The sequence below is a fragment of the Pagrus major genome, chromosome 4, assembly GCF_040436345.1.
Source record: "Pagrus major chromosome 4, Pma_NU_1.0".
NCBI classification, from domain to species: Eukaryota; Metazoa; Chordata; class Actinopteri; order Spariformes; family Sparidae; genus Pagrus; species Pagrus major.
In genome coordinates this window covers 8,048,903-8,118,914 of record NC_133218.1, presented here as the reverse complement: position 1 = coordinate 8,118,914, position 70,012 = coordinate 8,048,903, and the positions used below count along the sequence as shown (strand labels likewise).

General features: G+C 41.1%; 8 protein-coding genes across 9 annotated transcripts; 6 read left to right on the top strand and 2 right to left on the bottom strand.

The window, feature by feature from the left end:
- The first annotated feature begins 3,309 nt into the window (after positions 1-3,309).
- LOC140994687 (high choriolytic enzyme 1-like) lies at positions 3,310-4,101 on the top strand. The gene has a single exon (XM_073464431.1). The coding sequence runs from the start codon at positions 3,310-3,312 to the stop codon at positions 4,099-4,101; it is 792 nt and encodes a 263-aa protein (XP_073320532.1).
- Positions 4,102-11,731: 7,630 nt separating this feature from the next.
- Positions 11,732-12,523, top strand: LOC140994686 (high choriolytic enzyme 1-like). Its single transcript, XM_073464430.1, has one exon. The coding sequence runs from the start codon at positions 11,732-11,734 to the stop codon at positions 12,521-12,523; it is 792 nt and encodes a 263-aa protein (XP_073320531.1).
- Positions 12,524-16,253: 3,730 nt separating this feature from the next.
- Positions 16,254-18,397, top strand: LOC140995083 (uncharacterized). The gene is made up of 4 exons (XM_073464996.1): positions 16,254-16,485; positions 17,103-17,155; positions 17,365-17,721; positions 17,909-18,397. The coding sequence occupies exons 2-4, from the start codon at positions 17,110-17,112 to the stop codon at positions 18,112-18,114; spliced, it is 609 nt and encodes a 202-aa protein (XP_073321097.1). The 5' UTR covers positions 16,254-16,485; positions 17,103-17,109; the 3' UTR covers positions 18,115-18,397.
- A 1,489-nt stretch (positions 18,398-19,886) lies between these two features.
- On the top strand, positions 19,887-20,678 carry LOC140994691 (high choriolytic enzyme 1-like). The gene has a single exon (XM_073464435.1). The coding sequence runs from the start codon at positions 19,887-19,889 to the stop codon at positions 20,676-20,678; it is 792 nt and encodes a 263-aa protein (XP_073320536.1).
- A 6,407-nt stretch (positions 20,679-27,085) lies between these two features.
- Positions 27,086-27,880, top strand: LOC140994695 (high choriolytic enzyme 1-like). The gene has a single exon (XM_073464438.1). It carries the CDS (start codon positions 27,086-27,088, stop codon positions 27,878-27,880), a length of 795 nt encoding a protein of 264 aa, XP_073320539.1.
- A 2,684-nt stretch (positions 27,881-30,564) lies between these two features.
- LOC140995199 (lactoylglutathione lyase-like) lies at positions 30,565-35,801 on the bottom strand. The gene is made up of 6 exons (XM_073465164.1): positions 35,657-35,801; positions 32,535-32,617; positions 32,192-32,332; positions 31,904-31,971; positions 31,206-31,295; positions 30,565-31,006 (listed from the first exon to the last, which is right to left on the bottom strand). Exons 1-6 carry the CDS (start codon positions 35,723-35,725, stop codon positions 30,915-30,917), a joined length of 543 nt encoding a protein of 180 aa, XP_073321265.1. The 5' UTR covers positions 35,726-35,801; the 3' UTR covers positions 30,565-30,914.
- A 1,163-nt stretch (positions 35,802-36,964) lies between these two features.
- eprs1 (glutamyl-prolyl-tRNA synthetase 1) lies at positions 36,965-58,489 on the bottom strand. Of its 2 annotated transcripts, XM_073464003.1 has the most exons (35): positions 58,284-58,408; positions 56,351-56,435; positions 56,131-56,230; positions 55,885-56,041; positions 55,609-55,745; positions 55,127-55,221; positions 54,888-55,014; positions 54,550-54,742; positions 54,267-54,438; positions 53,876-54,109; positions 53,591-53,675; positions 52,908-52,967; positions 48,160-48,270; positions 47,645-47,781; positions 47,332-47,539; positions 47,118-47,230; positions 46,832-46,949; positions 45,916-46,110; positions 45,664-45,831; positions 45,100-45,336; positions 43,660-43,902; positions 43,307-43,534; positions 42,962-43,227; positions 41,419-41,470; positions 41,052-41,261; positions 40,826-40,898; positions 40,576-40,655; positions 40,338-40,439; positions 40,060-40,215; positions 39,572-39,769; positions 39,093-39,266; positions 38,746-38,906; positions 38,351-38,429; positions 38,194-38,258; positions 36,965-38,003 (listed from the first exon to the last, which is right to left on the bottom strand). In XM_073464003.1, exons 1-35 carry the CDS (start codon positions 58,324-58,326, stop codon positions 37,853-37,855), a joined length of 5,013 nt encoding a protein of 1,670 aa, XP_073320104.1. In that variant the 5' UTR covers positions 58,327-58,408; the 3' UTR covers positions 36,965-37,852. The 2 variants fall into 2 exon arrangements, with proteins under 2 accessions (XP_073320104.1, XP_073320105.1); XM_073464004.1 differs by lacking the exon at positions 45,100-45,336 and having other exon boundaries at positions 58,284-58,489.
- Positions 58,490-60,486: 1,997 nt separating this feature from the next.
- Positions 60,487-69,663, top strand: tdp1 (tyrosyl-DNA phosphodiesterase 1). Its single transcript, XM_073464508.1, has 16 exons — positions 60,487-60,600; positions 62,175-62,756; positions 62,942-62,985; positions 63,344-63,399; positions 63,943-64,039; positions 64,234-64,268; positions 64,482-64,574; positions 64,650-64,820; positions 64,902-64,980; positions 65,911-66,087; positions 66,770-66,818; positions 67,306-67,372; positions 67,518-67,625; positions 68,061-68,163; positions 68,301-68,403; positions 69,410-69,663. The coding sequence occupies exons 2-16, from the start codon at positions 62,177-62,179 to the stop codon at positions 69,481-69,483; spliced, it is 1,836 nt and encodes a 611-aa protein (XP_073320609.1). The 5' UTR covers positions 60,487-60,600; positions 62,175-62,176; the 3' UTR covers positions 69,484-69,663.
- Positions 69,664-70,012: the final 349 nt, after the last annotated feature.

Sequence of the window (70,012 nt, the reverse complement as noted above, 5' to 3'; positions counted from 1 at the left end):
AACTTGAGACTTGACTTGGACTTCCAAAAAATGACTTGTGAACATCTCTGCCTCCACCTTCATCTGCATTAACACAAACATCAGCTTGTTTGTGTTTATTTGCAGTGGTTTTCTCATGACTTTATATGGAGACACTGTTTATATGTATTTCTAATGTATCAGTGTTACAACATGGACAACATGTCACCATGTTCCAGATACACAACTTTCATCTGTCTGTAGCAGCAGCACTAGTTCTGCAGGGTTTTCATGTGGCAGCTAGATGTTGTTGTTTGCAGCTGAATCCACATGTTGTCATGTTTCCTGCTGATGGTGGACAGTTCAACCACTGATGTCATCTTGTGTCACAAGTACAATACAGCAGCTTAGCGTTAGCATCAAGACTGTGTCCAGTCAGGAAGTCCTTGTGTGTAATGAGCAGGATAATAAAGACAAAGCAGTATTGTAGAACCACAACATCACACTGGAATGGATGTTCACAACCACAACTGACACTTCCCCCAACTCCCTTTTTATCTTCTGTCAGCTGATAACTGATCACACAGTCTCAGTCCTGTTTCATCTACATGAAGGTGTTGAGGTCCCAGAGTCTCAGGATCAACAGTTTGCAGGACGAGTCCAGTGGGACAAAGACGTCCTCAGAGACGGACGACTCAGACTTCATGTGTCCAGCCTCAGGACTGAGGACTCAGGCCAGTACCTGTGTGAAGTGATGACAAACTATGGTGTGAACTCCAGTGATTGTCGGCTCAACGTCTCTGGTAAGTTGTTTGAGTAGAAGTCAGTAGAACTTTATTAACAGGTTCAATTCAGCAGCTTTTTTGGAGCAATAAGAACCTGAAGAAAAGTATTGAGGACGACCACAATCCACAACCCTTCACTTCATTCTCACAGTATCTGAGAAATATGTCACAACTTCAGCTGTTCTGTTGTTTGGTCTCTTTACAGCAGCGAGGGATCGGCCCGAACCTGAGAGACCGAACACAGACACACCTGAGAGACCGAACACAGACACACCTGAGAGACCGAACACAGCAAGTCGAGGAAGGATCGGCCTCTACTGTGGACTGGGGCTGACAGCAGCAGTGATAGTTGTGGTGTTTGTTAATTATTTATTTATTCACTGTCAGTCTGATGAGTCCAGTGGAGGATTTACATTAAGTTACAGCTCAGCAGGATCAGAGGAAACAGTTTGATCAACAACTTAATGAGACCGTTAAGAGTCATAAGACTCAGAGGGAACAATTGATGAACAACAATAATGGAGCTTTATTGATTATTTTGACAGGATGTCTCATCAAACTATCACTTATTAGTGTACAAGTTTACTTGTTCTCATGTGTTGTATGATGTTACAGGACACACAGGAAGTGATGTCTTTATTTATTTTATCTTAATCTTTGCCTTCAGATGAACATTGTTACAATGCACTGCCTTTACCTGATGTTCTGTTTATAATGTGAACGATCTGTAAATAAATCCATTAATATGAGAGAAGCTGTTTTTATTAACATGGTCATCATTTAATACATCAAATAAATTCATCTAGTTACATTTAATCAAACTTTTCTCCATCAGGGGAAAGGTTTAGTTTTTCCCATCATGCACTGTGTTCTGTGGAGAGAGGAGAAACATCTGCAGCTGTCTTTATGATTTAATTCTGATGCTTCAAACACACAACGATATATACGAGAGAAAGCTGGGAAGCAAACAACATAAACAACTGTGGCTTCACTCTGAAGCTACCTGTCAGGTAGTCAGAACAGTGTGACTCAAGAATTGTTAACATAAGTTGGTCGGCAGTCAAGTCAGCAAACTTTACAGTCAGGACTGTGAGGCTGAATGACACAGTGATGTAATTAGACCAGTCTCTGCAGGTAAGTAGAAGATAACAAGCAAAAGACTGGTGTAAACAAAGGGAGTCCACTAAGCCTTGCAGTAAAAGAAGTTTAATCTAGCAGATCATGACTTGTTACCTTTTCTGATAATGTTCAGGCCTTAAGTTTAAATATATTATAATTTGTTTCAGATATTCTGTCAATGCCATTTGTAAACTGATTTATTCATTCTGTTCTGTACATGCCACATCTATTGCATCACTGTCCGTCCTGGGAGAGGGATCCCTCCTGCCACTGTCAGGTCCTGAGCAACTGCTACACCCTGTGCCTGCAACCACCTCCTCCATCATCATATTCTGACAGACAGCTGCAATCAGAACCAGTAGCAAGAAATTTGATATTTTCTTGTAAACAAATGTGGATTTTGTATTATCTGAGTAGAACTACCTTGAGACAGAGCCAGGTTAGCTGTTTTCCACTAATTCCAGTCCTTATGCTAAGCTAAGCTAACCAGCTGCTGGCTATAGCTTCATTTTTAACATATTGGCTTTTGTCAAAAAAAAACAATAAGCAAACTTCCCAAAATATTACACTACTCACTACTCTATTAAAGGGTAACTTCGGCAATTTTACACTTTAAAATGTGTTGAATGGTTTTGGGGAGTACTACTGCATATGTTAAAACAGTAGTATAAAGCCTTTTGTGGCTCCAGAGGAAGCTGCATGTAATCTGATAAATGACCTCCAGTGATGTCACTGAGTGGCTAAGATGCATTGTGGGTAATGTAGACAGCAGGTTTGAAAAGCGAACCACTGATCTGCATTGCACTCCCATAACAATGTTGTGTCATTATGGACAGTTTATAAACAAATGATTAAAATCAACACAGTCCAACCAGAGACCAACCATTCCACACATTCCAACCTAAGTTTGTAACTTCATCAGTCCAGTAATGGATCAGTGGGGAAAAAAGCAAATATTACTGCAAGTGTTCAGATGGTGTTCGTATCTGTTCACAACATTTTTTTACCTGTTCATGTATTAGTTTGCATCCCAATTATTTAATTATACACACAAATAAATGGCATGGAACAACCACAAGAGGAGCTTTCAAAGAGACAATGATGTATATTATTCTGTTTGAATTAAGGTTAGTTTGACAGAGATGATGTGACGTCTTGTTGGTTGAAGACCGTGTAATGTGTTTATCTTGACAGAAGCTGTGTTCATCCATCTAATGAGCAGAGATAACAAACCATGTTTAAAAAGTAGGTTTGTCTGTGGAGTCCTCCCCTCAGAGGTTTATTTAGGCCTAGCAGTGAGGACCCCAACCCATAATCCTCCTGCAGACACACCTGTAGAGGAGAGTATAAAGAGCCTGGACTGAACTGAGTCACACATCAAGCTTCACAGAGTCTCTCCACAGCAGCTCGCCACAGAAGCTCCACAGCCTCCAGACCGACCCTGAAGATGACTCCCTCTGCCAGCCTGCTGCTGCTGCTCCTGCTCGGCCTCTGTCAGGCACATCCTCTCCAGGAGGAAGGAGGCCAAGAAGAAGAAGAAGTCCCAGACACCATGGACATCACCACCAGGATTCTGACCTCCAACAATGCCACCGATGAGTTCCTGCTGGAAGGAGACCTGCTGGCTCCCACAACCAGAAACGCCATGACGTGCTGGTACCAGAGCTGCCAGTGGAGGAAAGCTTCCAACGGCATGGTGATGATCCCCTTCACCATGAGCGGTGAGTTCAGCGGCTGGGAGAGGCAGAAGATCGACAACGCCATGAAGGCCTTCCACAGCAGTACCTGCATCCGCTTCGTCCCCCGTCAGAACGAGTACGACTACATCAGCGTGGAGAACAAAGGCGGATGTTTCTCCGCTCTGGGCAGAACGGGAGGCAGACAGGTGCTCTCTCTCAACAGGCAGGGCTGCCTCTACCACGGCATCATCCAGCACGAGATCAACCACGCTCTGGGCTTCCAGCACGAACAGACCAGGAGCGACCGCGACTACTACGTCAGGATCAACTGGGAGAACATCGACCCCAACATGGCCTACAACTTCTACAAGCAGAACACCAACAACCTGAACACCCCCTACGACTACTCCTCCATCATGCACTATGGAAGAACAGCCTTCTCCATCCAGCACGGCAGGGACTCCATCACCCCCATCCCCAACGCCAACGCGCAGATCGGCCAGAGGCAGGGCATGTCCTACTGGGACATCATGAGGATCAACCTGCTCTACGGCTGCTGATAATAATGCTGATACTGGCCAAACAGTTTCCTGGTACATGTGTGCAGTGATTGTTCAAACTCATTACATACTGTACAGGTGCAATAATAAAAGCAACACACCTGTACGATCACGGTGACCTCAGCCGCTGGAGGAATGGACACTTCTCAAAGAGCCACCGCTCTGTCATCTGCAACAGATACAACATGATGCTACCACTTTCTAATATGTCACCTTTACAGAGTGTTGATGAGTTGTAACCTGTGGCTTTATAAATGATTAATCAATATATTTGACCACTTGACCCCTGACCTTGTGGCTGCGAGGCATTTGGAAGACAACCTGTTTATTAAAGTGTCCATCCGCTCAAATATTGTTTTGCTTATTGTGACTTATTTTGGAAGTTTGAGCTTCACTGTGCAGTGATGTATGTGCTGAGTTTGACCCCAGAAAATCGTTTTTGAATTCATCTGCTGAAGGGCTCACCTCCTATAAAAGCATGACACAACTGTTGGAAGCCAATCATGGTCAAGTATGCAACTTGCACAAAACCACCAGTGCACGCTGAGAGTGAGTGAGTGAGAGAGAGAGAGAGAGAGAGAGAGAATGGACTGTACAGAGAAGCAAGAGGCATTTTGTGTCCAGTATTTAAACTTTTCAAATGATAAACATTTGCATAGTCATTGATTTAGGATCTTTTTTAATGAGGGAGAAGAAGTACATGTCATTTTAAGATTTTTTAAAAAGGTAAAATCATATCAGACACAAAATATTATTCAAAGACGAATTTCTTACATGTGTTCAAACATGTCTGGAGTAGATGTTAAACATTCATATCTTCATATTTGATGCGTTATCATTTGTTTTTTGTTTTATTGGTTTACACACAAATAATACAAATTTATATTGACATTAGCAAAACAACAAGTGATGGAGAGGTGCAACAAACCTTCAGAGGTGCTTGAGCTGGACACTCTCCACTGCAAAGACCACATTGGTTCATCAAAAATATTATTAAAAGGATGGGAAAGACAGAAAAAAGGACAAAAAAACATATACAAGTGTACAAATTCAGATAAAATTAGAACTAGTGGATAGTTTACGAGGTATATCCATAAGAATAACTTTGTAGAGATAAAAAAAAAAAAAAAAACATTAAACAGCTTTTAATGTTAATGCTTTTTTTATCTTCTCAGTGTTATTGTGGTTAATTAGTGTGCACACAGTTGTCCACAGCACAACTCACTGTTTTCTGATTATTGATAAGAATGTGATGCATGTTATGAGACACTGTCAACTGTCTTTACCCTGATAGTTCTCCTGTCTCATCTGTGAGACCCGCCCCAATATTACAACATCGCTCAGTCTAGAAACAATGTATTCTAAAGAGGTGTCAGTAATTCCTTTATATCTGAATTAAAAGTCAGTTTAGTTCAGTATAGAGCTATTATTTGGAAGTGTATAACAATAAGTAGCAGCACTTCAGTGGGAGAAGTAGCATGTTAGATTGTTGTTGATTTCACATGTTAATTATTCTAAAACATGTTTTTGTATTATAGTCATGTCATTTCAAAAGATTTTGAATAGTAGATGTAGGCTAAATCATCGTGGCTGATTGGCTGCCCTGAGATTTAATTTGGTAAATTAAATGTTAAATGTTGTGAATTTAGCAGCATGAGTAAAGATAGTCAGAGAAGCTAATTTAGCAGCTTGGCATTGTTTCTACAGAGAAAATATTTGTGTTAGAACTCTGGGCTTCATATTTTACAATTGCAAAGAAAGAAGGCACAAGACAGCAACAGTTCCCTTGTGATAAATGTATTTGGGTTACCCACATATGCTGAATGCCTGCACTTTATTAATAGTGCAGGCATCTTTTCCCAAGATTTGTACAGCATATGTTTTCAATAGCCCTGATTTTTTTTTAAAGTAATATAGGTAGAAATGTAGAACATTATAGTTTGTATTGTGGTTTCTGTTCTTCCAGGAAAATCATAGAAATAAAGCAGCAAACGAAAACAAATACATGATTCTCTTTAATAATCCATCTTAATATTTTGAACTAGATACAAAAGGAGTTAAATGTGTTTATTTTATTTAATCCTGTATTAGCTTTGGTTCCATTTCCATAACTGTAATGGTTGCACATCAGTACATTTGTAAATGTGTTCAATAAAAGTAGTACAACACATCTCACATCCCTGTCAATAGTGTGTCCATCTCTAACTTCCTACTTCATGTCAAACATGATTTCAAAGCCAGTTCATAGAAACATTCAAATGAAGCTGAAGGATAAAAAAAGAGAAACTTAACAGATACAAAAGCTGCAATATCAGAGGTAGAAGCACTGACTGACATGGGATTTACAGTTCAGCTTGTTGCTCCTCAAGGAATTTGATTAATTTCTTATATCTTTCCAGTTTCTGTTCGTTGTCCTCTATTTGTGCTCTCATCTCCACATCCTTCTTATCTACCATATTCTTGGTACTCTCTACGAAGCCCTTGACGCCCTGCACAAATCCGTCCAGATCTGAAGAGTCATCAGGAAATCCTACTCCATCTGTCTTCATGAATGCTTCCAGGGTATTCATGAGACTCAGAGATTGCCCCATGAGATCTTTAGTGGTGGCCATTTGTGGCTCGTACACCGCCTAATGGAAAAAAAAACAACATACCATGTATGCACTGCCGTACATAAGGTCACATAGTATTCCAACACTCCAAAGTTACTCTGATGTAATTCATGTGAGCAACATGAACTGTGTGACAGACTGACTCACCTTCAACATGTCCAGTTGTTTTTGTGCTTTCTGAAATTGTTCCTTGAGCTGTTCCTGCAAATCCAGAATGAGAATCAACATGAAGTTACATTTGATAACATATAAGTATCACAGCAGCTCATCAACAGCTGATGTAGCACATACAACTTCAGATGAAAATAAATAAATAAGAACATTTCAACAGTAATTTGTTTTTTGTGATGACTCAAAATGGCTGAGGACTGTCAAATAAATGTGACAATGTTTTAGATACAGAGAAGTTCAACGTCAGTGTTTTTACCAGCAGGTCTTTATGAATCAGTGAACTTGAGAGGCAAACCAGACACAGCAGAGTGAAGATGGAGAACAGGCCTTTGGTGGGTCTGACACCAGCCACTCCTCTGCTTCTGGACAAAGCTGCTGCTGCCATCGCTGTTTTAAATCGAAATGAATAATAATGAACTACAACTGAATCTGCAACTTCTTCACTTGTAATATTTAAAGGTCTAAAGTAAAAACCATCTGATAGTGAGTTAAAGTTTGTGATCTTACCTGCTGGGTGAATGGAAGGAGAGCTGCTGTACAGGTGATGAAACAAAATGATGAGATGAGACACCCAATAATGCTTTATATAGTATTGGTGACACCTCCCCCATGGCACAATTCACAAGTGTGTGTTTGTGCGAGTGTGTGAGTGTGTGTCACTGTGTTTCTTGGTATATGAACGTCTGTACATACAGAATGGGTCCCGCCTTGCCTTGCGTCCTCTGTTTCACCAGTGCTTCCGGCCGTCTCTTCAGTTTCACTTTTGAAGAAATGGTATTTGACAGTTTCACTTCACAGGAACATGCCGACATCAGTTATTGTAGGTACATACTGTGAGCAAACAGTACAAAACTGTAGGAAATTGATGGAGGACTTATTAAAAAAGTGTTTTGGTGACCTGATTTATTCTGATATATTTAAATAAATCTACAGTCTGACTTAACATCATAAAAATATTAAAAGTGAATCACCATGAGCATTTTAGCATTTAGGCCCGTATGTACATGCTTTTAACAACCTGTTTGCGTACACGTGATGGCTGCCTCGCATAGCTTGCGTCCATTTGGAGGGTCAGAGGTGCACGTCCTCAGAAATGAGCGCTACGTGTCTCCAAGATACATTATGCACATGAATGGTGGTGTCAGTGCAGGTTCTATATCGGGATGTTATACAGTCGCGGGTCGGTGCACATGTCAGCAGACCATATTCACACGGTGGCCATTTTCCTCTGACGTCACACTCAAGGTAGAAAGAAATGACTTAAACATAGGGAATCTGACAAATTATAATTTTTCCGGCTGATTGATCAGCAACTGAAAAGACAAAGGATTGTAAAAATCCAGAATGACATCGAGCCAAATACGTCTTTGCTAACATTACTGTTTGATTACATCCAGTATGTTTTACTGCTGGACGAATAAAATGCGTCGAAGATGTGTGCTGATATTTTAGACTTAATGTATGCCTTTTCCATTGAATCACGTGACACCATCAAACAGTAATGTTAACTCGGAAGTGGTTGAATGCTAACAGAAGCTAATGGGTCATTAAATATGTTGTTTTACCTTGAAATATGGCCCCATGTCCCGCTGGATTTTCACTATCCATTGTCTTTTCAAATGCTGAGGTAATGTATTTATATGTGGTCTCGTTTGCTGTTACAGGTTATTTATCATCATCAGAGGAATCACAAGACTGTTTCATAAACACTTAAAAGTTTCTTTCATTTCAGCTTTTATTGTAAATAGACCAAATATCTGCGGTGGTGGAGATGTGCTCCAGCCCTTGAAAGGGTTTCTTCAGTAGATTTACAAACTTGTGCATCAAAATCTCTAAGAGAGTATTTAGCCGTATGACAGGAAACACAAGGCCTGATCGCAACCTGCCCTGCTGAGGTTGTTAATCTGCACATTCAAAGAGTGAAGTGCTGTCAGCTCAGACTGCTTGGTGAAGAGAGAAAGTTAAGCAGAGCAACAACACAAAGAAACTCAAGCCATTAAATGATACTCACAAAGAAGCCAAGATGCTGCTTGGTGTGACTTCCTTGAACAAACCACCATCGGTCCTGATCAATGAAGCTCTGCTGCTTTTGAAAAATGGCCTTGAGACTGAAGCAACCTGTAACAGAGACAAGACGACACAAAGATGAAGACAACCACATGCAAAGGAGGCCATAGTGTGTGTGCACCTAGGAAGAGTAGCCTCTAGTATTGCATCTGTTCCCTTCCTTTAGGTACCTTTTCATAACACTGGCTCTGTCATACTTACACCATGAATATATCGACAATATCGACAGGCAGTGGCTCTAACTGTATTAGTTCAAAACATCAAGGGAAGAGCTCGAGGGTGGGAGGACATTTTGTATTGAGGCTCTATATCTGCTAAAAAATACATTTCTGTAATGTAATGTATATAAAGTGTATTTTTAATTTCAATCAAACAGGCAGAGATCTCATCACACAATTCAACAAGTCAACTTCCTGTCTCTCCAGTTACACTCATCACTATGAGAATTGTCTTTAACTGCAGAAGCAGCTGTGAAAGACACATGAGGATGTGGTTAACCAGCTATAAAGTCAAAGACCTTAGTAAATCAATCCAAAAACAGTCAAGCAAAAAATAACTAACTGAAGTGATCCGCCTTAATAGTTGAGCTAATTAGAACTAACAGGAGATAAATATGTTTATTTTTGTGCCATTTTGCATAAAATCTAAATTGTAATGGTTGCACATCGATACATTTGTAAATTCAACAAGAGCACATCAACACATTTCACATCCCTGTTAATAATGAGTCCTTAAAATCTTGTTCTATGTCAAACGATTAAATAGATTCATGATTTCCAAACCAGGTCATAGTGTTTCGTAAATAATTATTACAATGTGTGCACATGCAGGACATTGTTGGGACATGTTGCTTCCTCGTCACAGAGATATTATTTGTCAGTTTCACTTCACAGGAATTAACCAACATCAGTTAGTGTAGGTGTGAGACACAAAGCAAACTCTAGATGATACACCAGTACAGAACTGTACAAAAATATGTGACGTAAACTGTAAAATACTCTCAAAAACAGTGAAGTACAAATGTGAAACTGATGCTTAATAATTTATTCTGATATACTTGAACAACAGTTAAAACACTTACAAATGATTAACCTATTCACCTGTTCGACCTGCTATATGCTATATATATATACATATATGTGTGTGTGTGTGTGTGTGTGTGTGTGTGTGTATCAGCACATGAACTCTCCAAAAAGTGACATAACGCTTCGACAGTACTACGAGAGTGCAGGGAGAGATTTAAATGACCAACAGATGATATGAGCTGTCTAAAGATTAATGAAGAGGATTAGATAAGTTTACACTTCTTCTTACTCTTCCTGTTTATGAAGCATTCTATTGTTTGTTAATAGTTAAATTATTATTTAGTAAATTTTAATTCACTATAACTTTACCATTTAATCATGCTCATTATAAAGTGTAACCATGCATTCATTTTAAGTGGTCTCAGTGAGGGAATCAAACCCCAAACTCTCCAGAGATAGAGCCACCCTCAACATGACCTGTGGGTAGTTCAAAGGAATAGTTTGACATTTTGGGAAATACTCTTACCTGCTTTTCTTGCCAAGAGTTAAATGAGAAGATTGATATCACTCTCACATCTGTAAAATAAATATCAAACCATATTCAGAGGCCAGTTAGCCTAGCTTAGCACAAAGACTGGATATAGGGGGAGACAGCTAGCCTGGCTCTTAACAGATTCAACAAACAAGACATAATGTTTAAATCTGAGAACTTTGGAGGAGCTGGTAGGCCCATCATGTTACCTTGAGACAGACCCAGGTTAGCTGGTTTCCACTAATTCCAGTCCTTATGCGAAGCTAAGCTAACCAGCTGCTGGCTATAGCTTCATTTTTAACATATTGGCTTTTGTCAAGAAAACCAATAAGCAAACTTCCCAAAATATGACATTACTCTCTACTCTGTTAAAGGGTAAGTGTTCAAAGTGTGTTGAATGGTTTTGGGGAGTACTACTGCATATGTGAAAACAGTAGTATAAAACATTTTGTAGCTCCAGAGGAAGCTGCATGTAAAATGATAAATGACCTCCAGTGATGTCACTGAGTGGCTAAGTTGCATTGTGGGTAATGTAGACGGCAGGTTTGAAAAGCAGACCACTGATCTGGATTGCACTCCTATAACAATGTTGTGTCATTATGGACAGTTTATAAACAAATAATCAAAATCAACACAGTCCAACCAGAGATATCACCTTTTTCATTCCCCACATTCCAACCTAAGTTTGTAACTTCATCAGTCCAGTAACGGATCAGTGGGGAAAAAGGCAAATATTACTGCAAGTGTTCATATGGTGTTCGTATCTGTTCACAACATTTTTAACTGTTCATGTATTAGTTTGTATCCCAACTATTTAATTATACACACAAATAAATGGCATGGAACAACTACAAGAGGAGCTTTCAAAGAGACAATGATATATATTATTCTGTTTGAATTAAGGTTAGTTTGACAGAGATGATGTGACGTCTTGTTGGTTGAAGACCTTGTAATGTGTTTATCTTGACAGAAGCTGTGTTCATCCATCTAATGAGCAGAGATAACAAACCATGTTTAAAAAGTAGGTTTGTCTGTGGAGTCCTCCCCTCAGAGGTTTATTTAGGCCTAGCAGTGAGGACCCCAACCCATAATCCTCCTGCAGACACACCTGTAGAGGAGAGTATAAAGAGCCTGGACTGAACTGAGTCACACATCAAGCTTCACAGAGTCTCTCCACAGCAGCTCTCCACAGAAGCTCCACAGCCTCCAGACCGACCCTGAAGATGACTCCCTCTGCCAGCCTGCTGCTGCTGCTCCTGCTCGGCCTCTGTCAGGCACATCCTCTCCAGGAGGAAGGAGGCCAAGAAGAAGAAGAAGTCCCAGACACCATGGACATCACCACCAGGATTCTGACCTCCAACAACGCCACCGATGAGTTCCTGCTGGAAGGAGACCTGCTGGCTCCCACAACCAGAAATGCCATGACGTGCTGGTACCAGAGCTGCCAGTGGAGGAAAGCTTCCAACGGCATGGTGATGATCCCCTTCACCATGAGCGGTGAGTTCAGCGGCTGGGAGAGGCAGAAGATCGACAACGCCATGAAGGCCTTCCACAGCAGTACCTGCATCCGCTTCGTCCCCCGTCAGAACGAGTACGACTACATCAGCGTGGAGAACAAAGGCGGATGTTTCTCCGCTCTGGGCAGAACGGGAGGCAGACAGGTGCTCTCTCTCAACAGGCAGGGCTGCCTCTACCACGGCATCATCCAGCACGAGATCAACCACGCTCTGGGCTTCCAGCACGAACAGACCAGGAGCGACCGCGACTACTACGTCAGGATCAACTGGGAGAACATCGACCCCAACATGGCCTACAACTTCTACAAGCAGAACACCAACAACCTGAACACCCCCTACGACTACTCCTCCATCATGCACTATGGAAGAACAGCCTTCTCCATCCAGCACGGCAGGGACTCCATCACCCCCATCCCCAACGCCAACACGCAGATCGGCCAGAGGCAGGGCATGTCCTACTGGGACATCATGAGGATCAACCTGCTCTACGGCTGCTGATAATAATGCTGATACTGGCCAAACAGCTTCCTGGTACATGTGTGCAGTCATTGTTCAAACTCATTACATACTGTACAGGTACAATAATAAAAGCAACACACCTGTACGATCACGGTGACCTCAGCCGCTGGAGGAATGGACACTTCTCAAAGAGCACCCTAACCCTCTGTCATCTGCAACAGATAAAACATGATGCTACCACTTTCTAATATGTCACCTTTACAGAGTGTTGATGAGTTGTAACCTGTGGCTTTATAAATGATTAATCAATATATTTGACCACTTGACCCCTGACCTTGTGGCTGCGAGGCATTTGGAAGACAACCTGTTTATTAAAGTGTCCATCCGCTCAAATATTGTTTTGCTTATTGTGACTTATTTTTGGCCAATCAAGGGTTTAAGTATGCAACTTGCACAAAACCACCAGTGCACAAACAAAATCATATCAGACACAAAATATTATTCAAAGCAGAATATCTTACATGTGTTCAAACATGTCTGGAGTAGATGTTAAACATTAATATCTTCATATTTGATGCATTTTTGTTTGTTTTTTGTTTTATTGGTTTACACACAAATAATACAAATTAATATTCACATGAGCAACACAACAAGTGATGGAGACGTGCAACAAACCCTCAGAGGTGCATGAGCTGGGCACTCTCCACTGTAAAGACCATATTAGTCCAATAAAACAAATTATTAAAAGGATGGGAAAGACATCAACTTTTAATTTGCGGCGCACCTCCAGCATGTGGCGCTCTAGGTGACCGCCTGGATGTCCTGTGTCAAGAGCCGGCCCTGATTAGTCCACACTGCAGCTGCAGGTCTGTTTCGTCACTAAATGCCACCTGAGCGTGCTCCCTGATGACGTCATGTCAGTCAAAGCCCAAACCCTCTATGACGCAGAGCTCTCTCGCCGGGTGCGGTGGCGCGCGCCTGTAATCCAAGCTCCCGGGAGGCTGAGGCTGGAGGATCGTTTGAGCTCAGGACCTCTGAGCTGCAGCGGACTGTGTCGAGCGGGTGTCCGCACTAAGTTCGGTATCGATATGGTGCTCCTGGGGGAGCCCGGGACCACCAGGTCGTCTAAGGAGGGGTGCACCGGCCCAGGTCGGAGACGGAGCAGGTCAAAGCCCCCGTGCCGCTCAGTAGTGGGATCGCGCCTGTGAATAGACGCTGTAGTGCAGCCTGAGTAACACAGCGGGACCCAGTCTTTATACACTCCTTCTACTGTTCAACACACACACACGCTCAACAACAACCTCTGTATATGTTACAACAGCTTCATCACTGCTCATTTAGCTTCTTGTTTCCATCAAAAACCTCCACAAACCAGCTGTGTTTGTTTGTCCTACAGCGCCTCCACCTGGAGGAGAGGAGCAGTGACCATCAGTCACACCATCACTGTCACACCACACATGCACTCAACTAACAGGGTCTTCTCTCAGTGTTATAGTGATTAAATAGTGTGAAAGCAACATCATGTCTCTGCTTTACCTTCAAATAACAGCTACAAACTCACTTTGATGCTACTCTGACTTCTAACAGGATGAACCCTCTGGGATTTCAAACAGTCTGTAAGGGAAATTGTCCTTGTTGAAGTTTGAAAGTTGCTCATTCTCTGAAGAGTTTCAGACTGGCTGTGATGAATCAGATCTCTTTCAGAGAGAAGAACCACAGAGTGTCTGGACTTCTATACAACAGCAGAACAGTGGTTACATACTTTATGACAGTTGTTCACAATCCTTCCCCAAAACAATGATCCTCTGATGTTTGTGTTGATGGTGTCTTCCAGTGGTCCTGTCGTCCTCTCTACCTTCCTGTCAACACCTCAGGTGAAGAGGATCTCCTCTCACATCCTGTTATGTTCTGATCCATACATTGATACCTGAATCCAAAACCGTTTCATTCCCACAAGACGCCAAAGTTTTATTTTCATCACAAATCTTCAAATGAATCAATAATATTTAGACTTTATTTCTTCTTGATTTTAAACAGCGACCTGCCTTCTTCTGTCTGGTTTGTATATTATAGGACTTCTGTATTTGGATGTCAGAACTTTTGAGGTCAGATTCCTGTTTGAAGCTTCGAGGGCTTTTCTGGGTCTCACCTGCACATTCTGCTTTTTGTTCTTGCTGTGTTTCTGCTGCTTTGTTTTACTGTGCAAATAAACAAATACAATTTATACCTAATAAATCCATCAGAAAACGTTGGACGTTGGTTCCCGACCTCTGCCATAAAACCAAGTCACCAACCAAGTTATATATTAACATTTATTACATATAATCAAACATCACAACAGAACAAACATCAGTCTAACTTTGATCCAAACATGTTTTTAATGATTTGTTTGCTGTGATGTTCAAACTTCTAACAAGTTTCTGTAACTTGTTTCTCAAACTGCACTGAAACAAGCTTTACTCCATACCAGCACTTTTATCTGCTGACATTGACTTTATTGCATATTATTCTAAGTACACTGTAGTGGTCAGTGTTTGTATACATTTCATATTTAATACAGTGATCATACTTGTATATGTGAATGTGTCTGACAGCAGACAGCCCCTTGAAACTGGAGTCAGTGAACATCAGGTCTCATCATGTTGTACTGCAGCTGTCAGGTCAAAGTGCAGATTGATTGAAAAGGATCCACAGCATTATGACTCAACTTAACTGAAACATTAATAACAAGCAGTCCACCAGCATTAACACATTAAACACTGTTTAAAACTTATCATTCACCTATTTTTGCAATCATTTGTGTCAATCTATATTTTGTGGGTGTAAAACATCAGAACTCTGAAATTTCACATTTGAACTTTTGTTCACGTTTGTATTTGTCTTTGTATGTATTGTTTTTAAATGATCTCTCAAACTGAACTGAATATTTCATCTTCTGCAAAACACTTCTGACTCTGTGAAGCACTTTCTAACTTTGTGTTTAAACATGAAATGTGATTGTTTTATACCATGCTAAAATAAACATTTTACTGTCAAACACCTGTGTGTCTTGTGAAAAACCCTCTTTTTTCTTAATATTTGATAAATGTTATTTTTCTTTAACCATCTTCAGTCTTGAGGAACTTTTTCAACTCATTTTAACATTTGACATCTGAATGTTATATTCATGTGTAATAATGAAGTTGGTGAATGAGTCTAATCCAGGAGAAGGATGCATTTCTTTTGAAGATAATCATTTCTCAGTTTTTGTTGTTCTTGATCAGTTTTAAGACTCAGAAGAAACTTAAAACACTTTGTGAAACGCTGTCTGCAACAGATTCTTAAATACTTGTGCCTTCTTGTTAATTGTTCTATTATAATGGTTAAAACTGTATAAAGCATTATTTTAGTGCTGTGTCTCCAAACATTACTGATGTTAACGTCCCACAGCTCACACACTGCAGCTGCTGTAGAGTCAGTATTAACATGGTCCTCATGTAATAGGTTAAATAAAATCATCTAGTTACATTTAAACAAAGAAAACTTCAGATCAAACTTCTTTCCATCAGGGGAAAAGTCGAGTGTTTCCCATCATGCACTGTGTTCTGTGGAGAGAACAGAAACATCTGCAGCTGTCTTTATGATTTAATTCTGCTGCTTCAAACACATATCGATATATACGAGATAAAACTTGGAAGCAAACAATATAGACAACTTTGGTTTCACTCTGAAGCTGTGCAGGAAACTTTGAACCAGAACACAGCCTGCTAGTCAGACCGTTATTGTTACGAAGACCGCTGTCGAAGAACAGGAAACCTTAACCGAAAGTGTGTGGTTTTTATGTCAATTTTCTAAACAGAGCACTACATTCTCTGTGACACCCACTGCAAAAACCAGTCGTGAGCCGGATTGGGGTGGAGTATATGTGATAGATCAAACGCTCTGTAGCACAGATGATTATACTCTGTCCGGTTTTTACAACCTTGTTCTCAAACCAGCGGAGATTTCAGCAGCTCGTATGTGTAAGTAATCTTGTTTGTTGTCAGATTGGTCAGTCAGCTGTATGAGGGGCATTCTACCAGAAACATCATTTCCACTTTTATAAATCTTGTGTGTGATCAGATTTTATTGATGAAACAGAGTCAGTGTTGATATTTACCTCCACCTTCATCTGCATTAACACAAACATCAGCTTGTTTGTGTTTATTTGCAGTGGTTTTCTCATGACTTTATATGGAGACACTGTTTATATGTATTTCTAATGTATCAGTGTTACAACATGGACAACATGTCACCAGATACACAACTTTCATCTGTCTGTAGCAGCAGCACTAGTTCTGCAGGGTTTTCATGTGGCAGCTAGATGTTGTTGTTTGCAGCTGAATCCACATGTTGTCATGTTTCCTGCTGATGGTGGACAGTTCAACCACTGATGTCATCTTGTGTCACAAGTACAATACAGCAGCTTAGCGTTAGCATCAAGACTGTGTCCAGTCAGGAAGTCCTCGTGTGTAATGAGCAGGATAATAAAGACAAAGCAGTATTGTAAAGACTGAAGACAGACTGTAGGTGTTTGTTGTGGTACATGTGAGGACTGAACTGTGATCACATGACTCTTCACCTCTGTCTCCTCTCACAGGGAGAAGATGATCTGCAGGATCCCGCTGCTCATCAGCCTCAACTGTATCTGTGGTTAGTTTACACCTTCACTTTATTACACTGTGATTCAATGGATCAGTTAAAGCAGCCACATGTGAGCAAACAGTTGATGTTGATGAGCCTCTGCAGCTCTGAGACGTCACTAAACTGTCCACAGAAACGTGTAGATGGAGTTTAAAGGCTGCCATGTTAAAGTTGTCAGTGTGTCTGCTGCTCACTTTCCCTCTCTGTCTCCTCAACAGGAACATTTGTAAATGTGGCACAGACCTCCTATCAGGCAGAGGAGAACCACAACATCACACTGGAATGGATGTTCACAACCACAACTGACACTTCCCCCAACTCCCTTTATATCTTCTGTCAGCTGATAACTGATCACACAGCCCCAGTCCTGTTTGAACTACATGAAGGTGTTGAGGTCCCAGAGTCTCGGGATCAACAGTTTGCAGGACGAGTCCAGTGGGACAAAGATGTCCTCAGAGACGGACGACTCAGACTTCATGTGTCCAGCCTCAGGACTGAGGACTCAGGCCAGTACCTGTGTGAAGTGATGACAAACTCTGGTGTGAACTCCAGTGATTGTCGGCTCAACGTCTGTGGTAAGTTGTTTGAGTAGAAGTCAGTAGAACTTTATTAACAGGTTCAATTCAGCAGCTTTTTTGGATCAATAAGAACCTGAAGAAAAGTATTGAGGACGACCACAATCCACAACCCTTCACTTCATTCTCACAGTATCTGAGAAATATGTCACAACTTCAGCTGTTCTGTTGTTTGGTCTCTTTACAGCAGCGAGGGATCAGCCCGAACCTGAGAGACCGAACACAGACACACCTGAGAGACCAAACACAGCAAGTCGAGGAAGGATCGGCCTCTACTGTGGACTGGGGCTGACAGCAGCAGTGGTGGTTGTGGTGTTTGTTAGTTATTTATTTATTCACTGTCAGTCTGATGAGTCCAGTGGAGGATTTACATTAAGTTACAGCTCAGCATGATCAGAGGAAACAGTTTGATCAACAACTTAATGAGACCGTTAAGAGTCATAAGACTCAGAGGGAACAACTGATGAACAACAATAATGGAGCTTTATTGATTATTTTGACAGGATGTCTCATCAAACTATCACTTATTAGTGTACAAGTTTACTTGTTCTCATGTGTTGTATGATGTTACAGGACACACAGGAAGTGATGTCTTTATTTATTTTATCTTAATCTTTGCCTTCAGATGAACATTGTTACAATGCACTGCCTTTACCTGATGTTCTGTTTATAATGTGAACAAACTAAATAAATACATTAATATGAGAGAAGCTGTTTCTATTAACACGGTCATCATTTAATACATCAAATAAATTCATCTAGTTACATTTAATCAAACTTTTCTCCATCAGGGGAAAGGTTTAGTTTTTCCCATCATGCACTGTGTTCTGTGGAGAGAAGAGAAACATCTGCAGCTGTCTTTATGATTTAATTCTGATGCTTCAAACACATATCGATATATACGAGAGAAAGCTGGGAAGCAAACAACATAAACAACTGTGGCTTCACTCTGAAGCTACCTGTCAGGTAGTCAGAACAGTGTGACTCCAGAATTGTTAACATAAGTTGGTCGGCAGTCAAGTCAGCAAACTTTACAGTCAGGACTGTGAGGCTGAATGACACAGTGATGTAATTAGACCAGTCTCTGCAGGTAAGTAGGAGATAACAAGCAAAAGACTGGTGTAAACAAAGGGAGTCCACTAAGCCTTGCAGGAAAATAAGTTTAATCTAGCAGATCATGACTTGTTACCTTTTCTGATAATGTTCAGGCCTTAAGTTTAAATCTATTATAATTTGTTTCAGATATTCTGTCAATGCAATTTGTAAACTTTGATTTAGTCATTCTGTTCTGTACATGCCACATCTATTGCATGTCTGTCCGTCCTGGGAGAGGGATCCCTCCTGCCACTGTCAGGTCCTGAGCAACTGCTACACCCTCTGCCTGCAACCACCTCCTCCATCATCATCATATTCTGACAGACAGCTGCAATCAGAACCAGTAGCAAGAAATGTTATATTTTGTTGTAAACAAATGTGGATTTGTATTATCTGACTAGAACTACCTTGAGACAGAGCCAGGTTAGCTGTTTTCCACTAATTCCAGTCCTTATGCTAAGCTAAGCTAACCAGCTGCTGGCTATAACCAGAGATATCACCTTTTTCATTCCACACATTCCAACCTAAGTTTGTAACTTCATCAGTCCAGTAACGGATCAGTGGGGAAAAAAGCAAATATTACTGCAAGTGTTCAGATGGTGTTCATATCTGTTCACCACATTTTTACCTGTTCATGTATTAGTTTGCATCCCAACTATTTAATTATACACACACAAATAAATGGCATGGAACAACTACAAGAGGAGCTTTCAAAGAGACAATGATATATATTATTCTGTTTGAATTAAGGTTAGTTTGACAGAGATGATGTGACGTCTTGTTGGTTGAAGACCTTGTAATGTGTTTATCTTGACAGAAGCTGTGTTCATCCATCTAATGAGCAGAGATAACAAACCATGTTTAAAAAGTAGGTTTGTCTGCGGAGTCCTCCCCTCAGAGGTTTATTTAGGCCTAGCAGTGAGGACCCCAACCCATAATCCTCCTGCAGACACACCTGTAGAGGAGAGTATAAAGAGCCTGGACTGAACTGAGTCACACATCAAGCTTCACAGAGTCTCTCCACAGCAGCTCTCCACAGAAGCTCCACAGCCTCCAGACCGACCCTGAAGATGACTCCCTCTGCCAGCCTGCTGCTGCTGCTCCTGCTCGGCCTCTGTCAGGCACATCCTCTCCAGGAGGAAGGAGGCCAAGAAGAAGAAGAAGTCCCAGACACCATGGACATCACCACCAGGATTCTGACCTCCAACAACGCCACCGATGAGTTCCTGCTGGAAGGAGACCTGCTGGCTCCCACAACCAGAAACGCCATGACGTGCTGGTACCAGAGCTGCCAGTGGAGGAAAGCTTCCAACGGCATGGTGATGATCCCCTTCACCATGAGCGGTGAGTTCAGCGGCTGGGAGAGGCAGAAGATCGACAACGCCATGAAGGCCTTCCACAGCAGTACCTGCATCCGCTTCGTCCCCCGTCAGAACGAGTACGACTACATCAGCGTGGAGAACAAAGGCGGATGTTTCTCCGCTCTGGGCAGAACGGGAGGCAGACAGGTGCTCTCTCTCAACAGGCAGGGCTGCCTCTACCACGGCATCATCCAGCACGAGATCAACCACGCTCTGGGCTTCCAGCACGAACAGACCAGGAGCGACCGCGACTACTACGTCAGGATCAACTGGGAGAACATCGACCCCAACATGGCCTACAACTTCTACAAGCAGAACACCAACAACCTGAACACCCCCTACGACTACTCCTCCATCATGCACTATGGAAGAACAGCCTTCTCCATCCAGCACGGCAGGGACTCCATCACCCCCATCCCCAACGCCAACGCGCAGATCGGCCAGAGGCAGGGCATGTCCTACTGGGACATCATGAGGATCAACCTGCTCTACGGCTGCTGATAATAATGCTGATACTGGCCAAACAGCTTCCTGGTACATGTGTGCAGTCATTGTTCAAACTCATTACATACTGTACAGGTACAATAATAAAAGCAACACACCTGTACGATCACGGTGACCTCAGCCGCTGGAGGAATGGACACTTCTCAAAGAGCCACCGCTCTGTCATCTGCAACAGATACAACATGATGCTACCACTTTCTAATATGTCACCTTTACAGAGTGTTGATGAGTTGTAACCTGTGGCTTTATAAATGATTAATCAATATATTTGACCACTTGACCCCTGACCTTGTGGCTGCGAGGCATTTGGAAGACAACCTGTTTATTAAAGTGTCCATCCGCTCAAATATTGTTTTGCTTATTGTGACTTATTTTTGGCCAATCAAGGGTTTAAGTATGCAACTTGCACAAAACCACCAGTGCAAAAACAAAATCATATCAGACACAAAATATTATTCAAAGCAGAATATCTTACATGTGTTCAAACATGTCTGGAGTAGATGTTAAACATTAATATTTTCATATTTGATGCATTTTTGTTTGTTTTTTGTTTTATTGGTTTACACACAAATAATACAAATTAATATTCACATGAGCAACACAACAAGTGATGGAGAGGTGCAACAAACCCTCAGAGGTGCTTGAGCTGGGCACTCTCCACTGCAAAGACCATATTAGTCCAATAAAACAAATTATTAAAAGGATGGGAAAGACATCAACTTTTAATTCGCGGCGCCCCTCCAGCATGTGGCGCTCTAGGTGACCGCCTGTATGTCCTGTGCCAAGAGCCGGCCCTGATTGTCTCTGTGTCTGTCCTGTAAAATGTTTTGTGAGTCCACATTGCAGCTGCAGGTCTGTTTCGTCACTAAATGCCACCTGAGCGTGCTCCCTGATGACGTCACGTCGGTCAAAGCCCAAACCCTCTATGACGCAGAGCTCTCTCGCCGGGTGCGGTGGCGCGCGCCTGTAATCCAAGCTCCCGGGAGGCTGAGGCTGGAGGATCGTTTGAGCTCAGGACCTCTGAGCTGCAGCGGACTGTGTCGAGCGGGTGTCCGCACTAAGTTCGGTATCGATATGGTGCTCCTGGGGGAGCCCGGGACCACCAGGTCGTCTAAGGAGGGGTGCACCGGCCCAGGTCGGAGACGGAGCAGGTCAAAGCCCCCGTGCCGCTCAGTGGTGGGATCGCGCCTGTGAATAGACGCTGTAGTGCAGCCTGAGTAACACAGCGGGACCCAGTCTTTATACACTCTTTCTACTGTTCAACACACACACACACGCTCAACAACAACCTCTGTATATGTTACAACAGCTTCATCACTGCTCATTTAGCTTCTTGTTTCCATCAAAAACCTCCACAAACCAGCTGTTTGTTTGTCCTACAGCGCCTCCACCTGGAGGAGAGGAGCAGTGACCATCAGTCACACCATCACTGTGACACCACACATACACTCAACTAACAGGGTCTTCTCTCAGTGTTAAAGTGATTAAATAGTGTGAAAGCAACATCATGTCTCTGCTTTACCTTCAAATAACAGCTACAAAATCACGTTGATGCTACTCTGACTTCTAACAGGATGAACCCTCTGGGATTTCAAACAGTCTGTAAGGGAAATTGTCCTTGTTGAAGTTTGAAAGTTGCTCATTCTCTGAAGAGTTTCAGACTGGCTGTGATGAATCAGATCTCTTTCAGAGAGAAGAACCACAGAGTGTCTGGACTTCTATACAACAGCAGAACAGTGGTTACATACTTTATGACAGTTGTTCATAATCCTTCCCCAAAACAATGATCCTCTGATGTTTGTGTTGATGGTGTCTTCCAGTGGTCCTGTCGTCCTCTCTACCTTCCTGTCAACACCTCAGGTGAAGAGGATCTCCTCTCACAAGTTTTATTTTCATCACAAATCTTCAAATGAATCAATAATATTGAGACTTTATTTCTTCTTGATTTTAAACAGCGACCTGCCTTCTTCTGTCTGGTTTTATATTATAGGACTTCTGTATTTGGATGTCAGAACTTTTGAGGTCAGATTCCTGTTTGAAGCTTCGAGGGCTTTTCTGGGTCTCACCTGCACAGTCTGCTTTTTGTTCTTGCTGTGTTTCCGCTGCTTTGTTTTACTGTGCAAATAAAGAAATACAATTAATACCTAATAAATCCATCAGAAAACGTTGGACGTTGGTTCCCGACCTCTGCCACAAAACCAAGTGACCAACCAAGTTATATATTAACATTTATTACATATAATCAAACATCACAACAGAACAAACATCAGTCTAACTTTGATCCAAACATGTTTTTAATGATTTGTTTGCTGTGATGTTTAAACTTCTAACAAGTTTCTGTAACTTGTTTCTCAAACTGCACTGAAACAAGCTTTACTCCATACCAGCACTTTTATCTGCTGACATTGACTTTATTGCATATTATTCTAAGTACACTGTAGTGGTCAGTGTTTGTATACATTTCATATTTAATACAGTGATCATACATGTATATGTGAATGTGTCTGACAGCAGACAGCCCCTTGAAACTGGAGTCAGTGAACGTCAGGTCTCATCATGTTGTACTGCAGCTGTCAGGTCAAAGTGCAGATTGATTGAAAGGATCCAAAGCATTATGACTCAACTTAACTGAAACATTAATAACAAGCAGTCCACCAGCATTAACACATTAAACACTGTTTAAAACTTATCATTCACCTATTTTTGCAATCATTTGTGTGAATCTATATTTTGTGGGTATAAAACATCAGAACTCTGAAATTTCACATTTGAACTTTTGTTCACGTTTGTATTTGTCTTTGTATGTATTGTTTTTAAATGATCTCTCAAACCGAACTGAATATTTTATCTTCTGCAAAACACTTCTGACTCTGTGAAGCACTTTCTAACTTTGTGTTTAAACATGAAATGTGATTGTTTTATACCATGCTAAAATAAACATTTTACTGTCAAACTCCTGTGTGTCTTGTGAAAAACCCTCTTTTTTCTTAATATTTGATAAATGTTATTTTTCTTTAAACATCTTCAGTCTTGAGGGACTTTTTCAACTCATTTTAACATTTGACATCTGAATGTTATATTCATGTGTAATAATGAAGTTGGTGAATGAGTCTAATCCAGGAGAAGGATGCATTTCTTTTGAAGATAATCATTTCTCAGTTTTTGTTGTGCTTGATCAGTTTTAAGACTGAAGAAAACTTCAGCTCAAACTTCTTTCCATCAGGGGAAAAGTCGAGTGTTTCCCATCATGCACTGTGTTCTGTGGAGAGAAGAGAAACATCTGCAGCTGTCTTCATGATTTCATTCTGCTGCTTCAAACACATATCGATATATACGAGAGAAAACTTGGAAGCAAACAATATAGACAACTTTGGTTTCACTCTGAAGCTGTGCAGGAAACTTTGAACCAGAACACAGCCTGCTAGTCAGACCGGTATTGTTGCGAAGACCGCAAACGCAAACGACAGTTTTCTCCTTTTGTGGTTTGAGTTAATGTGCTAAGCAGAGCACCACATCCTCTGTGACATCCACTTCAACCCCGGTCGTGAGCCTGATTGGGTTGGAGTATATGTAGTAAATAAAACGCTCTGTAGCACAGATGACTTTACTCTGTTTGGTCTTTACAACCTCGTTCTCAAACTAGCGGAGATTTCAGCAGCTCGTCTGTGTAAGTAATCTTGTCTGTTGTCAGATTGGTCAGTCAGCTGTATGAGGGACATTCTATCAGAAACATCATTTCCACTTTTATAAATCTTGTGTGTGATCAGATTTTATTGATGAAACTAAACAGAGTCAGTGTTGATATTTACCTCCACCTTCATCTGCATTAACACAAACATCAGCTTGTTTGTGTTTATTTGCAGTGGTTTTCTCATGACTTTATATGGAGACACTGTTTATATGTATTTCTAATGTATCAGTGTTACAACATTGACAACATGTCACCTTGTTCCAGATACACAACTTTCATCTGTCTGTAGCAGCAGCACTAGTTCTGCAGGGTTTTCATGTGGCAGCTAGATGTTGTTGTTTGCAGCTGAATCCACATGTTGTCATGTTTCCTGCTGATGGTGGACAGTTCAACCACTGATGTCATCTTGTGTCACAAGTACAATACAGCAGCTTAGCGTTAGCATCAAGACTGTGTCCAGTCAGGAAGTCCTCGTGTGTAATGAGCAGGATAATAAAGACAAAGCAGTATTGTAAAGACTGAAGACAGACTGTAGGTGTTTGTTGTGGTACATGTGAGGACTGAACTGTGATCACATGACTCTTCACCTCTGTCTCCTCTCACAGGGAGAAGATGATCTGCAGCATCCTGCTGCTCATCAGCCTCAACTGTGTCTGTGGTTAGTTTACACCTTCACTTTATTACACTGTGATTCAATGGATCAGTTAAAGTAGCCCACATGTGAGCGAACAGTTGATGTTGATGAGCCTCTGCAGCTCTGAGACGTCACTAAACTGTCCACAGAAACATGTGTAGATGGAGTTTAAAGGCTGCCATGTTAAAGTTGTCAGTGTGTCTGCTGCTCACTTTCCCTCTCTGTCTCCTCAACAGGAACATTTGTAGTGAATGTGGCACAGACCTCCTATCAGGCAGAGGAGAACCACAACATCACACTGGAATGGATGTTCACAACCACAACTGACACTTCCCCCAACTCCCTTTTTATCTTCTGTGAGCTGATAACTGATCACACAGCCCCAGTCCTGTTTCATCTACATGAAGGTGTTGAGGTCCCAGAGTCTCAGGATCAACAGTTTGCAGGACGAGTCCAGTGGGACAAAGACATCCTCAGAGACGGACGACTCAGACTTCATGTGTCCAGCCTCAGGACTGAGGACTCAGGCCAGTACCTGTGTGAAGTGATGACAAACTCTGGTGTGAACTCCAGTGATTGTCGGCTCAACGTCTCTGGTAAGTTGGTTGAGTAGAAGTCAGTAGAACTTTATTAACAGGTTCAATTCAGCAGCTTTTTGGATCAATAAGAACCTGAAGAAAAGTATTGAGGACGACCACAATCCACAACCCTTCACTTCATTCTCACAGTATCTGAGAAATATGTCACAACTTCAGCTGTTCTGTTGTTTGGTCTCTTTACAGCAGCGCGGGATCAGCCAGAACCTGAGAGACCGAACACAGACACACCTGAGAGACCGAACACAGACACACCTGAGAGACCAAACACAGCAAGTCGAGGAAGGATCGGCCTCTACTGTGGACTGGGGCTGACAGCAGCAGTGGTGGTTGTGGTGTTTGTTAGTTATTTATTTATTCACTGTCAGTCTGATGAGTCCAGTGGAGGATTTACGTTAAGTTACAGCTCAGCATGATCAGAGGAAACAGTTTGATCAACAACTTAATGAGACCGTTAAGAGTCATAAGACTCAGAGGGAACAACTGATGAACAACAATAATGGAACTTTATTGATTATTTTGACAGGATGTCTCATCAAACTATCACTTATTAGTGTACAAGTTTACTTGTTCTCATGTGTTGTATGATGTTACAGGACACACAGGAAGTGATGTCTTTATTTATTTTATCTTAATCTTTGCCTTCAGATGAACATTGTTACAATGCACTGCCTTTACCTGATGTTCTGTTTATAATGTGAACGATCTGTAAATAAATCCATTAATATGAGAGAAGCTGTTTTTATTAACATGGTCATCATTTAATACATCAAATAAATTCATCTAGTTACATTTAAACAAAGAAAACTTCAGATCAAACTTCTTTCCATCAGGGGAAAGGTTTAGTTTTTCCCATCATGCACTGTGTTCTGTGGAGAGAAGAGAAACATCTGCAGCTGTCTTTATGATTTAAATCTGATGCTTCAAACACACATCGATATATACGAGAGAAAGCTGGGAAGCAAACAACATAAACGACTGTGGTTTCACTCTGAAGCTACCTGTCAGGTAGTCAGAACAGTGTGACTGCAGAATTGTTAAGATAAGTGTCTAATAAGCAGACTTCCCAAAATATTACTCTACTCACTACTCTATTAAAGGGTAACAACTACAAGAGGAGCTTTCAAAGAGACAATGATATATATTATTCTGTTTGAATTAAGGTTAGTTTGACAGAGATGATGTGACGTCTTGTTGGTTGAAGACCGTGTAATGTGTTTATCTTGACAGAAGCTGTGTTCATCCATCTAATGAGCAGAGATAACAAACCATGTTTAAAAAGTAGGTTTGTCTGTGGAGTCCTCCCCTCAGAGGTTTATTTAGGCCTAGCAGTGAGGACCCCAACCCATAATCCTCCTGCAGACACACCTGTAGAGGAGAGTATAAAGAGCCTGGACTGAACTGAGTCACACATCAAGCTTCACAGAGTCTCTCCACAGCAGCTCTCCACAGAAGCTCCACAGCCTCCAGACCGACCCTGAAGATGACTCCCTCTGCCAGCCTGCTGCTGCTGCTCCTGCTCGGCCTCTGTCAGGCACATCCTCTCCAGGAGGAAGGAGGCCAAGAAGAAGAAGAAGAAGTCCCAGACACCATGGACATCACCACCAGGATTCTGACCTCCAACAACGCCACCGATGAGTTCCTGCTGGAAGGAGACCTGCTGGCTCCCACAACCAGAAATGCCATGACGTGCTGGTACCAGAGCTGCCAGTGGAGGAAAGCTTCCAACGGCATGGTGATGATCCCCTTCACCATGAGCGGTGAGTTCAGCGGCTGGGAGAGGCAGAAGATCGACAACGCCATGAAGGCCTTCCACAGCAGTACCTGCATCCGCTTCGTCCCCCGTCAGAACGAGTACGACTACATCAGCGTGGAGAACAAAGGCGGATGTTTCTCCGCTCTGGGCAGAACGGGAGGCAGACAGGTGCTCTCTCTCAACAGGCAGGGCTGCCTCTACCACGGCATCATCCAGCACGAGATCAACCACGCTCTGGGCTTCCAGCACGAACAGACCAGGAGCGACCGCGACTACTACGTCAGGATCAACTGGGAGAACATCGACCCCAACATGGCCTACAACTTCTACAAGCAGAACACCAACAACCTGAACACCCCCTACGACTACTCCTCCATCATGCACTATGGAAGAACAGCCTTCTCCATCCAGCACGGCAGGGACTCCATCACCCCCATCCCCAACGCCAACGCGCAGATCGGCCAGAGGCAGGGCATGTCCTACTGGGACATCATGAGGATCAACCTGCTCTACGGCTGCTGATAATAATGCTGATACTGGCCAAACAGCTTCCTGGTACATGTGTGCAGTCATTGTTCAAACTCATTACATACTGTACAGGTACAATAATAAAAGCAACACACCTGTACGATCACGGTGACCTCAGCCTCTGGAGGAATGGACACTTCTCAAAGAGCCACCGCTCTGTCATCTGCAACAGATACAACATGATGCTACCACTTTCTAATATGTCACCTTTACAGAGTGTTGATGAGTTGTAACCTGTGGCTTTATAAATGATTAATCAATATATTTGACCACTTGACCCCTGGACTTGTGGCTGCGAGGCATTTGGAAGACAACCTGTTTATTAAAGTGTCCATCCGCTCAAATATTGTTTTGCTCATTGTGACTTATTTTTGGCCAATCATGGTCAAGTATGCAACTTGCACAATACAACCAGTGCACAGAGAGAGAGAGAGAGAGAGAGAGAGAGAGAGAGAGAGAGAGAATGGACTGTACAGTGAAGCAAGAGACATTTTGTGTCCAGTATTTAAACTTTTCAAATGATAAACATTTGCATAGTCATTCATTTAGGATCTTTTTTTAATGAGGGAGAAGAAGTACATGTCATTTTAAGATTTTTTAAAAAGGTAAAATCATATGACACAAAATATTATTCAAAGCAGAATATCTTACATGTGTTCAAACATGTCTGGAGTAGAAGTTAAACATTAATATCTTCATATTTGACGCATTTCGTTTGTTTTTTATTGGTTTACACACAAGTAATACAAATTAATATTCACATGAGCAACACAACAAGTGATGGAGAGGTGCAACAAACCCTCAGAGGTGCTTGAGCTGGGCACTCTCCACTGCAAAGACCACATTGGTCCATTAAAAAGATTTTTTAATTTGCGGCGCCCCTCCAGCATGTGGCGCTCTAGGTGACCGCCTGGATGTCCTGTAGTTGTCTTCTGCAAAATAGTTGCCATGAAAAATGTTTTGTGAGTCCACACTGCAGCTGCAGGTTTGTTTCGTCACTAAATGCCACCTGAGCGTGCTCCCTGATGACGTCACGTCGGTCAAAGCCCAAACCCTCTATGACGCAGAACTCTCTCGCCGGGTGCGGTGGCGCGCGCCTGTAATCCAAGCTCCCGGGAGGCTGAGGCTGGAGGATCGTTTGAGCTCAGGACCTCTGAGCTGCAGCGGACTGTGTCGAGCGGGTGTCCGCACTAAGTTCGGTATCGATATGGTGCTCCTGGGGGAGCCCGGGACCACCAGGTCGTCTAAGGAGGGGTGCACCGGCCCAGGTCGGAGACGGAGCAGGTCAAAGCCCCCGTGCCGCTCAGTAGTGGGATCGCGCCTGTGAATAGACGCTGTAGTGCAGCCTGAGTAACACAGCGGGACCCAGTCTTTATACACTCTTTCTACTGTTCAACACACACACACACGCTCAACAACAACGTCTGTATATGTTACAACAGCTTCATCACTGCTCATTTAGCTTCTTGTTTCCATCAAAAACCTCCACAAACCAGCTGTTTGTTTGTCCTACAGCGCCTCCACCTGGAGGAGAGGAGCAGTGACCATCAGTCACACCATCACTGTCACACCACACATACACTCAACTAACAGGGTCTTCTGTCAGTCACTCCATGAACTTGGAGAAACTGATGGAGAGGAGAAAACACATACTTTTACTGTCTTTGTCTAATATCTACCTTTCTGTGAGGTGGTGGTTGTTGTTGTTGGTGGTGGTGTGTGTGTGTGTATGTGTGTGTGTGTGATCAGCTCTTTATTGATTCTGAACTGCTCCATTTTTCTGAAACCTTCACTCAACATTGAGTATCATTACTGACTGGTCTTTATTGTTGCTTGTTCCAACATTCATCTTACTCCATTTTATATATTTGTATTTATTTGATGTATTTGCTAGATTCTTCTCTGTTGTATTATAGTTTCTATTTGTTAGACTCATTTTGGAGCTAAACACCAAAGAATCTCACTGATATGATGAATAATGTCTCACTGTCTGTCACACCGCCATGGTTCACTGGGACACTCATACATCACAGTCATTAATGTTATCAGTGACACCCGTCAGGTGTCAGACGGGTCAAAATGTCTGCTGTGAAAAATGATTAGAAAGTGTTTGTAAGTAGGTCAATAAAAACAGTCACGTGTCTCATTTTACAAGAAGTCATCAGGTTGGTACATAGAAATGCTATGAAGTCATCCAGTGGTTCTTCTGCTAGAATGATTAATATTCATGCTGTATTTCCAGCCTCAGGAAATGTTCTTATCGTAGCAACAATCTAGATATTATCATATGCGAGCCAATATGACCCAAAAGCCCAAAATTTACAAAGGACTATTTCAACATTTATTTTGAGTTAAATTCTCCTTTTTTATGCCTTTTCTTTTTTTCACCAATCAAACCAGAATGGTCTCCTTCAAAATTATGTAAACAGCAGAAACAATTGGGTGATGGAGCACTGAAATTTAAAACTTAGAAAAACAAGAGAATAGAGAATAAATTGTTTCAAGTCCTATTTTACAACAAATTATTACTTTATGGCTGAACTGCGGGAAACTACCAGGTCACCTTATTTTTGCTTGCTGTAATCATAATTGGGATCGACTTTCCCACCACATGTCTTGGCCTTGATTACTCGTTACATTGTCTCTCAAAACTTTTAAGAAATCACAAATCCAGCCCATTTGAACGGTGGCTTTCACATTTATTACACAGTAATACCGCTTTAGTTTAGCATCACTTTTTTAAGACATACAAACTGATGATGGTGGACAAACTCAACAGCTACACAAAGTCTTTGAACTCAAGAACTCAGGTATCTAATCTATTTGCTCATCATGTGTCCAATATTAGTCCAGCCCATAGCAGGGCATACTGATTGCCACGGCGCAAGTGTTCCCGCTCCATTTAACCTCAGTTCTCCGGCAGATGTTGCTAATTTCTTCTCTAAACCCAAATGTTCTGCTCTCCCAGTGAAGCAACGGCAGGTCTGGCCTGTATGCAGTGCAGCAGGTAGCATGTTGTCAGAGTTCTTTAGGAGGTAATGGACACCATGTTGTTAGGACTCAGGATCTCAATCCAGTAACCATCAGGGTCCTGAATGAAGGCCAAGCCTTTCATTTTACCTGAAGGAAGAAAATAAGAGAAGGGAGGGCGGAGAACGAATTGTTAATAATGTAATAATTTTAATTATTTTCCGTTTGAGTGTTCTGTATAAGTCGACTGAGAAAAGTAATTGTTGACAAAATGTACTACAAAGTCTGTCAAGTTTGATCTTTCTAACCCTTCTCTGACCTTCATATTCACAAACATTTCACATCTTACCATCATCTGGCTTCTTGACAAATGTGACTCCCTGCTCTTCAAACAGTTTGCAGGCTTCGTAGACGTCAGGAACTGCAATTCCAATATGTCCTGTCAGATGTCAGGAGGAAAAACACAGACCTTTGACTAGAAATCCACACTACCGTTACACATAACCACAGTTTGCTCTTGTGACCTGATACAAACACACACATAAATGCACATATCTTCAGATCGTAGTGAAGAAGTATACAGCATATCCTTGTAAACCGTGGTGCACGGCAGCTAAAGGCCCAGCATGTACGATTTAGTGGCATCTAGCTCTGTAGAAAAATGGTGGTCTGTATTTCAAGTCAGTGCAATCACACATTGTATGACTTCAGACAAGACAATCCTTTTGTTTTGGAACAACAAATTATTTAATTTGCAAATCTCTCTTTCCATTACAATTAAAATTACAGATATGAACGATCCGATAAAATGTTGGTATCAGAATGTTCACAATGTTCAGAGGATCCCATCACATGGCTCCACGCCTCCCTGGCATGCTCTAACTCAGACATCTCTGACCGAGACTTGAATAACAAGGTCCTTGTTGGTACAGACTATATCAATTTCTGCATATGTACCTCTATCAGAACTGAAACAAAGTGGAATGGTGCACCTCTACTTTAAATTTGATTCTATTGGTCAGTTTGTAAACAGGAAAGCAAACTTACCAAAGCCACGTGGATCTGAGTTTCCATTGTGGTAAGACTGGCTCTCATCAGACTCTGAGCCCCAGTTACTGTCAGACAGGAGGGCCGAGAGGGAATACAGACAGAAAGAGGAATGAGAGAAAGACACCGTTTAGAGAGATCAGATCATATTATCCAATTGTAGATTCTCCAGTTATTAACTGTAGAATTGTTGAGACCTGAAATATTTTAGATGGTGGAAGACAGAAAGTAAGTAAAGTAATTTTCTGTCTAAAATGACCAGACTAACTAAAGGGCATAGGTGCCTACTGTGTTAGCTCGATGGTGGCTCTTCTGGAAAAGGTCCAGGCCGTCTTTTCCTTCACATCAGTAGGAATCTCCTTCTTGTCCTCGTAGCCCAAGAAGAAGAGAGAGAAACGCATGGAGGGGAAGTCAAACTTTTGCAGGAGCCTGGAAGATTTTGCACACCAGAGAGAAAACTTCACTTCAGTCAACAAATCCAGCTCATGTATAAGAAACGGTCTCACACACAGCCAAAAACAGCGCCAAAAATGCTTAAGATTCATTGTGTCACTTTTTAGAAATGGACGTGGAAAGTCGAAATAATGAACAATTTAGAGTTTAATGAAATTAAGCCCACTTTCATACTCACGTCATGCCGAGGATTCTGGTGTAGAAATCCAAGGATTTAACAGGATCTTTAACCCGCAGCATAGTCTGCTGCATCATGAAATCCTACAGTACAGAAACAATACCAAAGCTTTATTTATACACAAGTGGTCAGCAGCACTAGGAAGCAAACACAAAGACTACATATCGATGAATGTTTATTATTATAAAAAGAAGAAACAACAATTTTATGGGCTCAAAGTACAAATCAGGATGTGTCGCACCACAGTGAGTTAAATGGAAACACTCCTGGTTCATTTGTAGGTAAGTCACAGTCAGTTAGCCACAGACCCAATAAGTTAGTCAGACACAAACTGTGGACATTCATCAGCCTATACAGAAAAAAATGATAATTTACATAACCAGAGCTTGTATGTTTGCCACGACAGAGAAGAGTGGCCTAGTCATTGGATTTCCTGTGAGCACTTGTACATATCCACCGTATGTGCATGACAATGTATGATGTATACAAGTGCAAAATGTGTCATTTTTTTAAACAAAAAGTGCAAAGATCACTGCTTGAGATGTAGTGTGAAAGGGATATATATGATGTTGAGCCTTGCAGAATAAAGTAGTGTATTATTCTTGTGTAAGAGGGCCCAGTGAAGAGAAGTCTTCACAACACATCTGTTTGCAGGACATAAGAGCTCTATTTTTGTCTGCTGGCTGTACCAACAGAAGAAAATGTGAGGCAAATATGTATCCTGGCACTCACTCGTGAAAAGTGATTTCAGCCAAACTGCACCTGTGTGTGACCAACAGCATGTAACTCAATGATCACCACATCTGTGTGAGATTTGCGCCAGTCAATATTATTATACAAAAACACATCAGTCCTGTTTAGATAAGTTAGATTTATGTTTTACATGCCATGCCAGCGCTAAAGTCTGATGATGTCCTAAATTTACTGCTCCTACGACTAAGACCAATTTCACAAGCCGATTTGTGAGCATTATGAACACACAGAAAGCAAAGACAGTGCAGTATTTAAGCAAAAAGTACTAATACCACTGAAAAGTCCTGCATTCGAAACCAACAAAACGTACTTACAAGTATGTACCATACATCGTGTTTTTGGATTAATATCACTACTGCATTATTGTATATGTTACATTTTACTGCTGTGGAGCTCATTTGATCTACTTTTGATAAGGTCAGTAGTTTAATCTTCATTGTGTCATATTCTTTAAGATCATCATGTTTGTAGCTTTGCTGTCCTGTGAGAGCATTAGATCTCTAGTCAATGCATTTTACAGCTAATCCAAAGGGTTATAAATAGTTTATTTATCTTAAAAATAAACACATTTGGAGATGCATGGTTTACATTGGACGGATCGGGTATGAAATTGTGATCTTAAATGTAAGAACTAACTTAAGCTGTCAGACAAATGTAGTTGACTAACAAGCACAGTATTTGCTTCTGAGATGTAGTGGAGCAGAAGTGTTACATTGCATGAAATGGAAATACTCAAGTAATAAGTACCTCAAATTTGTAATTAAGGACATAAGTGACCACCACTGGCAAATGATGAGAGTATCTTGTTTCACAAAAGGACTGTTGCTCATAAATGTTCTCATTTATAAATGCAGTTTGCATGTTGCAGATTTGGTGGAACTGTGTGTGTCTGTGTGTTTCACAATTGGGACTTATCTCTGTGGCTACTGACGGTTCCCCTTTCCTGTGCCCTTCCTCCAACCATGCCAGGTTTTAACTGTGTAAAAATTAGAGCCTGACTAATACTGGATTATAGGGCCAATGCCTAAATAAGTAAATAAATACACACACACACACACACACACACACACACACACACACACACACACCACATGTTTTACAGCGATCCTTCAAATATGGTTATCAAACACTGGAAAACGAGGCAGAATATTGTGCTGTTTAACAATAAACTTTAGTGTCCAAAACGACATCAGTGCATTGAAACAGTCAATTTTACTTGGAATTTAATCATTAAAATGACCACACATCCTTTTTTCTGCATTACGTTTTGTAAAAACAAAATGTTTTCATATTGGACAAATATACTGTATATATACGCTGATACAGATATATTTTTGATAGGCCAACATCGGTTGACCGATATCTCTGTCAGACTCTAGCAAAATGTAACGCACATCTGCAGAAATTCCTCAAACACACTCCGATGCAGCATAACCCCTTTCTTCAGGACTCCACATGTTTTAAAACATTTACAGTTTTACCATCTTGTAAGTACATTCATCACTTCTGGCAGAGGACTGATGGAATGACACAGAGGCAATGCCTTTAGCCATTATCTGCGAGAATCTGGAAAACTTTGTGCAGACAAACAGCAGAAATCATGCTGCAAGACAGGTTTGAGAGATGTCTATGGACGTCTATCATTAATTCAATTTACATTATTAATCTCAATTTATTACTCAGCAAATGTGAACTTTGACCTGAGAATCTGCTGGAAGTGCCAGAGATCACACATTCTTGAAAGTCTTTCGTAAGGACTTCAAGAAAAAAGAAAGAAAGAAAGACAGCCTTTTAAAAGGGAGAAAAAAATAAAGATGGAAACCTCAGAAGAGCCACAGAGGAGGGATTCCTGGTTCTATGCTTGCGTTAGCCAGCTGGACATGTTAGCTCCAGCAGCTTATGCTTGCACCACTGCCCACATTAGCTGTTTCCAGTCTCGCCTGCTTTCACCACCGCAGCAGAGTGTGTTCAGGTGTGACCGCGCCTACATACCTAACGCTAACTTACCTGCACTTCTTACGTTACTTCTTCTACGCACGCGTTCACTGCACCAAGTTTGGAGTGAGTTTATTTCCACACCAGAAAGTTTGGCTGAGAGTTGGCTAGCTCACACCAGCCTGTAATAAAAAACCACCATGCACTTGATACCTGATATATTTATGTCGCCACACTCGCCACAAGCTTTGGTTAGCATGTTGAACATAAACGAATCACTTGCTATTATGTGACCAGTGCACATTTAGAGAAGAAACGCGTCTCGATAATGGACGCATAGCTTGTTAACCTGCCCGGGAGTCGGTGGCCTGTTGGGTTTGACAGTGTCTGCTAACAGTTTAGTTCAAGTTCAGCAGCCACATTATTCACCTTACCTTTGTGCTCGGGCTTCCATCTTTACAAGCTGCTGCGGCTGCCTCGTCTGACAGACCCTTATCGCTCATTTTTGCCTACAGACAGTACAAAGCAGGACCGCGACTGGGCCGGGTGGACTGACAGGGAGTGGGACTCAACCGAGGGAGTCTTACATGAGACTTCCGGTGCTGGCTTTTCAAAATAAAGGCGCATTGATAATATTTTGAATGTAACTATTTCAAGACAACACTGCTGACCCCTTTACTATTCAGACTGATTTGATGTTGCATATACAATTGCCTGGTTATTAATTTGTGGATTGAATTTCATTAAGCTTTTATGATCTATTTGGAAAAATATTTCAGCAGCAAGAACAGAGAATAAGATATAGGTAGAATAAATCCACTAAAGATGATCATAATAACAAACAGCAATATAAACACAAATAGATTTAATCAGTCTGCCACCATGAGGACGCTTTACTTTCTATGGTGACTGATCAGAATGCCTTCATAAGGCTACCACCAACATCCAGCATCATTAAGGATGTACTGTGATATGCTGCGAATGCTACACTGTGGGTTGAAATCTAAAAATCTAAGCCTGATGGGGCAATTATCTTGACACCAATGGTTGGGCATAATTTGAAGATTAAGATTCAACATCTTACATCCATCCTCAAACACTTCTATATAATTAGGTTAGACTTAAGGGACAAGACCACCATCATTTTATCTGCTTTTTCCTGTTTTCAGACTGTAATTTTGAAATGCATCCACTTCAAAGAATCTTATCAGTTTTCGGAAGTGATTGCTCACGAGGACATGTTGGGAAAAGATGTTTTTGCACCGCACTTTAACCGGAGTGCAAGTAAAACCTCAACACATCCAAAGTTTTATTTTGAAAATAAAGACAGGAAGCCATTTTTTTTTCTTTTGGAAATACTATGCTCAGTATTATGTAACTAAGGAATCTTGCTGCACAACGCGTGATGCACCCTGCGTACTGTTACTAGTTTATTAGTTACACCTGATGTATTCAATTACAATAACACTGTATTAAGTCATATCACAATGTTCAGTATGATGCCCCACCCTGGTAGTGTAGTTCGGTTATAGTGTGTCAATACTATGTGTTAAAAGAGTAATAATAGTAATAAAAGTAGTAATTCCAATGCCACATGTACATTGAAAGCCTTAGTAGTCATACCGATGTAATGCATATTCTTTTTTCTGTGACATTACGCTCCAAACTGGCCAACGATTGCCCCAGTTGTAGTTTTAGTTTCTCCACCCATCTTGATCCAGATCAGAAACAACACAAGACAGTTGGCCATGGAAAGGACTTTATTATAAGTCGGAGAGTTCTTTAATGGGAGAGAAGTGACAGAAGGCTATATTACAGGCTATTAACCATATACAGCTCATCAAAGCCATCAACAGTTGGCTCCGAGGAATTAGTATTAAGCTGTGAACCATGAGCCACCAATCATACAGAGAGAGGAGGGCTGACAACAACATACCAACTACAAGCCTGAGGACCTGCAGAGTTCCTGAGACAGTTTGGCTGCCAGAGATGGGACTACCAGCAGGCAAAGAGTACTTTATCCCCAGACATTTCTTTTATCGATTTTTGTTTTTTGGAGGTTTCCAGATTTCAAAAGGCCCAAACCAACTCAATTCCTAACTGACAGAAACTTTAACTAAAAATAAGTAAATCAGATTTTTTTTCTTCAGAGCAGGGAGTAAAAAAAATTATTAATTCAGAAGTGGTTTCCATGTTAGAACCAGCTGCTATTACCATTTTATTTTCCATGTTTTGAAAGGACTCATTACCTGCCAGACATAGCAAAGATGTAATACTTGCCTGGTTTCTGGTGGCATTTCACATCCTAATACAAAGCAGTGCTGGAAAGTGAGTTTTGACATGGCCTTCACAAAGTAAGCAGCACTACGGACATTTTCATGACGGAATATAAAAGTAACGGAAGAAGAAAATGGTTTCTTTCACCTCAACTTTCATCTGATGCATTATAACAATGTTAACATGTGTTAGAAAAAAAAGAAAAACATCCCTACTCCCACAGTCCAGTCACCTCCACACCCATATTAAACTTGACACCCACAACAGATCAGACAACAAGAAACAGATGAGAAAAGGTATTGGAGCCCTTTTTCACTACGATGTTCATCCTTGTGCTCTAGCAGGGCAGGTCTTTAGTAGCTGCGTCCGAACAGGGTGTAGTACTGAGCAGGCTCTTTGCCACTGATACACATCTGACCAGGCTGCAGCGTCTTCAGGGGGGAGAAGGGGATACAGAGGCTCTTGGCTCCCATGGACGGAGCTCCAGGCTCCAGGTCCTGGTCCCTGCAAGGGCAAAAGCACAACAATGTCTTTACTGGTTGAAATGAAAGCACTCAAAGCAAAATGAGGTAAAAATGGGCAAGTATCACTAATAGTTAAGATGTTGTACTTTCCAAATTTGATGCAGATTAGGTTCTCATTTGCTCTATCAAAGCACTAACTATCATGCCATACAGTGACATGTGGCACGTACTTGGCAGTGGTTTTCTTGATCCATTCCTCGCACTGAATTCCTCCACAGAATGGGACCTGGACCAACTGTCAAGCAGGACAAATGTATTAACAATTATTTATTCATGTGAGGACAGATAATGAAATGTGTTGCGCTGAGTGTGGGTTATGTTTCTCACTTTGCCCTGGTCCAACTCTTTCTGGAACTGTTCCATCGTGTCTGCAGCCAGCATGTTAGCTTTCAAGTCATCTGAAGCTCTGATAAACAGATAACACAATTAAAATCAATATTCATCATTCAATCATTTTAACACAACTGTGCTCTCATTTACAGTAGGATCTTTGACAGTCTGTGTACATCATTATTAACAACATTTTTCCCCCAGCTCGTCTGGATTGCATGATTTTAAACCTGCAATAACTTATTCCTTGTTCTTGGTTTCAACTGTACCTTTTCCATATACTCAACAAAACAACAAGCCTTTTCTGTTGTCAATTGTATTTGACCACTGATATATCACAGTGTTATAAACCATGTACAATGTCAGTCTAACCCTGTTGTGTATTTGCTTACTTCTTGAACAGGCTGTTCTGGATGTCCTCCAACATGGTGACCAGCCTCTTCTCCACCTCAGCTTCTGGAACTGTCACCTTTGCGCCCGTGTCTCTCCTCACTGCAACACACTGACGCTGCTGCATATCTTTAGGACCCACTTCCAGGCGGATGGGAACACCCTGGACGAGACACAGACAAACAGAAAAAAGAACAAAGAGAAAAACAGCTAATTTAATTATCAATGCTTTCAGTTTATACAACTCATCGACTCTTATCCTTTTCTCTTTTTTTTTCATTTATGCTTTCAGGTAAAGCACTTCATCAATTACCACTACCACTATAGTCATCATCATATTATTTCTGACCTTGAGTTCCCAGTGGTTGAACTTCCACCCTGGGGAGTAGTTGTCTCGAAGGTCAGTCTTTACCCTGATGCCAGCGTCCAGCAGCCTGCTCAGGTATTTTGAGCACTGGGTCAGCAGTGCCTCCTTCTCCTGCTCTGGCAGGGAGGCAGTGACCCCACATGGGATGATGACAACCTGGAAAAGCACAGAGAAATTTTAATCATTTTGGGTCTTCTTTTTTTTTTCTGCATGTGTAAGTGTTATCATAGGCTGGTTGCTTATTTTAGCAGAGGGGTTTGTTCTTCAAGTTTTTTTTTATTTCATACAATAATAAAAGAATAGAATAAAAAGCAGATGTCTTGTGGAAATGGATATGTCATTAACCATTTGTCAGTTAAGAATATTAATATAGTCCATTTAAGTCTATCTGCAAGTCTCTGTGAGAGAATGTGCGGCGTGTGTGTGTGTGTGTGTGTGTGTGTGTGTGTGTGTGTGTTTACCTGCAGGCAGGCCACCCTGGGAGGCAGTACAAGCCCCATGTTGTCTCCGTGCACCATGGTGAGGACACCAATGGTCCTGGTTGTGATTCCCCAGGAGTTCTGGAAAGCATGCTGTTTCTCACCAGGCTTCTTTGGATCCTCAAACACGATCTCAAACATCTTGGAGAAGTTCTGACCAAGATGATGGGATGTGGCACCCTGAGAGACACAAAGCAACACAAGGGCAAGATGACTTCATGTTTTTTGTTTTGTTTCTTGGAAACAGAGCAAGTTTATTTTGCTGTGAAATACTGAATCAAATCAATCTGAGTGCAAGTGTGAAGCAACCAATTATCATGAATTCTTGTGTGTTTCCCTGTGGCTCATCAATTGTGATCTAAGTTTCATCAAAACCAGTGCTGAGACTTACAAATGAAACATAATATCCTGCTGGCCTCCATGCGAATGTATGAGAGTATCAAGTGAAGTACTCCAGTATACTGCAGTACCTGAATGGCTCGGCCACTTGCAGAGACAAACGCCTCCACAGTGGTGGTGTAATCTCCTCCTGCAAACTTCTCCTTCTCTGTCTTCCTCCCCTTAACCACGGGGATCGCCATCAGCTCTTCGTACACTCTGGCATACAGATCCAGGATCTGAAGCACCTACAAATACATTACACAAAGAATGTATTTAGTGATTTGTACAACACAGGTTGATGTTGAACACTAATTTTGCTACTGTGAATCAACAATGAATGAGTGTTTGATATATCCTTGGTTGTTACCTCCTCAGCAGCCTCCTCCTTGGTGGCAAAGGCTGAATGCCCCTCCTGCCACAGGAACTCTCTTGTCCTCAGGAAGGGCTGAGGGTGTTTAAACTCCCATCTCTGGAGGGAGGAATGGGAAAGAGAGAGAGGTGAGGAAAAATGAGTCCCAGTCAGTAGAAGTAAAGACTACTAAGGAAGCAAAAAACAGGAACTGTGGATGAAGATAATTTAGATGTGACTGGAGGAGGATACTGACCACAACGTTACACCACTGGTTGAGTTTGATTGGCAGGTCTCTGTGGGATTGGACCCATTTAGCATAGGCAGGGTACATCACTGGAGCGAAACCAAACAGACCAAACATCACAAAAACAAAAAACACACCGGCAACAACATTAAACAAGATAAATGTTTAAAAGATATTTAGATATTGTATGATGTTCGGTGTATGTGTGTCTGCATTGATATAAGTAGTTTGGTCTAATTTTAAGAGCTGTAGTTCACACCTGTCTCACTGGTGGGTCTGACAGCAATGGGCTCGGCCAGCTCAGTCTTTCCTGACCGGGTTACCCAAGCAACCTGACAAAGATGACATCAACATGAAATGATTATTGAAGTATACTGCTGGTATTTTTTGTTTTTGTTTTTTATATTCCCAACTGCTGCAACACATGCTCTTTCGCTCCATGTGTTATTTATTATTATTTTGTTGTAAACATATGGTCCTTGTACCTCTGGAGCAAAGTCTTCAATGTGGGACTTCTCCTTCTCCAGGGCGGCCTGAGAGACGAACATGGGGAAGTAGCAGTTCTCTACACCCATTTTTTTAATCTCCCGGTCAAAGAAGTCTTTAATGGACTCCCAGATGGCGAATGACCAGGGCCGCAGAACATAGCAGCCACTGACGTCATAGTACTCAATCATCTCTGCTTTAGTGATGACCTGGAGGGGCAACATTATATGGACAGGAATTTTCAGAAAAAAATAGACTGTGCAGTGATTTACTGATGTTTATAATTTATAAACATCAGTATGCTTTTCTGGAAGTAGAAAAAGGTTTAGTTGGAGTAAAAGATACTTTCAATCAAATTTAACTGACCTGAGAGTACCAGTCAGCCAGGTTCTCCTCTTTCTTGGCCTCCAAACCCAACCTGTCAGACAGACAGATAAATTAGTGTGATGCAAACCTTGACATTATGGTACAAAACATGCATTGCTAATTATAATTTTATTGTTAATTTGTTAAGAAGAGGAAATCTTATCTTGGAACCAAAGCCCGTCTCTTTTACTGTATTTTAGCAATCTCTACCAAAGTCAAATTAAAAGGCAGTGGTGATGAAACACTGTCAAAATACAGCAGCAAAGCGACTTGGGATATTGCCACAACACAATCACTGGTATGTCAGACCATGCCTCATTAGTTAGTCTCAGTGCAGTTTACTTCTGAGTGCTATCAAACAATTCTAACAAGCACACAGCAATTTCCAGTCCAGCCAACTATGCAACTCAAAGCTCACGAGCAGCTATAAAGCCAGCAAACCAGTTTCCTACAGCTGACTGACAGAACAGAGAGATCGAGCTGCAACAGAAGGGCAAAGGCACTATTGCCATTATTGTGGTGATATTATGATCATTAGTCTTTATCTGAGGAACAGAAGTATTTATTGTACTTTTTGCATCTTGCTTGTAAAAGTCAAAAATGGTCAAGATTTTGATACATTTACAGGTGCTGGTGAGCCAAATTTGTACTTCTATGAATAATAAAGCGAGCAGCATATAAATATTGATATATATTTATTTAAATTAGTGCAGCAATATCATAAAGCAATTAAATACCATCCTTGAGGCTGACAGCAGACAACAAGCACTGATCAAGCAGATGAAAAACACACCAACCATTTAAAACTCACCAAATCTGAATATAAAATGAAAAAAAAATCTCTTCAGTCGTTAAGCTACAGTAGCTGAGGCTTGTGATCCATCTTCATCGTCCAAGAAATAAATCCAAGTATGTGCCTCTGTCGCTACAAAGCTCCCCTATTTCTTTAAAGCTAAAAAGTACAACTCAAAGCAAGATAATGCTTGAATAAAACTATCCGTCAACATCTCCATACAAAACAATACATTGTGCGAAGAAAACACGTCACTCAACAACTCAAATGGGCTTAAAACGTTCAATGTAGGGCTTTTTATTGGCTCAGACATTTTGAATCCGATTCCAGTCCATTTAAGCCAAAGCATTTCCGGTATGAACAGCTGTAACTGCCCCATGATCTTGCCATAATGTGATTATGTTCATATGCGATGAGGGAGAAATATTACCACCAGTCACTATAGTTAGAAATATCAAAATAAAACTGAAATGTGATTGTTTTGAAAGTCATGATGTGTGTGAGAGAGAGGGACTAAAAGAAAGAATCATAGACACATTTACATCAGATGCAAAAAGTAAAATAAAAGTTTGTTCCTCAACATCATTAGAATTATGATAACAGTATAATTGTTATGAGGATCATTAGTTTAACTGAAATCACAAGTCCCATTTATACTAAACATTGTGCTGGCTGGTAACATTTCAAACTTTTATCATCATCTGGATCTACTTCTTCAAGTCTCCCCTTCATCTGTTTCCAGTCTCTCACCGTGTTTGTTTCTTAGGTCCTTGACCCTCTCCTGAGCCTCCTGCTCCTCCTGAGGCCTCCTTGCCCTGGCCGGCTTTGTCTCCTTTACCCTTCTTCCCTCCTCCTCCTCCTCCTTGTTTCTCAGACTTGTTCTCCCTCTCCTTGCGGTTTTTGTCCTCTCCTCCAGTGGCTCCGGCAGCGGCCACTGGTTTGTATTCCTGTCCAGTAAGCGTCTTGTACTTGGTCTTCAGGTCCAGGAGAGTCTTCACGGCTTCATCCACCTGGTCCTGAAATGAAACGGTAGTGTGTTTTTTTCCCCCTCCAGTACTAGCAGTATTTAATTCCACTCTGTGATTGGTCCCTTACCTTGGGGGCCTTCTCGGACTTTAACTTCCTCACCAGCTCTCCCTGTTGGGACACCTCTGAGAACAGTTTCTGGGCCTGAGGTGAAGAGCTGGACTGGGCCGTGGAAGAGTTGGACTGGGTCTGGGCAGGGCTGCTTGGGGCTTGTCCTGGTTTATAATCCTGTCCGGTCTGCTGTTTATACTCCGCCTTCAGTGCCAACAGCTGCTTCACTGCAGCATCTACCTGATCCTGATGAACAGCCAGCAAGAAGAGAACCATTCAGTCACAGTAGCAGGAACAGCTGCAGGACTCCACAACAATATTAAGACTCTGAGAGCAGGAAACACTGGCACTGTCTGTATATGTGGTCTCACCTTTGGGGCCTTTTCAGTCTTCAGTTTCCTGACCATCTCTCCCTGCTCAGCAACCTGCTCATAGAGGCCGGCAGCAGCAGGGGCAGGGCTGCTCTTGACCGGGGCAGGGGCTTTCTGAGCTGGAGCCGCTTGAGCAGGGGCCGCTTTAGCTGGAGCCGCTCCAGGCTTGTAGTCCTGACCTGTGATCTGTTTGTACTCTGCCTTCAAGGCGAGTAGCTGTTTCACTGCAGCGTCAACCTGATCCTAGGAATGGAAAGGATACTGTGACTCAGATCATCCATTTTTTGCAATGCTGTAATGGGTTAACACTGTTTTAAGAGCACATTAGCACTGGATGAAAAAACAATAATATTCTAATGAATTGCGGGTTATGAAAATCTTGATAATGATGAAATCACTTGTTTAAGGATATGAGCTCACTGCCCAGTCTTAGCTTTTCATCATTATTGGTGTTGGGTGCGTCTCTTTTTGGAGAGGGTTAGACTTCATGTTAGGGCAACAGATCTTGTTAGTGTTTATACTGTGTATTTTATATGTTTTTGTAATTAATGTTATCAGTTTTCCCACTCTGAACACCTGATCTAACCATATTTGGGATTCAATTTCTCTTGTGTTCTACTAAGACATGTCCTTTGCATTTTTGAACAGTTCAACAATTAAAATCAGTATGTAAGACAAAAAACACTTTCTGCTGTAGGTGTCTCACCATGTTACTTCAAGTCAGCTTAGAGTGGCACAGATTACAGAGGCGTCCCCACCTCAGACACTAACAAGCGACCCTGAAATTATTCCTGTCTTTCTGAAAAAAACGTATTTTCCTGCAGCATCCACAGTGGTCGGAGGAGTAAGAAAAAGTTACTGTATTTTGACATTTGTTTGGCTTTGACACACAGTTTGTCTGGTTATTGTAATTAGGATAGATCAATGACTTTCATTCTGCAACAACCAAAACTGTTCCAACCCTGGCAGAAAACACTATGTTGATTTAAGATCCCATCACTCATAATTAAGATACAGATTGAAAAAACAAGTTCAGGGCCTTTAAGAATCACCATTTTCTTTACATAGCCTCATACAGTGCAGACATTTACAAAAGTTGCCACTAAAAAAAATTTAAAAAAATTACAGTCTAAGTTTGTGGTACAAAATTGCTGAAAATGGGCCCATCGCTCTAATAAACTCAAATTTGGGGGTAAATAACAAACAGTCAACTAAACTAGGCAGGTAGATTTGCTTGTTGCAACCAAAATCTGGTGATATTTCTCTGTAGTCTGGTGGTCTGTTACCACCCTGATCACTAGGGTATAATCCCACTGGGCTGCCCCTCTCCGTCGAGTAATGACCTACTCTGTTATTACTGTCTTAGTCATCTAAGAAACATGTAGTCGATTTAGGCACTAGTTTATATTTGAATTTTTTCCTGATGTTGCAGCAGAATACCTTGGGGGCTTTTTCAGACTTCAGTTTCCTCACAACATCCCCCTGTTGTGAAACACGTTCATACAGGCCAGAAGGAGAGGAAGAGGAAGAGGAAGAGGAGGAAGTGGTCGTGGCAGGAGAAGGAGCAGAGGAAGAGGAAATGGGAGGGGCCATTCCTGGTTTGTAATCCTGACCGGTCAGCTTTTTAAACTCTGCCTTGAGAGCGAGGAGCTGCTTCACTGCTGCATCAATCTGGTCCTGGTACCATCAACAAATCAGCATATTGTTGGGGGAAATTAAGGATAAACTTGACTGGCATGCAGATGACGTGGGGACAGGACTGATGACTAGACAAATCATTTAAGGGAGGAGCAGCTCACGACTAGACAAACGACTTTGGGTGCCAGAATTCACAAGACAACGAATGACGACATGAAAAATGACTGGAAATATCACGCAGTACAATATCAATGAACGGACGGATGACTTGGGACATACAGGCTGATTGGACAAAAGGTTTTGGACGTGTGTGCCGACAGGTAACAGATAAGGACATGGTTAGTAAATGGACAAATGCTCAGGTACCTTAGGTGCCTGCTCCGCTTTCAGTTTCCTGACCAACTCGCCCTGCTGGGAGACGCGGGCATGTGGACAGGAAGAGGAGTCTGCTTGTGTGTTGGGCGGGGCTGGAGCGGAGGTGGGAGGAGACATGCCTGGCTTGTAGTCCATACCTGTCTCCTGCTTAAACTGAGCCTGCAGAGAGAGAGACAAATAATTAAATTCCAAATAATTGGGATCATTAACAGTCTCTGTTTAGTTTCATTGCAGCCGACGTACCTTCAAAGAAAGCAGCTGCTGAACTGCCTTGTCAACTTGGTCTTTAGGAGCCTTGGCGGTCTTTAGCTGGCGGACAGTTTCACCTTGTGCTACAATATTCGAGAACAAGTCACTGGATGAGGTAGAGGCAGGTGCTGGGGCAGAGGTAGAAGCAGCCTTGGCAGGGGCGGAAGCAGCCTTGGCAGGGGCGGCAGGCTAAGGTGAGAGGTAACACAGATTTAGTGACGGAGAAGAAGAGCAAGACATTCACAGGTACCAGACGTCAAAGAAAAAACTGCAGGTTCCTCTTAGCCTTTGCTTGATTAAAGACTGAGAACAGACAGACTTTGATTCCAGAAAGATTTTGTTAATATAATCTTCTGCCTCTGTGACAGACTTTTGTTCAGTAGCCCAGTAGCACAAAGAGGCCAGCAACTGCAGAGAGGCAGCAGAGAAAAAAATCTTGTACAGCCAGAATATTTTCACATTTAACTGAGTGAATTAACGGTTTATTTTGACCAAACCAGAGGTGATTGTTGGAACAGTGGAAAGTCTAACCAAGAAAGATTTGTTTAATTTTATTTGGTTTCTGTCGATGACATGAGGCAATTAAGCTTGTTTTAAGTTGGTTAAAGAAACTTAAATTCAGAAAGTGCATGGCTGTATTTTTAATTTAAAAAGAATATGCCCTTATTGTTTATTTATTTTGTTTATCTTTTAAACTAAAGAAGTTGCAAGTGAATTAAATAAACAAAATTGTATAAATAATAATCAACAAACTGACTTGAAATGAGGGGCAGGGCGCTGGCTGGTGTTGGGTCATTTAAGACGCTTTATAAACTGATAACAAGTTTGATTACCAAATAAAATTGAGGATGAAGGTCATTAGTACACAATTGAAAACGTTTGGATTGGGTTTTTCTTCTAAAGCACTCACTGTGTTGTTGGAGGCTTGGCTCTTGCTCTTGTCCTTGGATCCAGCAGTCGGCATCTCCTTGACGTGTCCATCAGGAATGTAGAGCAGGACACACGGACTCTCCTTACAGCTGTTAGGACTGGACATGTAAACCACAGTTATATACAGACAGATAAACAATAGAATAGAAACAGAATAGAATTGAATTGAATGAAGCAGAAAGTGATCCTAATGGGCAGATGCAAGTATGTATTTGTTGATCTTTATGAACTGGAGTGGTTCAAATAAAGAGCTGCTTTTCGCTCACCTGACCGGCTCATACTGCTGGTCACAGATGTAGAAGCCCCGTCTCTGCAGCTGGATGATGTCACCTTTCTTCAGGTTCTTCAGACAAGGATCTCCAAGCATCTTCTCCTCCAACTGAGTGAAAATGAGACACATTTTACAAAAGATATACAAATAACCACAGTTAAATGTCACACTTACTGCGAGGTTAAGAACACACATATCACAGAACAGACCTTGCTGTTTTTATTAATAAAGTCTTTGAAGTCGTCGTCCTTGGTGATGACAGCCTTAGAGATGAGTGGCTGGTAATTGATGCAGACAGTTGGCAGCAGGGGGGCGCTGTTTGTCTCAGCCAGCCATGTGATCTTTGTTGTCTTCTTGAAGTCCTTGTTCTCCAGGTTCAGGCGAGCCTCCAAGGACACAACCTTACCATCGGCCCCTCTGAGTTGTCAGGAAGAGTAAGAGACAGGGCACATCATTACTTAAATGCAACGCTTCATGACTCACATCTACAATATAGATGAGCTGATCAATGATCCTACATACTTGTTGATCTTGGTGATGATGAGGTTGCCCCAGTTGATGAAGGTGACCATCTCTCCCTCTGAGAACGTCTCAGCATCAGCTCCTTCAACCAGAACTCGAGGTCCATACCAAACCTGCTTCATGCCCACCTCTGCATTCTGGATGGACACAGGAGGTTGAGTGTTTCATGACTTATATCTAAGGTAAAATATATGTTCATATGTTCTTCTGAATAACAGGAAGCTACTACAATATATAAAATCAATAAAGGTTTAATTTATGTGGTCCAACATCTCTATTTTTAATAAGGAAGTATGTTTGCTGCATATGATTGGACCGAACCACTGTATCTGAAAAAGTGTGTCTGAAATAGATCGAATGAAAAACTACAAGCAGACTGCTGACTGGATCATCCTGTGCAGAAATCCTTGGGGAAATTTCATTGCTAATGTAATATTATCACAAATTCATGGTTCACTTATCACAGAGCTTGTGTGTGCGTGTATGTGATAGAGAGTGAGAGTGAGAGCTCTGACCTTAGGGTGTTTGGCCATTTCCTTCATCTCCTCTGCAGCCTCTGGGATTGAAACAGGAACCACATAGGAGCCAGACAGAGCTGTGTACCTGGGTGCTACTGGGTCAATAACCTAACACACATACACAGACAAAAACACACACACACCAAGACATACACACACAAACAGGTCAGTAAAAGAAACGGCTTGATAACAATCTCCACAAACAAAATGCTGAGTAATGAATGGACAAAGCAGAAAATGATGCAACTTTTCCAAAAAGCTTTTTTTGCCACATAAATTGCCAAATAAATAACCCAGCTCAGTAATGACAAATGAAGAAAGGAGGACACATGAGTGGAGAAAGAAAATCTGATTTGATGAGTGAACCATCAGTGTATGAAGGTGAGGGAAACAAGCATTTCTTCAGCTGCTTATTTAGCCACCATTCACTCGCACTATTTTAGCAGCCAGCTCGAGAGTTTAGGAGCCTAAATGATAACTGAATGATTAGCAGCACAATAGATGGTCAAAGAAGAAACAACAAACAAACGCTTTGGTCGATACGGTTACACAAAACACCTCAAAGTACCTCCAAGTGCAACAGAAGTAGACATTATAATATTCAGACTCCAGTGGGAACAATAAAAGTCTCCAGTTCAAACGTCAGTTAAGCACAGCTTCCTCTGAGTCATCATAAAACCAGCCACTCATCCAACAAATGCATTTTTCACGTTATTTCACAAATTCTGTCCCACAGGTCTTACAGTCTCAAAGTTCCAATAGCTGTGGTCACGACAAATTATCATACCAGAGACTGCAAACATCCCTTTTGATATTTTTAAAGTGACAGCTGCTACAGAAAAACATGTTTAAGTTCTTAACAGCGATCAAGAATATGAAGATTATCTGTGAGCTTAAAATTTGACAATGATCTTAGACCTCATTACTAACGGGCAATATGTCTGTGATTTAGGAAATGAAGTGTGAAGCACTTTTGAAATCTCTCATAAATGAAGGGACACATTAAATAAAGTTTGTATAGCTGATAAATGAAGAGGGGACATCTCAGCTGCTCACTCAGAAAGCTGTAATGGACTAAAGGATGAAGGGAACAGATGGAGAGGAAGACGTGAAGGGAGGAGGACTGAACACTGGATATGAAAAATGAAACCCTAGAGCTTTAATTTGATTTCTCCGATTCCTCTGGTGAAGAACTGTCTGACATTTCAAATATATTTTGCAGTTTATATAACTAGTCTGTTTTGTAGAGATTTAAAGCTGCATTTGGATTGTGTCAAATCTATCCATCTTATATCCTGGATTTATATCTGCCTAAATCACAGAAGGGCTGCAGAGTAACACAATGCAGTTTCACTGCAGTAGTACTGTAGGGGATTGGCAAATGTCATATCCTGTACTGTCAAGCTGTCATGACATCCTGCTGTTATTCTTCTTCTTTCTACATGGACCAGTTCAGGCAAAAATCACAACCCATCAACGGCTTCATTACAGCCCCAACAGCCAGGTTTACTTCACTGACGTCACCATTTATGTTTCAGACGCGAAAAAAAAAACAGTCTGACAGAACAGAGAAATATTGCTCACGATCAGTTTGAATCAGTGAGGATGGAGAATGGCTGTCATGAAAGCAACAAACTGGTAAAAGAAAATGGTGTGCACAAAATCATCACTGATCGATCATTTCAACATACTACTAATTTTTGTGCCATGATACAAGATACGCTCTAACAAAGAGGACCAATTCTCGGTTGTAGAGAATCCAACCCAAAATAACTAGTTTACCAACCACTTTATTACATCTTGTGATTACTCTTCTAGAGGTCAGTGGTCAGATTTAAGAGAACAACTGGGACCTGGTAGATACTCCCAGTGTCTGACCCACTAGTACATAACTCTGCTGGCCTTTGCTTTTGAATGCTTTTTTGTTCTTTTACATAGACTATATGAAGTGCTTGGCTGGTGAAATAGTGAAGGTTGTTGGTCGATTTTCAGACAAACCAGCCCATGATGAAAGCGGGGAGGGGGTGGATGAAAATGAGTGAGAGGAGGAGGAGGAGGAGGAGGTGGAGGAGGAGTACCTTCAGACAGCTAATTGGCAGCTTGGAAACAGAAGAGTGAGATGCCGTTTAATGTCAGATACAAGGAAGAGAGAGAGGAAAGAGGTAGAGACACATTTACACAGAATGGACTGTTTACATAATTTCCCCTCAGGGTTTCGTCCTAAATACAACTGTTACACCTTTCTGTTCTTGTTTATCTCATGTTTTCATCTCTAGCCAAGCCTCAGCCTAAACCTTTTACTCATGTACTGAGAGAACATCTTGCTAAACTCCAACTATGATGCTCATCTGCTTCAGTTATATTTTCTCATCACCCACCAGCCTAAGGAATCGCAACCCCAGAAAATGGATGCATATAATATCAATTAATTCCATACCTAAATTACAAAATGTATCTCTGTACCCTAGAGTTCTTATGATCTCTAATCTTTACTTGTTCTGTTGCTGAACAAAATAAACTGGGACCAAAATATGGGAGCATAGTGAAGTCCAACATAAGAGAAGTACAGTGGTGTCGGTGGTAGACTTTAAAGTCTTGAAATGTTATTAAAATTTGCTAAATAATGCAATGTCTACTACTGCAAGCTGCTTAAGAGACAACCTGCAGTGAAATCCAATCAAAAATTACAATTCATATTTCGATAACAATGTTTTTGAAACATTTCTTTTAATGAAGCTTCATTGAAGCTGTCCATACTTTCCATCAATTAGCCACAGAGGTAAAAAAAAAGATTTGCATAAAGTAAGACAGTTTGGTGAGTCACTGGTACATGACTACTTACACGTAAGTCTAATAAAATCTGTACATTTTTCAATTAACAGAGTAGCATTTTAGGTAGAGTTAGGCCTGGAGTTGTGGAGCCAGCGCTGGGAATCAAACAGGTTTTAGGAACTGCTCTTTCTGTTATTTTTCATTTGGTTTGTGCTTCCTGTATTTTATGATTTACTCCATTAACTATGTTGAGTGAACACAGGCTTCAGCTAAATATTGGACCATCTAAAGTGTTGTACTTTAAAGAATGTCTGTAATGACATTAAACATGAGCTGCTGTTACAGCAGCTTTAAATATCAGAAAGCTGTTGTGAAGGAACTTTGTGTGTGTGAGACTGTCTGAAGAAGGCGGGGAGGAGGAGGAGTTAGTTGATCATGCATATGAATCAATTTGCATAAAGCAGCTGTTCTGAAATCTGACGCCAGCTGTCATCACTACATTTGGAGGTTGTATATTGTGATGCATTGTTAGGCTGGATTCACACCAAATATGGCATTCCGGCAAAAACGCAGATCTTCTCATTTTGAATGAGCGTTGCGCGTTTTGCCTGAAAAAAAAGGGGGGAAAAATAACGCAGCCGGCCGCGGCGAAAAAGTTGAAACAGACTCAACTTTTGACAAAAACGCAGACGCCAACGTCACATTACGGTGGCCAATCACATGAGCTGACGATCAGACTCGCAGCATGAATGAATGAAACCACAGTGGATTGTAATGTCATGTGTATTCACTCAGTTTGGCTTTGTACACAAGTTGAACACTTTTTTTTTGTGTGTTTTTTTTTTTTTTAATTTAAAATCAGTGGATACCGACGATCACTGTAAGACCAGCATGCCTAACCTACTCAGGCAGAGGCGTGACTGCAGATCAGAGCAGAACAGGTCAGTAGCAGGGTGTGTCAATTAGCAAGGCTAAACGCTACAGAGGAAACACAACAGACATTTCTCTGCGTAGCACTATGTTTAACTTGTGATCACTTGGTTTGGTCTTGTGCCCCAGTTTAAAACACACAGTATGTTATGTTACTGCTATTTTTAATGCGTCCGTATGGACAAACAATCACAAGTAAGACCAGCACGGACGGTTTGGTCTGAATACTGCCTGTGTTAAAGCTTGTGTTCAACTATTCAGAAGTGATATAGACTAGCTTGTCATGAGTATAATATATATACTATTTGCTGTGTCTGACCACTCCTTTACTCTTTGTTTATGTGCATGTTTAAACTATTAGCTTCACATTCTCTACTTGACTTTGGGATGAAGCAGCAAGTGCCAGCAAGGAAAACCACACAGAGGAAGCAACACTGATGTCCAGACAGATGAGACAGGGTCAAAACAACATGGATACAAACAGATGTGGGACGTGAAATGAAGCAGCTGGTTTGGTTTTATGAGGTTTTCAGTGTTATTCGTATCGATATGAAGGATGAGGGTGGGGTCATGAGGCAGGAAACCAAGTAGCAAATTAAAATGTTTAACAGAATGACAACAGCAAAGCAGAAAGAAGCCATGCCAGCAGTGAACCCACAGGCCATTCTCTGAAGCTCTGTCAGTGACAGATTCAGCCTGTGACGTTTGTGTCATATTCATTCATTAGATCCTCTCTAACATGCAAACTAGGTCAAACAAACTTAAAATTAACTCTCAGCGTTCAAAAATAGCACATTATATAAATGTCAGTATTTGTAAATGGACTGCAGTTTAATCTTCAACAGCCTGATACTTGTATCATGTCTTTCATTTAGACTTTGACACAGTGGTCCATACTTAAAATTATTCCTACATCTTACCAATAAAACAATGCAGATTGTGCTTACATTCAATTCCAGAATCTTTTTTTTTTTCATTACTTAGTTATTCAGCTAGGCTCAGATTATCAAGCCTAGACATGAGATGAAAGAGGAGGAATGTACCTTCTTATTGAAGGCCCAGATCTTGTCCCACTCCATGTTCACCACTGACCTGGATCCACCCTGGAAAGAGGAGGATGAAAGAAAAAAACATAATTAACTGTTATAAAAGCCTTCCGCAATTGACAATGCACGTTACAGAGAAGAAACAATTTTACGGAATGTAAGAAACTCTCCTAAGTCCTTGATTTTGGCATTGTGACATGTTATAGAAAAAAACTAACAAGTTAATCTGTAGGATGCCTGATTAGTACAGATTGTGGCTCTCTGTGCACAATGTTTTTTCAATTTAAGCTCATGTGAAAATTAAAACACATTTCTAAAATTCTACATCTTAAGGTGTTGCCTTTTTTTGGCCACAATTTAATACTTTTTTCTGGGCTTGAAAACATTATCTCTCATAAATTTACAAGCGGCGACAGTGTGGGCTGGTAATGATTTCAGTTTTTGAGTCTGTGTGTATTTGCCATCATAGATAAATGTGGTCCTGGAGACACCTTTTGTAGCAGGAATATACAAAGCAGCAGTTTTGAGCACTTGATATCATCACAACCGTGCAAAACACAGTCATGAGACTTCTGGTGTGTAGTAGAGATTAAAAGGAGGGCCAAGTTTGAAGATGGTGTGGTTTAACCCATGAGTACTGAGTACTTTATCTGCAAACATTAACTTCCGTCTTTGTGTACCTGGGCTGCTATGAACTGTTTCAGACCCTCAACAGTCATTCCTCTCCTCAGGACTCCTCTGACAGTGGGGAAGCGAGGGTCATCCCTGGAGGACGAGATGAGAAAGTCAAACACAAACACAGTGGTAGCGAGGAAAAGAAGTAAAAGGTAAAGAGGATGAGGAGGAATACAGTTGGGGGGGCAAGGGAGGAAGAGACAGCTCTAAGAAGGCCACAAAGAAGTTGTAAAAGTAATAGACACCTTATACATTCAGCATCAGTGAAGCATAAATGACATTAAACCTACCATCCATCGACATATCCCTGGTCGACAAACCAGGTGAGCTTCCTCTTGGACAACACTGTGTTGTTGAGGTTGAGTCGGGCGTACTCCCAAATGTAAGGCTTCCTGAGGCGCAGGGCACTGATTATCCAGTAGAACTGCTCGTCACGATCGTGGTACTCAGTGGTCCTCAGAGCGTGGGTCACACCCTCCAAACTGTCCACGATAGGACAGGCAAAGTCGTATGTTGGGTAGACTCTGGAGGAAAGAATAGGGTTAGCTGAAATTTGTTGCATTGCCCAATATTTGACGCAAATACCCGAGATGTAAGGGTGAAAATTGTAATAACCTAAGGGGTAACCTAGTAACCTAATAACTTAGTTTAACCCTCCCTGGACATATTAAAGTGAAGTACTTGTAGGTGCTTCCTGTGCGAGGGTGGGGAGCGTTCTTGCAGCGGAAGAGGGTGGGGTCTCTCAAGCAGCCATTGTTGGAGTTCATGTCAATCTTGGCCCTCATGCAGCAGGTCTGACCCAACTCCGTCCCAGCTTTCATCTCCGACCACATCTTCATGTTCTGTTCCACGGCTACACAACAGAGAAAAATTCCACATTGCAGCTTCAGAAAATTCAGAAAAGTACAAGTTACAGCTTCATCATTCTCTGTGTCAGGTACACATCATGTTTCCCCTGGCGTACTGTTATTTCTGCATCTGGACTCAGTGCGCTGCTCCCTCTCCGCCTTCATCTGCTCAGGAGGTGTGTCGTCGATGTAGGCCTTGCCCTCACTGAGCAGCTGTTCGGCAAATTGCATTATGATGGGAAAATGGTCGCTGGTGTAGGTGAACTGGTCTGGATGGATCTGGAGCATGGCAACATCTTCCAGGATCACCTGAGAAGAAATGAAGACATGTGGAAATAAGAACACAAACCATTTTCTGGAATTTTTCATCTGGTATTGTTTCTAATTTCTTACAAGTAGTTTGATTAATCAAATATTAAATGTTTCCTTTTGCTGTAAGAGCTGAATGTTTCACCTTCTCAAAGTCCTCCTTCTCCTTCTCGGGGTTGGTGTCATCGAAGCGCATGATGAGCTTGCCTTTAAATGTGATCTGGTAGTGCTGGTTGAGCAGAGCAGCCTTGGCGTGGCCGATATGCAGGTATCTGGCAAAGAGAAAGAGAAAAATGTCCCCCGTTAAGAGAGCTACTAAACTACAAATGCACATGCCAAAATTGAATGATCATGTATAATCTGAACTTTCACGTCAAGTCTTACCCGCTGGCCTCAGGGGGGAATCGGACCACCACCTTGCCCATCTCAGCTCCTGGCAAGTCCACAAACTTACCAAGATCCTGCTTCTTCTCATCCGACTGTTGACCAGAGACACAAAAGGTCAGGAATACAACAGGAATCCTTTTGAGTAATTTTTTGAAGAAAGAAATGTTCCTATTCCAGCTTTTTAAATATGAATATTTTCTGGTTTCTTTGCGCCTTTAGACAGTAAAAAGTAATCAATATTATTTACCATTTTAGACCAAACTACTAATAAAAAAACAACAACTTTAGTTGCAAGTTACAATAAAAATAATAATCAACATTTGTAAACGTTTCACAATATTGTTTTTTTGTTTATTCAGTATCCTGAGCATAAACGCCTCAGGTCAGCCACGCCTTGCTTCAAACAGACGCTCTTTTTCTCCAGATGTTATAAAAAATAAATCCAAAATCACTTGTTAATGTCTGAAAATTACACTTACATTAGATTTGCTCATTGGAGCCTTCTTTGTGGCGTACTTGTTGCCAATAGCAGAGAAGGGCATCTGCGAGCTCAGGAAAAAGAACCAGCGGTTGACGTGAGAGAAGGATTTGCCCTGGCTTGGCCATTCGCCATGACCTGCAGAGAAACAAACACAACCTGTAGTTCTGCATTTCACCTTTTTGACTATAGACATTCTAGACTAAAACAGGCAAAGAGATAAACATACAGGAATAATGGCAGAGATCCAAACTGGTACATCCTCAATGTTACTGACCTTTGAGGGCAGCCCAGACGGAAAGGTCGGCCAGGGTGATGGCATGTCCAACCAGGAAGGTCCGCAGGGAAAGGGCCTTATCCAGTTCAGCCAGTGCCACAGTCAAACCAGGCTGACCACACAGACGCCGAGCGCTGAACTCCAGCCAGTGGTCCACCTGCAGATACCAGAAAAGCATGTCCAATAAGGCTCAAGAACCCTGAAATGTTACAGGGTACGTCACACACACACATTAAAGATACACACCTCAGTCTGCTCCATCGTGTTGGCTCCGTAGAGGCCAAGAGCGGGAGCCACCCGTGCCAAGTACCGACTGATGGAGTTGCCATCACTGAACTGGACTGCACTGAGAGAATGAAGGAGGACACAGAGCTGAGATAAGTAATAATGAAAAAGCAACACAATGAACAAACTGTATTCATTTTTGGCTCATTCAGCAATCTGATGAAATGATTATGTCACCTACTCTGAGACATGCAGCCGTGTGTCTTTGCCTTCCTCCACTGACACCTGCACACTGCCCTTCACATGCTCCGCTGTCAGAAGTGCCCCTGCAGGACAGAGGAGAAGATTCAGTGTTTGTTATGGTTTTGTTGTGGGTCTGGGTAAACATGGGTAAATAGCTTTAGAGAATCTAGGGGTGTTAAAGGGACAGTTCAGCCCCAAATAAAAAATATATACTTTTCTCTTACCTGTAGTGCTATTTTTCCATCTAGATTATTTCGGAGTGACTTGCCAAATGTTGGAGAAATCTGCCATAGAGATGTCTACCTTCTCTTAAATATAATGGATAGATGGATGGCTTTCGGTGCTCAAAGCACAAAAAAAAGTGTTTTTTGGGGCTTTGAGCACCACTACCCGAGTGCCATTTAGTTCCATTATATTTGAGTGAAGGCAGACATCTCCACAGTCAATATCTAAAAAATGCTGTAACCCGCACCAGAATAATCCAGATGGAAAAATAGCACTACAGGTGAGAGGGAAAACATGCATGTTTGATTCTGGGATGAACTGTCCCTTTAAGTCATGAGTTAACTTTAGATTATTTAAAGACGTTTTGTTCCTTGAGGGCAGAACAACCAGCACCTGGATGACTGACAAGCTTTACAGACATCTTGGTTTAGAGAACCAGTTGAACTGGTCCTGTGGACTCTGCTTAAACCCGCAGTCTTAACCTTCTCATCCTGCCTCAACAGCTGTACACACTTTGTGCAGAGATGGTTTAACTGTTGATAGGCTCATCTATTGAGAGGAAAACTGGGTTTGTGGGCACAACCCCCACCACCATTTCACTTTCCAGTAAGAGTGCTTGTACTAAGCAACTGAAACAGAAATCAGAGTGCAGAAAAATATGCACTCGACATCATCAGTCCACGTTTCAGCTTGCTTGCATCAGCCTGCTATATTCCCTGCGAACACACGGGGGCGCTGTTTAGCCACTGTCAAAGCTAGCTAATGGATTAGCCTGTCATGGTACAAAGCGATGATACAGTAATAATTGGAAAGCCTCGTCCAGACTTTATTGAACACGATACAATGACATGTCACATCTTATTAAAATAAGTCAGTTACAGATATATTTTAGCAACATTTACACATGTCTAAACCCAAAGCCAGTTGAGCTAACCTGGGCTACCTAATGTCAGCGTGTCAAGTGATACATAATGTATGTCATGTATGTGCATGGTTCATCCATTTGTCATTTCCAAGTTCATAAAGAATTGATTCATGTAATGAAACAATGTGTGTAAGCCTCCCACAATTAAGGTTGGGAAAGGTGTAACGTTATGGGGGCTGGTGTTATTAAAAGGACATTTAATCGAACTGCCCACATGTTGTGGTTTGGACTGCCACGACGACAAGCTAGCTGACGTTAGCTACGTACCGGTATTCTCATTAGCTAGCTAAAGGCTAATGTTAGCTAACTCCAAACACGCCCCATTTCAACTTATATGGACATACATTCATACGAATTTTAAATCATATATAGGTCAAATTACAGAGCTGCTAATTTGCTAAATAAAGCACTTGGTGAGTTCCTTCATTTTTCGAGTGACAAAACATCCTAAATTACATACAATTCGGCTTGTTTCCATGAGACAAACTGGACATCATTTGGACGAGAAAATAACTTTTATTATTGTTGTTTTTCATTTTACTATTGTCTTCATGTTTGCCGTATTGACCATGAACTCAGAATGACTGGTCCAGTGTCTTTCATTTTACTTAACACACCATCCATACTTTATTAAGCGCAGATAAACATCAAAGGGGAAGACTTCCAAATTGAGTTTGTCTTATTTGTTAGGATGACACGTAGCTAATGGTGCTAGCGACTAGCTACACTAGTCAGCTGTCACCAAGAAGTATTCACTCAGAGATCGTAAGCTGCAACTCACCCAAAGGCGGATTGTTTGTGTTGATGGTAAAGTTTAACGCCATATTGTGAAATCCTTCTTCCACACAGGTGGTGAAGCCTTCTCACTATTTCAGAGACCCAACAGGAGTCAGCGAACAGCCAAGACTACTCTGCACACCGAGCACCCCAGTGAAGAAGCCGCACAGCGTGAGGAGACGAGATGGATCTTCTTTTGTTTTTGAGACTGCGAACCAACAACGTGCTGGTGCAATACTGCCACCAACTGGACGGGAGTGTAAACAGACAGACAGATAACATGAAGGGAAAAACTTTTTTAAAATGAGGTTCTTGAAACTGGAATTTGGCAGAGAGACACCCTAATGACAGGTCGACATCTTAAGCACAGTTTAGCTTATTTACTAAACACATTTTCCATTAAGGTAGCACAAGCCACTTGGCAAACAGGGGCCCGGTACCAGCGGGGGCACTGGTTGCCATTTGCCTGGTTAGAAATCCAGTCTTGAATATTTCCCATGTTTTTGAAACAAAATGGCCACCACTAAATCTTTAAAGATAGCCAGCCTAGGCTATGCCTGGACATAAACTACATTATGCTGTGAATGCCAGACAGTCTGAGCTAAAGCTTCTCATCACTGTCCTCCTTTTGTCCTCGTCCTGTACAGCACTTTGAAAGTATGGCCACTCACAGCTGTGAGAGACGTTGTAGGTTGCCCCTGTTCATTTACTTCTCCTCCCTTAGGACATTTCTCTGCTCTAGTTTAAATTCAGGTACAAATACAGGTTTAAATTCTATAATCTAGCTTTGTGACAGTTCAGCCATATTTCAGAACATCAATACAACAAAAGCTCTTCACTGTTCTTTCCATGCTGATGTGTGTGAGATTCATAAATCATTATCGTGGCTGACTGTGGAGGCTAAATTACAGTCAATATCTCTGTTATTCATGAAAAACAACATTTGGAGTAAGACACCACATTTCTTTTCAGAAAAAAGTGTTTATACTAGTATTATTTTTCTCATAGCACCACTCATACACATCCAGGGAGCATCGGTCACCTGGTGGTGCCCTTGAACATGTTGTATGATGCACCTGTGTGTGATGTGTGTGCACATACTTTATTATCTTCCTTTTTCCTCCTGTAACACACTACTCTGTGACAGTGAAAACTCTCTGCTACTCTCGTACCACCCTGTGGTCGTGTGTTATTGCCTCACTCATCTTATGTAAAGCAACAGTCTTGCATCATCTCCTCTGGCTGTATGTTAAGGTATAGAACGTAGGCACTCTACCCACGACATTACTCTCCAAAGTAAGATAAGACAGAAGACCATTATAAATAGATAAGAAATATCCTTCAGCATTTTCCTTGTACTTTGGCACTGATAATCATTTGGCACATGCATGGTTGCTGTTAGTGATAAGAAAATGAATAAAGTCAAGTGGCAAGCTACTTTTACAGTACCTGATGGTAAGATCCTGAACAATATATATTTTTGAGCCCTTTGTGATGCAAAGCAGAGTTTTGATTGTCCAGTTGGATATAAAATAATTACATTTGCAGACAGTTATTATCTGCCTCTCTGGTCCAGCGTGGAGTTTGACATTTTCAAGGACTGTGCTGTGTGTCCTGTACTGTGCATGACCTCTGAATTTCTTCCTCACAGCAGTTCTCAACCACATCTGGGCCTCCTGTTATCCATGTATCCCTGGTGCTTTGTAACAATAGCCTTATATTATTTCAGGCCAACTGTAATTTATGATTTACAATGTCTGGAATAACAAGATAGGCACAATAGAATAAGATAACACATACATAGACAAAATAACGAATAAGCTGATAAAAAAACCCACAATAGGCTAATCAATACAATAACAAAAACGAATTAATTTGTGTTAAACATCACCAAAGCATTAATATAATCTAATTAACTGATTTGTTTATATTTGGCGGACCCTGCCACCTTTCTAGCTTCAAACAGTGGTCTGGGACCTTATTATCCTCTAAGAACAGCTTGTTTATTCACTTACGAAAAACACAAACATGCCTGAGTTTGTATTATTACCTCGTTAATATTGTAAATAATACAATTCTGAGTTTTTTAATTTCTTCTCCTAAACTAACTAGCGGCTTGCTTCGGATCTCGTCGTTGTGGCGGAACTGAACTGAAAAAGGCGGAAAAGATGTTTCCACTCGGACACGTGTTCTGTGTGCACCTCCTGCACTGTGGTTTGTTTCATGCAGATGTTTTGTTGTGAAGTTTGTTTAGCGGTGGGTTGATAAGAGTTCCTGCATCAGCATCGTGGACCTGTGGTGCTGCTCGCTGATCTGACCCGGTAAAACAATCCGCACCGTCACTGAGTCATCAGTGTGCTATCAGCTCAGCGTTTACTGTTGTCAGTGGCAGACCTTGCACGGTCTGCTTTGCTTGTATTGTTTTGGCATTGACTTAATGTAATGCTAATCTTTAAATATCACATTTTTATTGCATTACAATTTTTAAATCGTATTTTCACATTTTGCATGTTTTTAAACTATTTCCTATAATCATGTTTTGCAGATATGTGCTTATACACGTGTTTAATAGATGTTCACACATGTCATCTTATATAAAATTCCAGTGTTATTGTTATTATTTGACTATACAGCCTAAACTGTCTAGATTAGGGATTGACCGATATGTTTCTTTAGGGTTGATACCGATGATTAGTAATCAAGGAGACCAATAACCAATATTTGTAAGAATATATAAAATATATAAAAATTGGTGTAAAAGTTTAGAGTAAACAGTAATGGAATGTAACTAAGTACAATTTTTCTCAAGTACTTTACTTAAGTACAGTTTTGAGATACTTTTCTTGAGTGTTTGCATTTTCTGCTACTTTATATTTATCTGTTAACTTTAGTTACTAGTTACTTTGCATAGTCAGATTATGCAGCGTTGATAGGCTATTATACTATACATAATATACTTCTGACATGTAACTAATCAGATGTTGTTGAAGGCAGGGCATTGAGTGTGACCACAGACAAGAAAAGATGCTGCATCAGAGACATTAATTCATCTTATTGTTGAACAGACACAAAAACACAGATACAGATTATTGGAAAAATGCTGAATATTGGCCCCGATAATCAGTCTTTCCTCTAGCCTAGATTGTTTTCAGTTGCAAACATCCATATCCTCTTACAATGAAATCTGTCTCTACTAGGTTCCTGTTATAAACAATTGTTAATCCATAGATTGGTTGAATAAGTTGTCTCTGTCCTCCAACAACAACAAACCTCATAGCTGGTGGGGTGTCAAAGCAGGTATGTTGTGCTTGGCTTTGGTCACCTCATGGTGCCCTCGAATATGTTGTATCATGCACCTGTGTGTGATGTGTGTGCACATACTTCATTATCTTCCTTTTTCCTCCTCTAACACACTATTCTGTGACAGCTAAAACTCTCTGCTACTCTCGTACCACCCTGTGGTCATGTATGTTACTGCCTCACTCATCTTATGTAAAGCAACAGTCTTGCATCATCTCCTCTGGCTGTATGTTAAGGTATAGAACGTACGCACTCTACTCACGACATTACTCTCCAGAGTAAGATAAGACAAAAGACCATTATAAATAGATAAGAAATATCCTTCAGCATTTTCCTTGTACTTTGGCACTGATAATCATTTGGCACCAGCATGGTTGCTGTTAGTGATGAGAAAATGAATAAAGTCAAGTGGCAAGCTACTTTTACAGTACCTGACGGTAAGACAGTGTCAAAGCAGGTATGTTGTGCTTGGCTTGTTAAATGCTGTAGCACAGCCAGTCTGTCAGTCCAGGCTGGTAACATCCTGCATGACTGACCAGCAGCTTTACTTCAGCCTTGCTCAGCTGACCTTTGAACTCTTTGTGTCTCTGCTCAGGCATGTCTCATGGCAAGTGGACCATCTCCGACAGTGATGACGATGACGAGGCTCTTCCTTCTTCTGGGACTCCTGCTGTATCCAATCCCAGCTCGCGTCAATCCGTCCCTCCCCTTCGCCCCAAACTGGAACCAGTAACAATTCCAGTGGAGGTGAAACCAGAACCAGTGAACACACCTGTATCCTCACTTGCCATTGGCTCTGAGGCCAGACAGTTGGCAGCAAAGAACCAGTTAAATCCAGTGAAGTATGAAAGCAGTCCGTCATTGGCTGGAAAGCGTAAGAAGGAGGTGTCAGACGGCTCAGGCTGGGCTCTGTCAGACAGTGACGATGATGATGGAGATGTGAAGAGGAAGAGTGTCGGTAACTTGCCAAAAAAGGCGCCTCCGAGCCCAAAAGCAAAGAAAGTGAAGGTGGAGAACGAGCGGCCTCCGAGCCCCCACGGCCGGCTGTACTACATCGATGAGCCGGAGGACTTCTTTGAATCCAGTGTTCCTCATCTGAATGACACCTTCAGGTTCTACCTCAACAAAGTCACAGGCCTGGACAGGAAGTACAACACTGGAGCTCTGCACATCAGGGGTGAGAAGAGTTTAACTGAGTTACATTTGGTGCAGACAGGTTCGTTCCACATTTGAGGAAATAAATAAAAGTTGAAAACCCAGATCAGCAGGGTGCAGCTACCACCTGTCTTGTACCACTTGTCATCAGTCTTTAATTAGTTAGTTAGTTTCATCTTGTAATCTCTATTTCTTTATTGTATCTAGACATCCTCTCTCCATTATTTGGGACCCTGAAAGAGTCTGTTCAGGTGAGTAACCATGTAAACTATTTCCTCGTTAACAACTGAATGCATTGCCATGAAATTTGGTGCCATGCCCTCAGGATGAAATGTAAGAACTTAACTAATTCCTCAAGTTTTCATCAGGTCAGAAATAAAGAATTAGGCGTTAATATCAAAATAGAAAATGAATGAAACCATCAGCCACAGCAAGCATTACCATTACCTGTGCTTCACCTCAGCATGTTAGCATTGTCATTATGACATTGGCACCAAGTAAAGTCTTACAGCTAGCCACTAGCATGGCTGTAGACTCTTGTTTATATCTTTCTACCAGGTTTGGAGGGAATTTTAACTATTCATACCATTATACTGTCTTTCATCATAGTTTAACTACTGCTTTGACATCCCCTGGATGGTGCAGCAGTACCCATCAGAGTTCAGGTAAGTCCTACTTTTGCTTTGCTAGCATCACATTGTCATAAACATATACCCATTTTTCTGTTTAGCGGGAATCTGCTCAGGTCCACCATATAGTGATGACAGCGGCCTCAGTGGCCTCTATTATGGCTGCAGATGTGTTGCTTTATGTGAGATGTTTTCACATCATGTTGAATTAAAAATGGGAGAAATCAGAAAAATCTCATAACAAGCTCTGTTGCTACAACATTACAAGCATGGCTGTTTAAAGGCTCTTACCAGTGTTGTTGTATTTACGTCCAGTTGTGTTCGTGGATTGAACTTCATCCTCTCAAACTGTAATTAAACCATCACAGGACACTAAAAGTCCTGATTTAAATTTGGATTATGATGTGTTTTATTCTTTTAGCTTGCTTTAAATGAAAGTGATACACTATACATATACAATTATAGAGTAAAGTGCATCTAAATTAATAGCTGACCAATAGTGTTGAATACATACAGGTGGAGGAAACTAATGATGCTGGTGACAGTCTTAACCCGTGGTTTTGTGTGTTGTGTTTACAGGGATCATCCAGTTCTGATCGTTCATGGAGATAAGAGGGAGGCCAAGGCCCGGCTGTTGCAGCAGGCTAAGCCTTTCCCACATGTTCGATTCTGCCAGGTACAGACTCACCACCACTGTTTAATACAGTGGATTAAAGTGCATTTTGGCTTATATTTTATACACTCTGATCTATAGTCCTACATTATAGATCAGAGTGTATAAAATATAAGTCATACTGGGAAATGAGACTGTATTTAAGGAGTCTGGATTTGTCTTTGAATGGGACTAATGTGTGTGATTCTCCCTGACAGGCCAAGCTGGATATTGCTTTTGGAACTCACCACACGTAAGCATTTCTCTCCCTGCCTGCTTTTATTGTTCTCCTGACGTTGTCACAAACTGAAACATACTGGTTCTGCAAGTGTATTTAGGGATTGTCTGTGTGCCTCTACCTTTACATGCAGCATCAGGTGACTCCCTTTGCAGATGTTGCAGGTGTTGCTGTCTACTCTTTGTTGTTGTTATGTGAAGCAGACAATTGTTGTGTCTCTTTGAGCAGGAAGATGATGCTGCTGTGGTATGAGGAAGGCTTCAGAGTCATCATTATGACCTCCAACCTCATTAGAGCTGACTGGTACCAGAAAACACAAGGGTGAGTCTGCGTGTGTGTGTCCTAATGTAAGGTTCGGTTATGGAAAAGCCCTTTGATATAATATCTCCAAACTAGGATGTGGATGAGCCCCTTGTTTCCACGGTTACCAGAGGGCAGCAGTGCGAGCGCAGGTGAGTCGCCAACCTTCTTTAAGAGGGACCTGCTGGAATACCTGGCATCATACAGAGCACCTGAACTCGAGGAGTGGATCCAACGAATCAAAGAGCACGACCTGTCAGAGACCAGGTAGTTACACATTTGCATACAGACTTTTGACACAGACTTGATAGTAGACTCTAATCTAACGCTCTTATCTTCTGTTCTCAGGGTTTATCTGGTGGGCTCAACCCCAGGGAGATATGTTGGTCCAGACATGGAGCGCTGGGGCCACCTGAGGCTGAGGAAGGTAAAGCAATTCTCTGTTTGTCTCTGTTCTCCTAATCGAATTTATAACATACAGAAAACAAACTGTCACTGGTCAGACATGTGACTCAAGTCATCAAGTTTCATCAAGTCCCAAGTCATATTTTTTTAGACAAGTCAAGTAGCTGGTTAAGTTAAGTGAAGTCGAGTCCTTAGTTAAGGCAAGTTGAGTTCCTAGTCAAGTCACTCCCCCTGCAGTCCCACCTGCACTGTGTTGTCTTTACAAATAAGAAAAAAACAAGGTATTTGTACCGATTTAATGATGATATTATTCACCAATTTATCAAACATGTTCAAAAAGTATGCCAATAAATGGATCTGTATTATAAGTATTGATATTCAGTGAAATACATTTAATCAAACAAAAAACAAATAACTTTATAAAAGCTTATGTATTCCTTAATTTCCTAAAAAACTAATGAAAACATAAAATGAACACAGTCATCATGTCCTAAGTCAGTAGTTTATTTAATGTATATAGTTTTATATGTGATATTTTAACTACAAGAAGAGATGGTATATGTGCTTTTTGAATAAATCTTTGAATATATGTATGCTTTTTTCTTTTTTTTTTCTGTCAAAGATGTATGATGTATGGCAGTGCATTGGAAAATAATTTGCGTTTTTTAAAATCTATCCATTGTGTTAAATAAGTGCTTATGTCAAAGGACTGACATGTAAATGTCAGCTTTTCAATTTCATTGCTCTCTGCAAACAGCTGAACACAAATGGTTAACTTTGGAAAGAGGTCAGCAGTAAAAATATCTAAATGGTTCAAACTTAGTGTATTGCAGCTAAATGATAAATAAATAAAGGGTATTTTCGTCAGACAGTGACATCACTTTATAATGTTGTGAAATGCAAAAATGTCCATGTTGGCTCCTTATCTCTTCTCCTCTTCTTATTTTATCAGCTGCTGTATGACCACACAGATCCTATTCCCGGCGAGGAAAAGTGGCCTGTGATTGGCCAGTTCTCCAGCATCGGCTCTCTGGGACTGGATAAGACCAAATGGTTGGCAGGGGAATTTCAGCGCACCATGACCACACTGGGGAAATCTTCTCATCGCTCAGACCCCCCCATTCACTTGGTACGTTCCTCCAACACACACTTAGTCTGGTCTGTTGCTTGTGTGATGCGGCATTCAAATGCTGTGAGGAAGATAATACAGAATAATACAATACAAATGAGATTTTCTCTGACTGCTGCTGCTACTGTTCTCATTATGTTCTCTAATACAGAACAGCATCTGCATCAGCTTTCAAGTGGTAAATAATAGAGCAGTCATTTTGAGGTTACATTTTCATACCTCCCCAGGGTCCCTGCAGGACATTTGATTGCCTAAATCAAATTATTAAAAGGCTTCAGGCACAATAACACTTGATAGAAAATTTAACCCTTTGGCACTGCTGACTGATCTCTCAGGTTTCTTTTTAAACATAGAAATGTACGTCTAAGTCTATGTGAGAAGAAAAAACACTTCTTCTTTTACACAAACTGTTAAATGCAAAAGGAATAAAGCACACCCTTGTTCAGTTCAATACTCTGTTTTTTTAGTGCTACTTCTTTACTCTTTACTAGCTTGTGGTTTTTAATGTTAACAAAAGTGAGATAGCGGTATAACTGACATTACTGAGGCATTTTGCTGACTTTGTGACCTTTCTCTATCTGTGCTGCTGTTCTCAGCATTAACTATAACTGCCATGTTTGCCACAGTTCAGCCAAAAATTTACAATTTCACTTTTAGATGCTAATGTTTTGATATTTTGCAGCTGTATCCATCAGTCGAAGATGTGAGGACTAGCTTAGAAGGCTATCCAGGTGAGCAATGTTTTATTTTTACAAAAAACAAAATGTATTTGTTAAAGGTGCACTAAGTAGTTTTGGGAAATTTGGGATTTTAATCAGAGGAGAAGGATCTTTATTGACTGAATTTTAATACCTAAACGGACTAAATAAACAAATTTTCTTTATTCAGTTTATTCAGTCATAAGAACAAACAATCTGACCTTAAAGGACAACACAGTTTCATACTGTTTTACTTGGTTTATATGTGGCGGACCCTGCCACCTTTCTAGCTTCAAACAGTGTTCTGGGAACTTATTTTCCTCTGAGAACAGCTTGTTTATTCAGTCATGGAATAAATAAACATTTCTGAGTTTGTATTATTACCTCATTAATTTGGTAAATATTAAAATTCTGAGTTTGAATTTCTTCTCCAAAAACTACATAGTGCCCCTTGAAAATGTGATGTGTGGTATTGACTGCTGTGTATTTGGTCGTGATGCACATCCCTCTTGTCCTCCAGCGGGAGGCTCTCTTCCCTACAGCATCCAGACTGCTCAGAAACAGCTCTGGCTCCACTCCTACTTCCAGTAAGTTCACTTCTACTAATCAAAAAGCAGTCTGATTTTTCTATGTTACATCACCTCACCTTAACACAGCATAGCATAGTTATACATTCCTTAAAGTTTAAATCTAAAGATGAATAAATGTGTTCATCTGTCTGTCTGTGTGTAGTCGCTGGAAAGCAAACGCAACAGGCAGGAGTCACGCCATGCCGCACATCAAGACGTATATGAGGGCGTCACCAGATTTCACTCGGCTTGCCTGGTTCCTCGTCACAAGGTGTGTGTGCTAGTTTCATATTTGTTTATTTTATTGTGTGAATAAACATATGTGTCTTCATTCATTCAATTTAGTTGTGTTTCAACTCAAATTGTTATTATTCACTTCTGCTACATTTTATTCTCCATGTAAACAAACTTATTTTAACTTTTTTGGTATGTTTGATTTTCCTCTCTTAATTAGCAATATACTGTATGTTCCTTGTTAGCCATAACAATAATAAAACAACCCTCTATAATTTGTGTACTGTGATTGTATCATCGTTTTTCTCGTTAATCAGTCGGTTGAACATTTATGTTCATTACTTTAGCACGCCACTACAAATTGATTGAAACGATCATTTCTAATTTTATATATGCTGAGATGATCCTTTTCCTTGTCTACACAGCTCTACTGAAACATTAAAGCTTTTGTGTTTCTGTGTGTGTTTTTCAGTTCCAACCTGTCCAAAGCAGCGTGGGGTGCTCTGGAGAAGAACAACACTCAGGTGATGGTTCGTTCATACGAGCTGGGAGTCCTCTTCGTGCCCTCTGCCTTTGTAAGAAAACACACTTCAAACATACTTTATAAATAACAGTGTAGAAGAAAAATAGTTACATGTGATGAATAATGATAAAAAAAACTACACAGAGCTGGTGTGTAGTAATATGCGGTGTGATGTGTGTCTCCTTTCAGAACATGGAGTCGTTCCCTGTTCACAATAATCCATTTCTCGTCTCGTCCTCCTCTGGTTTCCCTGTGCCCTTTGACCTCCCTCCTACACGCTACTCTCCTAAAGGTACACAAGTGCGAGCGTGTGTGTGTATGTGAGATCTTCTACATGTCTTTATGTACAGGCTGGATTATTCAATGAGACTCAGCATTGACTCTAGTTTAAAGTGGGTCTATACAGGTGGAACCCTGGTTAAGATACCCCTGGTCTATAATCATACTGTTTATACTCGTTTCTCAACACATAGAGTTTATACTGAAACCATAGTTGCAAAGAGGTTTAATAAAGCGCAAATTTTATTCCACAAAAGGCAAGGTTTAAATGAGTAATAGAAGGTATATTTGAAAAATCCATCTATTTTTCAAAGTATTCTGTAAATCAGGCAATGTTCGTAGTTTCACAAGTTTTAAAAGATTACAAGTGATCTAGTTCCCGAATTTATGGCAGGCATCAACAAATCTATTCCCCAAATGTTATCATCAGTAAGTGCTGTTTTGTAATTGACATGCAGTATGTGCTGTGGCCCACCCGGGCTTTGTTTAGCGTCATAGAAGTATGCAAATTTAAATAATCATTCCATCAATGAGGTTGAATTGATTTGTGGTTTTCCTGCAGTACAGTGGGTACTTTCAGAGTTTAGTTACCAGAGACGCTGAAATGCACCCATGTTGTATGCGAGGATCTCACAATCTGCCAAACTCATTCGGGAAATGCATTGTATATCATTTTATTTTCTGTATCCGAAGGGTTTGAGTGTCGATTATTCTAAAATTCATTATTAATTAAATTCAAAGTTTCATAACTCATTTCTGAAGCCATTCAAACCAATTCCTTTCTGCAGACCAGCACAGCTGAATGGACATAATTTAAAATTGATGAGATCTAAGAGATACCACTTAGACACTTTGAAAACAGCTTCAGAGTGAGGTGGTACTTCCACTTAGAAAGAAGACATTGGAGAAGGCATAAATGAAATGCTGCCATTTTCTCCAATGTAATGTCCCTTTAATTCCTAAGACCAAAGTATTCACAAACATTTAGTTTCTGATCTCTTTTCATTCTCTGTTTTTAGATCAACCTTGGATCTGGAACATTCCGTACAGCCAGGCTCCCGACACACACGGCAACATCTGGGTTCCCTCCTGAAAACACACACATGCACACTCATACACACACACCTTTCTATTACTTTAAAACTGCTGTTTGTAACTGTCAGGACTATGTCTAGGTGCTAGTCGTCAGTAAAAATTATTTTTATATTTTATACTGTAGTGTAGACTCACATGATTTCTACCAATAAAATACCCACATGTTGTTATGTGATCATTGTCCAGTAGTGGTGTTAACTGTTTCCTTACGTCTTGTGACAGGATTTATAACCCTCCTTGTTCTGCATAATGAACATAATGAACATAATGAACGAGCAACAGTATACTTAATCGCACGAAGCGTATGGTTTCCATTGGCTATATTATCATTATTTTTATTTTTTAGACACACCGGAGGACCCCAAATTATCAAATTAAAAGCAGTGAGACAAGTACAGTAAATGTGTCTAGACGTCAGATCAGTATGTTACTGAGTTTACTTGAAATCCTGCAAGAATACACCACGACTCAAATCAAAAATGCTCTGCAGCAAGTTTCATTGTTCAAAAAATTGTTCAACATATGCT

Excerpts from the sequence above, each read along its gene's own strand:
- LOC140994691 (XM_073464435.1), top strand. The coding sequence starts at position 19,887 with ATGACTCCCTCTGCCAGCCTGCTGCTGCTGCTCCTGCTCGGCCTCTGT.
- LOC140995083 (XM_073464996.1), top strand. The coding sequence starts at position 17,110 with ATGATCTGCAGGATCCCGCTGCTCATCAGCCTCAACTGTATCTGTG. Across the intron at positions 17,156-17,364 it reads CAGCCTCAACTGTATCTGTG|GAACATTTGTAAATGTGGCA; the intron begins GTTAGTTTACAC and ends TCTCCTCAACAG. Across the intron at positions 17,722-17,908 it reads TTGTCGGCTCAACGTCTGTG|CAGCGAGGGATCAGCCCGAA; the intron begins GTAAGTTGTTTG and ends GTCTCTTTACAG.
- eprs1 (XM_073464003.1), bottom strand. The coding sequence starts at position 58,326 with ATGGCGTTAAACTTTACCATCAACACAAACAATCCGCCTTTGG. Across the intron at positions 52,968-53,590 it reads AACAGTTCATAGCAGCCCAG|GGTGGATCCAGGTCAGTGGT; the intron begins GTACACAAAGAC and ends TCCTCTTTCCAG. Across the intron at positions 46,111-46,831 it reads GCCAAGCCTCCAACAACACA|CCTGCCGCCCCTGCCAAGGC; the intron begins GTGAGTGCTTTA and ends CTCTCACCTTAG.
- tdp1 (XM_073464508.1), top strand. The coding sequence starts at position 62,177 with ATGTCTCATGGCAAGTGGACCATCTCCGACAGTGATGACGATGACGAG. Across the intron at positions 66,088-66,769 it reads CAGACCCCCCCATTCACTTG|CTGTATCCATCAGTCGAAGA; the intron begins GTACGTTCCTCC and ends GATATTTTGCAG. Across the intron at positions 67,373-67,517 it reads TGGCTCCACTCCTACTTCCA|TCGCTGGAAAGCAAACGCAA; the intron begins GTAAGTTCACTT and ends GTCTGTGTGTAG.
- LOC140994687 (XM_073464431.1), top strand. The coding sequence starts at position 3,310 with ATGACTCCCTCTGCCAGCCTGCTGCTGCTGCTCCTGCTCGGCCTCTGT.
- LOC140994695 (XM_073464438.1), top strand. The coding sequence starts at position 27,086 with ATGACTCCCTCTGCCAGCCTGCTGCTGCTGCTCCTGCTCGGCCTCTGT.
- LOC140995199 (XM_073465164.1), bottom strand. The coding sequence starts at position 35,725 with ATGAGCGATAAGGGTCTGTCAGACGAGGCAGCCGCAGCAGCTTGTAAA. Across the intron at positions 32,618-35,656 it reads ATGGAAGCCCGAGCACAAAG|GATTTCATGATGCAGCAGAC; the intron begins GTAAGGTGAATA and ends TCTGTACTGTAG. Across the intron at positions 31,296-31,903 it reads CTCAGATCCACGTGGCTTTG|GACATATTGGAATTGCAGTT; the intron begins GTAAGTTTGCTT and ends GACATCTGACAG.
- LOC140994686 (XM_073464430.1), top strand. The coding sequence starts at position 11,732 with ATGACTCCCTCTGCCAGCCTGCTGCTGCTGCTCCTGCTCGGCCTCTGT.